This window comes from Aspergillus ochraceoroseus, assembly GCF_002846915.1.
Source record: "Aspergillus ochraceoroseus IBT 24754 chromosome Unknown P175scaffold_9, whole genome shotgun sequence".
NCBI lineage: Eukaryota > Fungi > Ascomycota > Eurotiomycetes > Eurotiales > Aspergillaceae > Aspergillus > Aspergillus ochraceoroseus.
The window spans coordinates 994,274-1,048,993 of NW_024468484.1; the positions used below are offsets into that span (position 1 = coordinate 994,274).

Genomic DNA, 54,720 nt, shown 5'->3' on the forward strand with positions numbered 1-54,720 from the left:
ATTATAAGAAGGATAATATCTACCTATTAAAGAATCTTAAATAAATAATTTAGAAAGTATTTATAACTTTTCTATTTCTTATTAGAGATAAATCTAAACCTAGTATAAAAAGTCTTATTATAGGTAATTAATCTAATAATATCTAATAATAGTATCTTATATTAATTTATATAATATATATAATCTATAAATAAAATTATTAAATAATATTATAGGAGTTATAGAAAAATTTTATAAATATAAAATATTATTATTATAATATTTAATTTATTTATTTTATATATTATTATTTAGTTACTAGTTTCTAGAATAATAAAAAAAAATATCTAGATAGAGATTTTATTATTAAGAAACTTATTTTATAACTTTTACTTTTAATTATAGATATTATAATCCTTTATAATATAATTAGAGTTATTCTTATATAATATAGAAAGAATTTTACTTATTAATAAATTAATATTAAGATAAGACTTAATATTAGTTTCTTTCTTTATTATTTTATAATAGTAAAGCTTTATATATATTAAATAAAAAGTAAGATTATAATTATATAAAATATTCTTAATCTTAAAATATTATATTTTATTATTAAATCTAAATTTTAAATATACTTTATATAAGTACTTTATAAGTTAAGTCTTTTTTTTTTAAGAGTACTCTTCTTTATTAATTTAATTCTAGTATTCCCCCCTATAGCTATAATATAGATAGATTAAGTATATCTCCTTCTTTCTATTAATTTTATGTTATTTTAATTACTTAGTGGTCAAGATATATCCTTATTATATAGTAAATAAATTAAGAAACTTTATAGCTGCTAGTTAGGATAAGAAGGTTTAATCAGTTAGTAGAGGAAGTAACTAAGGCCTGACCTTACCAGCATCCTTGCCATTATCTAAGCTCTTGTATCCAACAAGATTAGGTAGTATTTTAGTAGTCTGCGTGGTCTACATGTATTTAATATAGTTATTAATACTATAACACGCATAATAATAGTAATACCTTATAAAATTACCCTAATACTAAACTATATATAGTAAGAAAAAAAATCATGTGATAAATAAGTATGGCATTATTAGGTTAGGGGGTATGGCATGATTAGGAAGGGGTGTGGTTAGATCAATACAGGGTGTGGTATTAATAGTCCCCTAGATTTTTATACTTTTAAGTAATTTAAATTTATAAGTATATAGGCTAATAATCTTCTTAATATAATATAATTTAAAGTTCTTTTAATTTAATTTCTTCTATAGGTAGAGTATTTAAATATTATAGATATTTAGTTAGACTTCTTACCCTATAATATAGTAATATATAAATTATTTTTAATAATTAGTTTATATTTTATAACAGGCTTAAGTAGATAGAATCTTAATATAAATAAACTTATAAATCTTATATATAGTATTAGTAAATTTCTTAGTATCTTTCTTAATACAATAAATAATAGAGTAGCTTAATTTAAATCCTAATATTAGATAAAATCTATAATTAATTATAAATAGTAATATTCCTATAAACTTAGAGTAAATAGAGTTAGTAATAAATTTAGTTATTAGTAATTATTTAAACTAATTATTTTATAAATATAATATATATACTTATAAGTATTATCTTAAGATAATATTAGTATATTTAATTTAATTATTAGTCTTAAAATAATAAGTAATAAATAATAAATTATAGATTTTTAAGTAGGATATTAAATATTTTTAAAAAGTAATAATAAACTAGACTCTATAATTTAATATAATTATTTTAGGGATACTATAGAGCTTCTAGATATATTTAAGATATAAATTAGCTATTTCTTTAGTATTAATTATTTTAATATAGGAGAGAAAGTACTTTATCTTTATTAAATAATTAATTATAATTAGGATAGTATTATAGCTATTACTTAATAATAAATATATAATAAAGTCTATACTTATATCTTACTAGATATATTTAGAAATAAGTAAGAATCTTAATACTTCTTACTTTATTTCTTAAAAAAAAATAATTTAATAGTAAAAATAATAGTTCTAGATCTATTAATTAATATACTTATAAATCTTAGACTAGAAATATTTATATAATATTAGTTTATATATTTTAGTTCTTTTAGAATATCTAGTAGTAAGATTTTTATAATAAAATTTTAATATTTTAACTTTTATCTTATTATAATTAGATATATAAAGTTAGTCTTAATATCTTAAGTATAAACTAGTATATCTATAATTAGCTAGTATAATATTAGAATATCTTAATAGACTATTCTTTAAAGTATTTAAAATAAACTAGAACTTCTTATCTTATAGATAACCTCTATTAAATAGTAATTATAGTATTAGTAGTAGGAAGATTAGTTTATTAATAATAAATTATTTAGTAAAGTATACTTAATATTAGCTATTAATATTTAATCTTAAATTACTAATAGTTTTAGGTAATAGATTTTTAGATTTTAGAATAATCTAGCTCTAATAAAGAAGTTATTTATTCTTCTCTTTAAATAGATCCTCTAACCTCCTAGTTAGTATATTAAGCTTAGTACCTAACTTTCCAGGGCAGTAATATATTTAGAAGTTAAATCTTAATAAAAATTTAAACTAGCAGGCTTATTAATAATTTAATAGCTTAATTAATATAAAATACTCTAGATTCTAATAATCTATAATAACCTTTATAAGTAATAAAGTCCTTTCTAATTTAAGATACTATTCTTTAAAATAATAAATAATAACTAATAATTCTTTATTATAAATCTTATAATTATATTCTATTATAAAATATTTTTTAAAAAAAAATATAATAGAATATAATATATTTTTATTATTATATTATAATAGTATTCTAGCAAATATATAATTAAAAGTATTAATTTCTAGAATTATATTCTTTAACTAGTTAAAAAATTTTAATATTAGAATATTTATAAAAATAATTTTTAATTATTTAAATATTTCTTAATAGATAAATATCTAATTAAAGTTAATATTCTTCTTAATTAAATTAATTAATAATTTAATAATTTTTAAAAAATTATAAATAAATTAGTAGTAAAAGTTTCTAAAGCTAATAAAGATTTAAATATTAATTAGATAAATTAGTATTTCTTATTTAATAATTATTTTTACTTTATTAAGATCTATTTAAAAGCTATCTTTATCTATAATTAATTCTAGGAACTTTATCTCGTGTATAAAGAATTTATATTTACTAAATTTAATATAAAGTCCTATTACTTATAGATATTCTAATATTTATTAGATATAATAAATATATTTAGTATAGATTTAGCTATAAATTAGAATATTATTTAAATATATAATATAGAAGATATCTAGATAATTATATAAGACTTTATTAATAAATCTCTAGAATAATACTAGAGCTCTAGTAAGCCTAAATAATATTATTAAGGATTTAAATAAATTTAATTAAGTTTAAAAAATAGTAAGGTATTCTTATTCTTTCTTAATCTATAGATTATTAAAAGTAGAAATAATATTAATTTTTAAGAAATATTTTATTTCTTTTAAGTTATTTAATATCTTTTTTATTAATAATAATAAGTAATAATCTTTTATAATAATTATATTTAGGATTTAATAATTTATATAGAATTATAAGTCTTCTTTAAGTTTTTTTATAAATAAAATAAAGAATATAGTAGGAGAGAAACTAAAATAAATAAAATCTTTTTTTAAATTTTTTTTAATCTATTTCTTTAAAATTTTTAGTTTATCTTAAGATATATTATATAGGCTTTTAAAAGGTAGGATTTTTCTAGGTAATAATTTAATCTTATAATTATTAGGTTAGTAAAATAGTAGGTACTTAGCCTCCTTTAATAAGAATATATTATAGAACTTAGTAAATTTAGAGAGTAGTTACTCTTATAATTTAGATTTAGTAATAATAATAGGATTTAGAGTAACTTTAATATTAATAATAATAATAATAAATATCTAGTATCTATAATAAGTATATATAATATAGGTAGTAATTAAAATTCTAATAATATTTTAATTCTTTAAAAATTTAAGATAGAAGTTAAGATATTAGAAAGAAATTTTTAATAATATATTATATAATACTAAAATCTTTATAAATTTTAAAAATATATTATAATATTTCCTATAATAAGAATTTTTAAATAAAATAATATAATTAATAAATTTAATCTAGAGATTATAAATCTTTAATTAAGATAAGCTAAAAATAATAAAAAAATATATAAATTAAATTATAAGAAAAATAATATCTTTTTTAGTATAATTATAAATTTTTTAAATTAAATAAATAAAATAAATAATATAATTAAACTTTACTAGAGTACTATTAAATCCCTTTAATAAAATAAGATTCTTTAATAATAATATCTCTAGTTAGTTATTTATAGTCTAATTATAATTTATAAAATATTTATCTTTAATTCTAGAATTAATTATAATAAAAGTTAGTAAAATCTTATTAAAGATTTTTAGATTAATAAGTAAGATTATTAATTTAGATTAGTAATTTTTCTCTTTTACTATTATTCTAGCTATTATAGCCTTTAATAAGTAGAAGAAGTACTAGGGATATCCTTAATTATAGCTTAGATTAGGAATACTTTATTTTCTAATTTAGGGGATGTAGAGTATTTAGCAGGCAAGATTCTAGTTAATAGAGGGTATAAATCTAGTTTAGTAATAAATATAGAGATATAGCTAGTTAGTCTTTAGTTAGAGTATAAGTAGCTACCTACTAGATAGTTAGTATTACTATAGTAGTAATATAGATATTAGGTTTAATAATTAAGATAATAAGTAATAAATAGATTTATTAAGTCTTTAGTAGGAGTAATAGTAATAATAGGATTAATAGAGATTATAAGAATTTAAGTAGTAGAAGTTAATTTTAAAATAAGTTAGAAAAGCTAGAAATTCTTTATAAATAAGAGTAGAGTAGTACTTATATAATAATAATAATAATTTTTTAGATTTTATAAATAATTAATAAAATTATAATATTATAATAAGGCCTTAAAATATATTAATATTTTTTAAAATTCTTAATTAATAATTTATTTTAGAATTATAAATAAGATATCTTTATTTATATTTCTTTCTAATATAAGATATTAAAATTTAATAAAGAAAATATTAAATTTATAATAAATTTATTAAAGATAAAATAAATTAGTATAAATATTAATTTTTAAATTTAAATTTTTAAAAACTTTCTCTAAAATTTCTAAAATTTTAATATAATTACTTAATTTATAAATTCTATTTTAAATATATAATAAGATTTAAGTATATAGAATTTTTTTAAGATAACTAGTTATATAAGTTATTCTATTATTCAGGATTAAGAAATAGTTAAAATTTATAATTATTTTTTAGTAGATTTAAGAAATAAAGTATCTTAAATTATTTTATTAGCTATTAAACTTATTAGGATTAAGAAGTTATTTAGAGATTTAGATAATAAAAATAAATATAATAAGAATAGTAATAATAATAAGGAGGATAGTAATATTAGTATCTTTTTTAAAAAAAAATAATAATTAAAAAAGTATATTATTCTAAATAAGTACTTTAAATAATACTTATTAAATTTCTTTAGCTTATATCTTCTAGTACTTAATTATACTATCTTTTTATTAAATATAATTAAAAAGATTAGTAATAGTAGAGTATAGAATAAATAATTTATAGAATTTTTTTATAATAGTAGTAAAAAATTAGTATATTTTAGTAATATACTATCTTAATTTATTAAGGATATTATATAGGAGGGTTTCTATATTTTTAGGTAATATAAGTAATAAGATAGATATAATAGTAATAATTAACTTCTAGTAAAGAGGAGCTATATAATATTAGGGAATAAAGTTAGATTTAGATATTTATTAACTAGAAGTTAACTAGATAGAATAGTAGAATAGTAAGTATTAGATAATAGATAAGATATAGCTTGAAGAGCTATAATAGGATTAAGGATAATATAGCTTAAATATAGGAATAAGGGTGGACAGTCAAGGCAGAATCTAACTAGATAGGTACTACAGCTTCGCGCCATGATATCTTTATTATAAATCTTATAATTATATTCTATTATAGAATATTTTTTCAAGAAAAATATAATAAAATATAATATATTTTTATTATTATATTATAATAATACTCTAATAAATATATAATTAAAAATATTAATTTCTAGAATTATATTTTTTAACTAGTTAAAAAATTTTAATATTAGAATATTTATAAAAGCAGCTTTTAATTATTTAAATATTTTTTAATAAATAAGTATCTAGTTAAAGTTAATATCTTTCTTAATTAGGTTAACTAATAGTCTAATAATTCTTAAAAAATTATAGATAAATTAGTAATAAAAGTTTCTAAAATTAATAAAAGCTTAAATATTAATTAAATAGATTAATATTTCTTACTTAATAATTATTTTTACTTTATTAAAGTTTATTTAGAAGTTATCTCTATTTATAATTAATTTTAGGAATTTTATCTTATATATAAAGAATTTATATTTACTAAATTTAGTATAAAGTTTTACTACTTATAGGTATTTTAATACTTATTAGATATAATAAATATATTTAGTATAAATTTAATTATAAATTAGAATATTATCTAGATATATAATATAGAAGATATTTAGATAATTATATAAAATTTTATTAATAAATCTCTAGAATAATACTAGGGCTCTAGTAAGCCTAAATAATATTATTAAGAATTTAAATAAGCCTAACTAAATTTAAAAAATAATAAGATATTTTTATTCTTTCTTAATTTATAGATTATTAAAAGTAAAAATAATATTAATTTTTAAGAAATATTTTATCTCTTTTAGATTATTTAGTATCTCTTTTATTAATAGTAATAAGTAATAATCTTTTAGAATAATTATATTTAAGGCTTAATAATTTATATAAAATTATAGACCTTCTCTAGATTTCTTTATAAATAAGATAAAAAATATAGTAAAGAAAAAATTAAAATAAATAAAATCTTTTTTTAAATTCTTTTTAATCTATTTCTTTAAAATTTTTAATTTATTTTAAAATATACTATATAAATTCTTAAATAATAAAATTTTTCTAAATAGTAATTTAATCTTATAATTATTAGATTAATAAGATAATAAATACTTAGCCTTTTTTAGTAAGAATATATTATAAAATTTAGTAAACTTAGGAAGTAATTACTTTTATAGCTTAGATTTAATAATAATAATAAAATTTAGAATAGCTTTAATATCTATAATAATAATAATAAATATCTAGTATCTATAGCAGGCATATATAGTATAAGTAGTAACTAAGACTCTAAAAATATCTTAGTTCTTTAGAAATTTAGAGTAAAAATTAAGATATTAAAAAAAAGCTTTTAATAATATATTATATAATATTAAAATCTTTATAAATTTTAAAAATATATTATAATATTTTTTATAATAAAAATTTTTAAATAAAATAATATAATTAGTAAATCTAATCTAGAAATTATAAATTTTTAACTAAAATAAATTAAAAATAATAAAAAAATATATAAATTAGATTATTAAAAAAGTAATATTTTTTTTAATATAATTATAAATTCTTTAAATTAAATAAATAAAATAAATAATATAGCTAGACTTTACTAGAATATTATTAAATTCTTTTAATAAAATAAGATTTTTTAATAATAATTTCTTTAATTAATTATTTATAATCTAATTATAGTCTATAAAATATTTATTCTTAGCTTTAGAATTAATTATAATAAAGATTAATAAAATTTTATTAAAAATTTCTAGATTAATAAGTAAAATTATTAATTTAAATTAATAATTTTTCTTCTCTATTATTATTCTAGCTATTATAGTCTTTAATAAGTAGAGAGAGTACTAGAGATATTCCTAATTATAGCTTAGATTAGAGATACTTTATTTTCTAATTTAGGGGATAAAGAATATTTAGTAGGTAGGATTCTAGTTAATAAGAAATATAGGTCTAGTTTAGTAATAAATATAAAAATATAACTAGTTAGTCTTTAATTAGGGTATAAGTAGCTACTTATTAGGTAATTAGTATTACTATAGTAGTAATATAGATATTAAATTTAATAATTAAGGTAGTAAGTAATAAATAAGTTTATTAGGTCTTTAGTAGGAGTAATAATAATAATAGGATTAATATGATTTATAAGAATTTAAATAGTAGAAATTAGCTTTAAAATAAATTAATAAGGCTAGAAATTCTTTATAAATAAGAATAGAATAGTACTTATATAATAGTAATAGTAATTTTTTAAATTTTATAAGTAATTAGTAAAATTATAATATTATAATAAAATCTTAAAATATATTAATATTTCTTAAAGTTCTTAATTAATAACTTATTCTAGAATTATAAATAAAATATCTTTATTTATATTTTCTTCTAATATAAGATATTAAAATTTAGTAAAAAAGATATTAAACTTATAATAGATTTATTAAAGATAAAATAAATTAATATAAGTATTAATTTCTAAGTTTAAATTTTTAAAAATTTTTTCTAGAATTTCTAAAATCTTAATATAATTATTTAATTTATAAATTCTATCTTAAATATATAATAAGATTTAAGTATATAAGATTTCTTTAAAGTAATTAATTATATAAGTTATTTTATTATTTAAGATTAAAAAATAATCAAGATTTATAATTATTTTCTAGTAAATTTAAAAAATAAAGTATTTTAAGTTACTTTATTAATTATTAAACTTATTAAGATTAGAAAGTTATTTAGAGATTTAAATAGTAAAAATAGATATAATAAGAGTAGTAGTAATAATAAAGAAAGTAATAATATTAATATCTCTTTTAAAAGAAAATAATAATTAAAAAAATATATTATTTTAAGTAAGTACTTTAAATAGCTCTTATTAAGTTTTTTTAACTTATATTTTCTAGTACTTAATTATATTATCTTTTTATTAAATATAATTAAGAAGGTTAGTAATAGTAGAGTATAAAATAAATAATTTATAGAATTTTTTTATAATAATAATAAAAAACTAGTATATCTTAATAATATATTATCTTAATTTATTAAAAATATTATATAAGAGGGTTTCTATACCTTTAGATAGTATAAATAATAAAATAGGTATAATAGTAGTAATTAACTTCTAGTAAAGAGGAGCTATATAATATTAGAATATAGAGCTAGATTTAGATATTTATTAATTAAGAGCTAACTAGATAAAATAATAGAATAATAAGTATTAGGTAATAAATAGAATATAGCTTAAGAAGCTATAATAAGATTAAGAATAATATGGCTTAAATATAAGAATAAGGGTGGATAGTCAAGGCAGAATCTAACTAGATAGGTACTACGGCTTCGCGCTGTGACAATTATTAGACTATTAATTAACTTAATTAAGAAAAATATTAATTTTAATTAGATACTTATTTATTAAGAAGTATTTAAATAATTAAAAGCTACTTTTATAAATACTTTAATATTAAAACTTTTTAATTAATTAAAAAATATAATTCTAGAAATTAATATTTTTAATTATATATTTATTAGAATATTATTATAATATAATAATAAAAATATATTATATTTTATTATATTTTTCTTTAAGAAATATTTTATGATAAAATATAATTATAAAATTTATAATAAAAAATTATTAATTATTATTTATTATTTTAAAAAATAATATCTTAAATTAGAAGAGACTTTATTATCTATAAAGATTATTATAGATTACTAGAATTTAGAGTATTTTATATTAATTAAATTATTAAATTATTAATAAGCCTGCTAGTGTAAGAGCATGTGATTCAGGCAACATGTCTAAACCATTGGACCAAAAGGTTACTATTGTCACAGCGACCACATGATATGCAACCACATGCTGAACCACATGCCGAACCACATACCCAGTAACCAAGAGTAATTAAAAGAATAGCAATATTTAAGTTACCTATACTATACTAGTAACTTAACTAAGTAATATAAATAATAATATAATAATTCTTAAAGTATTAAGAGATAAGTACTTTATTTTATTACTTCTAATATCTTTTTACTATTCTTATACTCTATATAGCTTTACTTTCTTTACTAATACTATCTATATCTAAGTACCTTACTAGTAAGATACTTATAATTTAAAGTACTTCTTTAATTAAGTAAAGTAATATAATAAGTATAAGAAGAACTACTTACTTTTTCTTTTAAAAAGTAATAAATTTAAATTTTATAAAATCTATAATTATAGTACTAGAAATTATTATTAAGAAAGATTTAATAGTACTAGTAACTTTTTAATACTAATTTATTAAGTTAATAGAAGATAATAAGCTATAGTATATAGTCTAATATATAATATAAGCTATATAAATAAGTAAGAAAAAAATATCTAAATCTAAATTCTTTAAGATATAAAATCTAAAAAAACTTAATATCTTCTTAGAAAATTTTTAAAATTACTTTAAATTATAAAAGAAATTTTATAAAAATAATATAATTAAGATTTATTATATTATAAATTATTTAAAAAATAATATAAAATAAGTATAATATTCTAAATATAAAATAAATTTTAAAGAATTTATTTATATAAAGTTTATTAAATTTTTATAAAATTTTTTAGAATTAGAAAGAGATTATAAGTAGATAATAGCTTACTAATTTTTATATATAAAATAAAGATTATAATAAAGTATATAAATCTTAATAATCTAGATAAAGGAATTTATTCTAATAATTAAAACTAATTTTAAAAAATTTCTTTATTAGCTAATTATTTAAATAGCCTGGCCTAAATTATATAAAAAAATCTAGTAGGATATAATAATATTATAAAGTCTAATTAAAGTTACTAAACTAAGGGCAAGGTATAAGAAACTTTAGAAATAAGAAAAGTAAGAAAAGTTAAATAAAATATAATTAAATTAATTCCTGGAGTCTTATATATTAAAGGATAATTTAAGAAAGAAAAAAAAAAATAATAATAAAATAATAAATTTTTAATTAAATAAATTTTAATAAAAAAAATTAAAAAAAGAGTAGTAAAATTACTAAAATTAATAAAAAAAAGGCTAATATTACTAGTATAATTAAACTAATTATATTATAAGAAAATATTCCTAGTATAAAGAAGATATTAAGAGGATAGAAGAATTAGAGAACTAAAATTAATAATAATTAAATATTCTAGAATCTCTAGTACTCTAATAAAATAAAGAGGTACTAGTAGGACTTTTTTTAGCTATTATAGCTATTTTAGTAGGTAAGAAATAGGTTATAATAAGAGTACTTATAGATATTAGAGTAAATAAAGACTTTATTTCTTACTATTTTTTAGGTAAAGAAGGAATAAATTTTAATAAGATAAAAATAAAATAATCTATATATTTTATTAATAATTTAATAGTATTATACTATATAAGATTCTAGATAAAGAATTAAATTATAGATAGCCTTAATAAAACTAGAGAATTTAATATAAAATATTATATAATAGATTTAGAAAAAAAAGAATATTAATTAATTTTAAGATATAGCTAGTTAAGTTTAATTAATTTTAATATTTTTTTAGTAGTAAATATCTAGTATTACTAAAAGAAAAAATTAAAGATTAAAATTAAATTATTTAAGTAATTTAAGAATATAATAAGATAAGGACTTACTATATTAATTTTAAATTAATTATATAATAATAATAGTATAATAAGAGCTCTCTCTAAATATTATAAAGAATAAAAATTAGTATTTTTAAAGAAAGAGATAAAGATACTTCCCTTTAAAAAAGCTAGTTATAATATATTATTAGTTACTAGTATAATATTACTAATAGGCTAGCTATATAGTATATTAAGAATAGAATTAGTAATTTTAAGGAAGTATATTAATTAAATATTAAAAAAAAGATAAATCTAGCTCTTAATAAGTATAATAGGCATGCTAGTACTTTTTATATAAAAGGCTAATAAATTACTATAGCTTTATATAGATTATAAGGGCCTGAATATAATTATTATTAAGAATTAATATCTTCTTCTATAAATTAATAAATTAATAAATTAACTAGTTAGAATTAAATAATTTATTAAACTAGATTTATAAGATATTTATTACTAAATTTATATTTATTAAAATAATAAGTAAAAGATAATATTTTATATAAGATATAAATACTATAAATATCTAATTATATTTTTTAGATTATATAATATCCTAGCTATCTTTTAAGTATATATTAATAAAGTAATAAAGGAGATCTTAGATAAATTTTATATAATATATTTAGATAATATTCTAATTTACTTATAAATAAAGAAAGAGTATAAATATTATATTAGTAAAATATTATTATATTTCTAGAAATATAATCTTTATATAAAATTTTTAAAATATAATTTTTACTAGAAAAAAATATATTTTCTTAACTTTATTATAAAAATTAAAGAAATTTAAATAAATCTTAAGTAAATATATACTATAGGTAACTAGTTAGAATTATATTTATTTTATAATATTTAAATATTTCTAGAATTTATAGAATATTTTTAAAAATTTATTTACTAGTACTTTAAGATTACTACCCTACTAAGTAATATATTAAAGAAAATAGTAAAGAGAAGAAAGAGCAGCCCCTTTAAAATAATAAAGAATAATTAAAGTACTTTTAAGGTACTAAAGTAAGTATTTTCTAGACTCTTAATATTATAGTATTTTAATCTAGAATAAGAGATACTTCTAGTAATTAATATATTAGGTTTTATAATTATAGGAATTTTAATATAATATAATAATATCTAATTTATAAAAATATAATATATTACTTAGTAATTTATAATCTTTTACTTAAGAAAATTAATTAAAATAAAGAGAAAATATAAAACTTATAATTAAGAATTATTAATTATAATAAAATATTTTAAAATATAATACTATTATTTTAAAGATAACTTATATATAATATATATATAAATAAATTATATAAATCTAAAATATTTTTATATTATTAAGACTTTAAATTAATACTAGACTAGATAAGTTAAGCTTCTAGTAATATATAATTTCTAAATTAAATATTAATTTAGTAATCTTAATCTAGCTAATATATCTTTAAGATAAAAGGATTATAAACTTATTTAATAAAATATAATTAAGAAACTCTTACTTATATTTTAGATAAAGTTAGAAAGTTTATAAAATAATTAAAGTAAGAATAAGATAATAGCTTTCTAAAAGATTCTAATTATATAATTAAAAGGTCTAGAACTTTTAATTTAAAGAATATTAATATAAAGAGTAGCTAGTAATAAGTAAGTCTATAGAATATTATTAATTATTTTATAAGACTTACTTTAGAAGATATAATATAAAAATATTTATATAAATTAAATTTAGAATAATACTAGTAAAAAATACTTAGTATACTAGAAATATACTTAAATAGTAGAGAAATTACTTAAATAAGAAGTAATAAAGTAGCTTAAAAATAATACTAAATAAAGATAAATTTATAAGAATAGATAGTATATTAATAATAATAAGCTAGTATAATATAGTAAGATTATTTATATTCTTTTTAATTAAATAATATATTAAGAATTACTAAAAGTATATTATAATAATTTATATATAAGTTATTTTAATTAAAAAAAGATATTAAATTTTATTAAATAAAAATTTTATTAGAATATTTTATAATATAATATTAAGGAGTATATAAAAAGTTATTTAATTTACTAGAAAATAAAGATATTTAAATAATTTCTACTAGACTAGCTTATAAAGCTCCTAGTACTAGAATATTCTTAATAAGACCTAATTTTAGACTTTATTATAAGTTTATTACTATTAATATAAAAGGGGTATATATATAATATTATTTTAATAATTATAGATTAATATACTAAAAGAGCTAAATATCTTTTAATAATAAAGAATATTAATATTAAGGAGCTAGCTAATATATTTATAAAAAAGATTATACTTAAAATAAGAATATTAAAAAATTTAGTAAGTAATTATAATTTATTCTTTATTAGTAAATATTAAACCTAGCTATATTATGTCACGGCGTAGCCATGTACCTATCTAGTTAGATTCTGCCCTAACTGTCCGCCTCTATTCCTGTATTTAAGCCATGTTGCCCCTAATCCTGTTATAGCTCTTTAAGCTATATCCTTATCTTAACCTAATCCTTACCTATTATACCTATATATAGATAGCCTGAATATATACCCTACTATTAGCTATATCTATTACCTGCCTGCTCCCCATGATATTATATAGCTCCTACCCTAAATATAGTTATTACTAGTATATTAAAATAACCTGAACTATTTTTAATTATAGACTTAGTTAAGAAGTTTATAAGCTATATTACTAATAATTCTATTACTTAGATTATTTATTTTAGATTTTATAATAAATATACTAATTTTCTAAAGAAGGAGATTTATATCTTTTAAAATTAAGTTAATAAAGCTAGCCTGGAGCTAGTTAAGAAGGAGGAAGTAATATTATACTAGAAAAAAAAATTAAAAGTAATTTAATAAAAATTAATTAAATTTAAGTATATATTTACTATATTATAGATTACTATTACCTTTATTATACTTACTCTTATTATTACTCCTACCCTTATTAAATATACTCCCCTTATTAAAGCTATAGTAATTAATATAATAAAAGTACTTATACTTATTTCTACTAGCCCTTTTTCTAATATTTATTTTAGTAAGAAATTCCTTAATTTATAAGAATTTAATAATACTTATTCTAATCTTTATTACTTTATATAATAGATTTATAGTAAAATAAATACTAATCTAGATTATTTTCTAGTTATTAAAGTCTAACTAATCTATATAATAGAATATTTAACTAGAAAGGCTTATAAACTAATCTTATTTAAAATAAGATTTAATATCCCCTAATTCTTAAATTATCCTAACTTACTTAACTATTTAAAAATAGTATTTAAAGATCTTAATTAAGTTTAAAATATTTAAAACTACCTCTATAGTTAGAAATAAAGAAACTTAGATTTTAATACTTACTTTATAAAATTTTATTATCTTATTTTAGAAAAAAAAATATTTAATAATTTTTTAATATTTTTTCTAACTTAAAATATCTTAATTAAATTTTAAAATATATTATTTTATAATCTTACCTTATTTTAAGATTTCTAAAAATATACTAACTATTTCTAGTTACTAGAAAACTATTACTATTAATACTAGCTATAAGTATCTTATTCTTACCTAATATCTAGTTTTTACTACCCTAGCCTGATAATACTAAGGAATCTCCCTAGTTCTATCCTATCTAGTTACCTAGTTACACCCCCCATACCTAAAAGAGATTTAGATATTATAGATTTATCTTATACCTATTATATATTATACTTCCCTAGAAAAGAATAATATAAATATAAGAAATACTTCTATTATAAAAATAAAATATATTATATAAAAAATTACTCCTTACTTAATTAATATCTTATATAAATCTAAAAGTAGATAAATATACTAGTATATTATTCTAGTTTAATCTTTATTATAATATTACTTATTTCTTATGTTATAGCTTAGAATAACTACCTTACTATTTTAGAGAAATCTAACTAATTATACTCTTCTAATACCTTACTTAACTTAAAAAATAAAGTCTGCCTGGCTATAGTTACTATCTAGTACTAGAATATATATAGAAGCCCTTGCTACTAGATATACTATTCTATCTATTTTATATTATTATTAAATTAACTAACTTCTTTAATCCTTATTATATATATGCTAACCTAATAGTATAGCAGGTATAATTATATTAAGAAAATCTAAAAATACTAACTTATACTATAATTAATTCTAGAGCTAAAAAAATTAGCTTTATAAATTACTAATAAATAAAAATATATAAATTAAAGATTATTTTATTTCTCTATCTAATATTTCTATCTAGCTTTTATAGTAAGGAGGTAGAAGAAGGTATAGTAATTTATTATATAAAGGCTAATCTATTATTAAATAATTATTATAACTAAAAATTTATTTTTTATATTATCTATCTCTCCTATTATTTAATTATTCTAGAACTAGCCTAGCTTATTATATATAATTTAAAAATATATTTCTTTAATTAAATAGCTATATTTAATAATTAATATTACTATAAATACTATAATATATCTCTTAAATCTATAAGGATAAGGGCCCTAATAAATATTTTCTAGAAGGATTAATTTAAGTAACTAAATTAATAAGAAGAATTACTAGAGTTAAAACCTCCTATATTTATAAAAATATACTAAATATTCTTAAGAGTACTAGCTATATATACTTACTATCTAGTATAGAAACTATACTAGACCTTATTAGATAAAGTTAATAAAAAACTAAAATATAAAGATACTAGTTTTAAATTATTACTTATATTTCCCCTAGAATTATAAGATTTCTAAGATATATTTAATTCTTAAAAAGTAAAAAAGCTACTATTATACTAATTATATAATTATAATATTAAGATTTAAGAAGAAAAATAGTCCTTATTTAGTAAATTATACCTAATATTATAAGTATAATTAATTATTTTAAAGGAATAACTAGAAGAGAACCTAAAAAAAGATTTTATATATTCTAATTTATCTCTAATTATTTCTTTTATTTTATTTATTAATAAACCTAGAAGTAGCCTCTATCTATATATAAATTATTAAGGACTAAATATTATATTAGTTAAGAATTATTATTTATTACCTCTAATTAAAGAAATTCTAAATAATCTATAGAGAATATAGTACTTCTCTAAAATTAATCTAGTAGCTACTTTTAATAATATCTATATTAAGAAGGGGTTAGAGTACTTAACTACTTTTTAAATCTATTTTAGACTATATAAGTCCCTAATTATATTATTTAGCCTAACTAGTACTCTAGCTACCTTCTAATATTTTATAAATAATATCCTATAATAATATATAGATATATTCTATAATATATTCTTAGATAATATCCTAATTTATAGTTATATAAGAAAAAAATATACTAAATACCTAAGGTAAATATTATAAATCTTAAGAAATAATAATCTATATATAAAAATATTTAAGTATAAATTCTACTAGCTAGAAGTTAAGTTTCTAGATATTATTATTAGAAGAGAAAGTACCTATATAGATCTTAAGAAGATTAAGATAATAGTAGATTAGAAGCTACTTAAGATAGTTACTAATATTAAGAGTTTTATAGGATTTACTAGATTCTATTAATATTTTATTAAAGGATTCTTATAGATCCTTGTGCCTGTTACTATCTTAGAGAAAAAAGAAACCCTATTTTTATAAATTCTAACTTACTAGATTACTTTTAAAATACTAAAAGTAGAATTTATTAAGAAATTAATATTAAGATTCTTTAATTAGGACTAATTAATTATTTTAGAAATTAATATTTTAGATTTTATATTTATTAGAGTATTATTATAATATAATAATAATAAAATTCTATACTTAGTAAGATTCTACTTAAAGAAAATAACTCTAACTAAGTATAATTATAAGATATATAATAAAGAGTTACTAGTAATTATTTATTATTTAGAAAAATAGATCCTAGAACTAGAAGAATACTAGTATTTAATTAAGATTATAATTAATTATAGAAATCTAGAGTATTTTATAATAATTAAAATATTAAACTAATAATAAGTCTAATAATCTAAATTTTTATCTTACTTTAACTTTATAATTAATTATTACCCAGGCAAGTATAGAGTAAAACTAGATAACTTAACTAGAAGATTATAAGATCTTCCTAAAAAGGGGGATAAATACTTACTATACTAGAATTAAATAATATTAAAAAAAGAAAATTTAGTAAGTTTCTTGCCTAAATATTTAGAGAAGTTATAGAATTAGTAGATATTATAGTTAATCTAGCTCTAAACTATTACTAGAAAAAAATTAGTATATTTCTAGCTATCTAAATCTAAAGAAGAAGAGACTATCTAGCTCCTTAAATAGTTAAGAGAGTACTTAAATAAAGATTATAAATAAGATCTAGCCCCTAATAATATTCTAAAAAGTCTAGAAAAAGACTATAATTACTATTTATTAATTATATTATTTAAATATACCTACTATTCTAGACTTCTATTTTACTATAACTAACTATATATTCTTAATATAAAAAAATTAAAGATAAAATTAATATATAAATACTATAAAAGTATAATTACTAGCTATTAAAATAAATTAAAAATTTATAAATTATTATTATAATTATATTACTAGCCTAGAATATTATAATTTATAAAATAATAAATTTATAATTATTATATTTATAAATAATTTATATCTTATTAAAATAGATATTAAAATATACTTTATTCCTTACTTATACCTAAAGATTTTTAAAGAAATATATTTATTAATTTTATTATATATCTACTCTAAAGCTTAAGCTTTAATATTATTATAGTAGTAATTAATTAATTAATAAAATTTTAATATTATATTCCCTATAATAGTATCTATAATATTAAGAAAGCTACTTATCTATTCTAAGATTATATTTAGAGATTTTATAGATTTCCTAAGTCTATTATATTTAATTAAGGATCCTAATTTATATTAATATTCTAGATATATTTAAATTATATTTTAAAGATAAGATTACTCTTATTTATTATTTATTATCTTAAGATTAATAAGTAAATTAAATATATAAATATTATTTTAGAATAATATTTATAAATCTATATTAATTATTTATAAGATAATTAGGCTAAATAGCTACTTATAGTAGAATTTACTACTAATAATACTAGTTTTAAGATTACTAAATATTCCTTATTTTTTACTTTATATAATTTTAATTCTTATATAAGATTTAAGTCTATCTTACTTAATTATTACTTATAAACTTATAATATCTATTAATTTATTTTAATTATAAAGTAGATATAAAAATATTATTATACTATTATAATTATTACTTAAGCCTGCTATAAATATTATACTAATTAGAAATATTACCTTACTAGATACTATATTAAGAGCTAATTAATCTAATTAAATACTAAAAATATCATAATCCTGCATCTCTAAAAAAAATTAAACTAGAAAAATCTAGATTCTTTCTTTATTAAAAGGATTATTAATTCTTATACTTATAAACTAGATCTATCTAAGAGTATAAAAATATATCTAGTATTTTATATTAAATTATTATACCTAATTATTAAAGACCTACTATCTAGATAAGAGGAGACTAAACCCCTGTATATTAAAGTTAATAGTATTAAAGAATAGAAGGTTAAGGAAGTAATTAACTCCTACTAAGATTACTATAATTAAGATAGCTACCTGTATTTAAAGTATACTATTAAGTAGGTTAGATATCCTACTATTACTAAAATTCTTATTAACTATCTAGAGAATATAGCTAAATATATTATTATTTATTATTATTACTACCCTAGAAAGCCTGGACCCTAGGAATACTTTACTAGAGCTTAGCCTAAGAAAGGGGATATTATTATAATATAATTATATACCTATCTAATTAGATTCTACCTTAACTATCCACTTTTACTCCTATATTTAAGCTATATTATCCCTAATCCTGTTATAGCTCTTCAAGCTATGTCCTTATCCTGACCTAATCCCTACCTATTGTACCTGTACACAGATAGCCTGAATATACACCCTGCCATTAGCTACACCTACTGCCCGCCTGCTCCCCGTGACATATTAAGAGCTTTAAGTTAAAAAATAACTAAGTATTATATTTTATTTATAAATAGATAATTAAATAAAATATTAAAACTAGATATTAGAGATTTATTTAAGAATCTATATTAATTACTAATAAATTAACTAGGTAAACTAGCTAGATATAATAAAATTTATATATAATAATATAAAAAATATATTATTAGGAATATTTTCTTATAAGGTATAATATAGTTACTAGCTAGTATTATTTAAGCTTGCTAATATTAGGGACTCTAGTATAGTTATAATAATAAAAGAATAACTTAACTAATTATAAGTAAAATATTATTAACTAAAAGAGAGCCTATACTATACTACTAAATAATAAGTAAGAAATTATAATAAGAGATATTGTCTAATTAAATATTATATAAATTAATAGATACTACTATCTATAAAAAATATCTATATATAAAGGCTTAGTAAGAAGCTAGATATTAAATATAAAGGACTATTTAAAATAATTAAGATAATAAATTAATAAGTATATTACCTATAATTATTTAAATTATATAGGAAAATCTACCTAGTCTTCTATATATTACTTCTTAAGGAATAGAATATAAGAAATAGTAATTTACTAATACTATTCTAGCTAGTTATTATTAATAATAAGAAAGAATAAAAGGTAGAATAGATTATTATATAATAAAAGTTATATAATAAAGACTAATATTTAATTAAATAAAAAGAATAACTAATATATAAAAATACTTAATAATTAGTAAAAGATTTAGAAAATATATAAGATATTTTAAATAAATTTTATTATATAAATAAGATATAGGTAAGATACTAGTAAAATATTATAAAATAGTAAAATATAAAAATAATAAGTTAATAAAGTTAAAAAATTAAAAAAATTATAAAAATATATTAATAATACTACTTTTTTTTTTTCTTACTAGATTTTAAGGTTTAATAAAGGTATACTATAGATATTAAAGAATTTTAAGAAAATAACTTAATTTTATTATATAAAAATAAAAATAATAAAGTATTTATATTATAATATTAGTAAATCTCTAATTATTATAATTATTTTAAATCTTTTTATTATTATTCTTTAATTCTATTATATTATCTCTAATATATTATATATTAAGTAGGCAAAATATATTATAATTAATAAATTAAAATAATCTCTTTATCTAGTTCTTAGTCTTAAGATAATAAATAAAAATCTTAATAATATAGGCTTATTAGGTACAGGCTACTATACCTACTATTCTACTAAATATTACCTAAATTTCCCTAAGACTAATCTATATAAGTAGGATAATAAAAAAGTATTTTTTATATAAATAGATATATTAAGTATACTATTATTCTAAATTTAAGTATATATAAAAATAGGCTTTTATAGAATTATTATCTTTATACTACTAAGACTTAGTATAATATAAGTAATATAGCATCCATGTAATAGTAGCTAGGCTAGTAAAGGTAACTAGAATGATTAGAGTAGCTAGGGCTATAGTAATAGCAGGAATAACAAGAGCTAGTATAATAATAGAAGCTGGCGCAATAATAGGAGCTAGTATAATAATAATAGCAGGAATAACTAGAGTTATTATAATAGAAGAAGTAGAGAAAGAGATAGCAGGAGTTACTATAATACTAGGAATAGCTATAGAGGATAAGGAAGATATAGTCTTACTAGATAATAAAGTAGTAATAGCAAGAATTATAAAAGATATACTAGTAATAATAGGGGTTATAAATACTATAATTAATATAAGTATAGAGAAGTTTACTATAAAAACTTATAAATAATTAGTATAATAAATCTATATTACTAGAATAAAAATACCTATAAAGAAAGAAATAATAGTAATTAAATAAGCTCTCTTTTATAAAAATATAATTAGTATAGTATTTAATAAAAGATACTTAGAAGAAGCTATAAGATTTATAATATAATTAGCTATTACTATAATATCTAAATAATAATAACTTACCTAATATAATATATTAATCTATTAAGAGGGACTTTTTAAAATATAGATTAAATTAAGAAATATATATATAAAAGAGTATTCCTCTATAATATTTATATTATAATAATATTTTTACTTAATATTAGTATATTTAGTAAATTATTTACTCCTATCTATTATTCTATTTAAAATAAAATATAATACTATTTATATTTTATTTAATAAAATATAATTAATAAAAATAATATTATATATATTATTATTATCTCTAGTATTAAATAAAAAAGTAAATTATATTATATTAACTAGAACTAGCTCCTTCTTAATAAAGTGTCAAGCTAGATTAGGTATAGTATATATAGTATGTAGACATGCTATTAAGAGAAGAGGAAGTAATTATTATAGTAATTATATAATATATAACTATATACTAAACTATATACTAAACTATATATCTAGTAATTAAAAATAATTAAAAAAATAATAATATTTAAATTACTTATACTATACTAGTAACTTAACTAGATAATATAAATAGTAATATAATAATCCCTAAAGTATTAAGAGGTAAGTACTTTATTTTATTACTTCTAATACCTTTCTACTATCCTCATACTCTGTATAGCTTTGCTTCCTTTACCAACACTACCTATACCCAAGCACCTCGCCAGTGAGACGCTTACAACTATGATCAGACCTGATGGTCTGATCTACCCGAATCCTACCTTATATACCTAGCAATCATTGCCTTGGCACCAGTGCACCTAGTGCACGCCGTGACAACTATCTCCTTCCTTGAGATAAGGCTTGACCGCAAGCTAACTAGCATATATTCAGTAGGGACCCCCAGCCCTAAGCCAGCTAGGCTAAGCTAAGGGCTGTGAGCAGGTAGGCATGGTTCAAATCTAGTAGCACAACCAGGTCTAGCAGGGAACCTCTAGCACCTATTCAGGTCTAGCAGGATTTTTAACCAAGCCCTAGCACCTTAGGTCTAGCAGGATCCAACCCAGCCCTAGTACCTATTCAGCCTAGTGGGACTCAACCCAGTCCTAGCACCTATTTAGGTCTAGCAGGACTACCTAACCCTAGGACTTAATTATCATTATCGCACATATAATAACAACAGCCAGATTTAAACTATAGCTATCTACCTATCAGGTCTAATCATACTTATAAGAGCATGCAATTCAAGCAACATGTCTAAACTATTAGACTAAAAGGTTACTATAATCAGACCTAATAGTCTAATCTACCCGAATCCCACCTTATATACCTAGCAATCATTGCCTTGGCACCAGTGCACCTAGTGCACGCCATGACAGCTAGTCTAAATTTCTATTAAGATTTAATTTCTAAATATACTACTATTCTAGAAAGTTAGATATTAAGTCTAATATACTAATTAAAAAGTTAGAGAACTTACTTAAAAAGAGGGATAAATAATTTCTTTACTAAAGCTAGATTATTTTAAAATCTAAAAATCTACTATCTAAGACTACTACTAATCTAAGATTAAATATTAATAACTAATATTAAATATACTTTATTAAATAATTTACTATTAATAAACTAATCTCCCTACTACTAATATTATAACTACTATTTAATAAAGCTTATTTTTAAGATAATAAGCTCTAGTCTATTCTAAATATTTTAAAAGATAATTTATTAAGATATCCTAATATTATACTAGCTAATTATAAATATACTAATCTATACTTAAAATATTAAGATTAATTTTATATATTTAACTATAATAAAATAAAAGTTAAAATATTAAGACTTTATTATAAAAGTTTTATTATTAAATATTCTAGAAAAATTAAAATATATAAATTAATATTATATAAATACTTCTAGTTTAGAATTTATAAATATATTAATTAATAAATCTAAAATTATTATTTTTATTACTAAATTATTCCTTTCTAAAAAATAAAGTAAGAAATATTAAGATTTCTACTAATTTCTAAATATATCTAGTAAGATATAAGTATAGACTTTATTATATATTTATTATTAAATAATAATTATAATATTATTTTAATTATAATTAATTATTTAATAAAAATAAAGTACTTTCTTTCTTATATTAGAATAATTAATATTAAAGGAATAATTAATCTATATCTTAAATATATTTAAAAACTTTATAATATTCCTAAAATAATTATATTAGATTATAGAGTCTAGTTTATTATTATTTTTTAAAAATATTTAATATCTTATCTAAAGATTTATAACCTATTATTTATTACTTATTACTCTAAAATTAATAATTAAATTAAATATACTAATATTATTTTAAGATAATATTTATAAATATATATATTATATTTATAAGATAATTAGTTTAAATAATTATTAATAATTAAATTTATTATTAACTTTATTTATTCTAAGTCTATAGGAGTATTATTATTTATAATTAATTATAGATTTTACTTAATATTAGAATTTAAATTAAGTTACTTTATTATCTACCTTATTAAAAAAAATATTAAGAAATTTATTAATATTATATATAAGATTTATAAATTTATTTATATTAAAATTTTATTTATTTAAATTTATTATAAAATATAAATTAATTATTAAAAATAATCTATATATTACTATATTATAAGATAAGAAGTCTAGTTAGATACTTATAATATTTAAATATTTTACTTATAAAAAAAATTAGATTAAAAGAATTTTAAATTATATTATATTAAAAAAATTATTAATTTATATATTTATAAATTTAAATTATTTAAAAATATAAAAATTTATTTTATATTTAATATATTTTTACTTTATTTTATTATTAATAATCCTTTATTTAATTAATATTCTAATCTATTATTATTTATTAAAGTTAAAAAATTAAAAAAATAAGAAATTAAGAAAGTTCTTAATTCTTAATAAATTTATTAAAATTATAATAAACTTAAGTTATAATATATTATTAAATAAATTAAATATAATAAATTAATTAAAAAGCTTATTAAATATCTAGAAAATACTTAATAAATAATTATTATTTTTATTATCTTAAAAAGCCTTAATTACTTTCTTCTTAATTTTAATAAAGCTTGACCCTAAAAAAGAAGATATTATTATAGTATAAAGCTATAGTATCTATTTAATTAAATTTTATCTTAATTATTTATTCTTATTCTTATATTTAAGCTATATTATTCCTAATCTTATTATAGCTCTTTAAGCTATATCCTATTTATTATCTAATATCTACTATTCTACTATTCTGTCTAGTTAGCTCCTAATTAATAAATATCTGAATCTAACTCTACACCCTGACAAAAATTTATTTTATTATTACTATTTTTTTTTATAAGTATTTTTATTCTAATAATATAGGTTTATTATACTAATTACTTATAAACTTTTATATTAAATTCCCTTATATTTATATTAGTTATAGTACCTATAATTTCTACTATTACTAGTACAAAAAGCATTTGTGCCGGGGAGGCCGGATTCGGCCGCCCCCCGGATCGGGTTTGGCGCCCGCCCCCACGGCACCCTGTTACGGTTTAGCGCGCTTAGATGCGGTTTAGCTTTAATACTTGCTTTAATACTTGCTTTAATACTTGCTTTAATACCTACTTGAATGCCTACTTGAATGCCTACTTGAATGCCTACTTGAATGCCTACTTGAATGCCTACTTGAATGCCTACTTGAATGCCTACTTGAATGCCTACTTGAATGCCTACTTGAATGCCTACTTGAATGCCTACTTGAATGCCTACTTGAATGCCTACTTGAATGCCTACTTGAATGCCTACTTGAATGCCTACTTGAATGCCTACTTGAATGCCTACTTGAATGCCTGCTAATACCTGCTTCAATATCTACTTTAATACCTATTTTAATTCTAACTTCCATACTTACATTAATATAGTAGCTATCATACTAATATGCAAGCCGCCGAGTGTAGCGAGGATTTAAGGCTAGTTAACTCACATGAAAGCAAGACAAGTTGGTGTACCAAGAGGAATATAAATATTTGCATCTTTTCTTTCATTGAAGTTGGAAGCCAGCCAAGTATCATACTATTTCTCTTTGATCTCTTTGAGGATTTAACAGAAGTTGGCTTATTGAAAACCAGAGTCATCCGAACATAAGCCTTTTCTTGCGCTTTCAAAATGGCTACACAAACGATTCGATTTTTAACAGTCTCCCAAGTTCAACGACTTCATGCAAGATTTGTCGTTCCCAATGCCGTTCCAGCCCAGCCAAGCCTGCTAGAGTCTGCAGTCCATTCGCCGATGAACATGAAACACTACGCAAAAGAGGACGATGTTTTTCAGCTTGCTGCGAACCTTGCTGAGAAAATAATGAAAAACCATGCCTTTCAGGATGGGAACAAACGCACCGCCTTACTGGCCGCCGATATGTTCCTGAAGATCAACGGCTATTACCTTCAAAAAGTACCATTCGCGGACGATTCACACAATAAGGGGCTAGCAAAAGCTCATGTCGCCGTTGTTACCAACCAGTGGACTGCTGAACAGTTAGGGAACTATTTATAAGTCTGTGGCAGCACCTCTTGATCTGGCGACTGCAGAAGTCATGGAATATATAAGCTCAGCTACCGAGTACTAGGCTCATACTCTCTGTCAGCATCCTTGAGGCTTTGGATGGCTTCCGGGTGGTGTTTTGATTGCAGCATCCTGCCTTGGTTTTCGTGGGCTTCAAGTGGGGTTCATAGTCGCAAAGGATTTTGAATTTGCACATCAATTGTACATCTTACGGTATCTTTGGTTGTATTTACTCTGAAGGGAAGGGAAGGAGGCCCACATGATGGAAGCCTTTGTTGATTTCGTATTAAAGGATCCCGCTATTGCTACAGAGAAAACAACCCCGAAATCACATATCCTTCAGTTGGTGGAGTATGCTGGCCAGGCTCCGCCCAGTAACGCTTGCGTTCTCGACAAAATTTGCTAGATAGATATCATGGATCAGTATCCGTAAGACGGGAAAGACTGGACCAGTTTGTACCATCATCTGTTCTATCTAAAACTATCTCATACATTTTTCCACTCAGATACAAGGTCGCAGGGCTTGTATTTGACTTCGTTTGGCGAGGAATCTGGTTTGGGACATAGAGGCGGGGATAGCTTGATGATTCTAACAATAATAAAAAAAATACTGTTAGCGTCAGCCGTATTGAACAATCGTATACTGACAACTTACTGAATCCAAAGTGTTGCGAATCATGGAAAAATGTAAGTTTACATCTATCTTCAGCACTTGCCGCGGAAGCAGCTGTACAGGGGCTGGCAGCACGGAGTGCACTACCGACCCCTTGATCAATCAAAACATAAGTCTCTCCCGGATTGCCAATAATAACAGGCACTTTCCTAGTAATCAGGTGTCCTTTCACGCCATGGGTGATGAAATCTGTGGTGACTCGATGAAAATATCGCGCGGTTCGTGCGCCTCCGGTGATATGAAAGGAAGTCAAGGGCCGAGAAGCGCTTCGAAACATATGGGATCGAACTAATTGAAGACTCAAGTCAATGAAGGGCCAGAATTTCGCATTCGAGACGTACGATGACTGCGATAGGGGTCGACAACAGACGCGACCTGGACCGTGCTCTAAATTACCCATTCTGAATGAACGTTATCTCGGAATGGATAAATATATCCGCGTCTTCTGGAAAATTCCTAGTAAGTAAGGCCAACTCAGAAGCATTTCCGGTGAAACTGTTTTTCCGTTCTGGCGACCGAACCCCTTGTTGGGCCTTCCAATCCACATCTCCATAAATCTCAGCTTACGCGCCAAATCTCAGTCGTAATATGTTTAAAGATGAACGCTAATGGAAGAAGAGAGAAGATGCTCATGGCTTCCAAGGAACCAGAAACTTTTCTGTACCCTGCTGGGACCTCAAGGCTTGGCAATCTAGCCAAATAATTTATTTAGGAGGGGCAACCCCCGTCCAGGAAGGGCTAGCAGGGTGGGACGAGTTCAATCTCATTTCTATAAAAGAAGGAAAGGTGGTGTGGAGGTGCCCAAGATACTCTTAAAAGCAAGCTCCCCGCAGAACTGAAACTGAAAGTACTTGTCTTTCTCCATCCTGGACCATTACTTATTCATTTAAAATGAGCTCAGACCCTTGTGCAGCGTGTAGCTGGTCCACTGAACGCCAAAATCATTGCAACTACCAAAGCTACCTCAAATTGTTCTATGAAGCAGGCGACCGAGGCGTCTGGTCGTTAGGGTCAAAATTGATATTGAAAGATCGAGGTGGTAGCCTTCCGACCCTCGAGGTACCAAATATTCAATTTGTGCAGGAACAGACATCTATTCCTGTTCCCGCCGTTGTCGAATCATGGGAGGAAGGCAAACATACCCTCATATTGATGCGACGTATCCCCGGCGAACCCCTCAGCGAAGCTTGGCCGAAGCTTTCCACGGATGAAAAAGAGAGGATAGCGAGGCAGACCGCTGAGTATCTACAACAACTTCGGACGCTTCAGTCTGATAAAATTCAATCTCTTGGTGACCGTCCGGTTTTTTCCAACTTCCTATTCAAAGATGAGGATTCCGAAACTCCCCACGGTCCTCTAGCATCTGATAATGATCTCTGGGATGATATGGAACGTGGATTGAAAGATACGATCCCCGAGGCTGCGCGAATACGGCTTCGACGTTGCATGCCTTCGGCTACTCCTTACACCTTTACGCATGGAGACCTCGCTAATGTGAATATCATTGTTGAGAATGGCTCCCTTACCGGCATAATTGATTGGGAGATGTCCGGATACTTCCCAGTGTGGTGGGAATATGTGTGTACCTCAGTTCCTGACAGCGAGGAGGACAGGGAGTGGAAGGCGTTGTTAAGAAAATACATGCCCGATCATAGCGCCGCCCGTGAATTCTGGCTGGACTATTATTACCTTTGCAGGGATCCTGACAGTGAAAGAGCTACGAAGTTCATGGAGAAAGCAAGAAGTGAGGCCCGAGGTGTGTAGCGTCGCTTTTGCAAATGGGTGGGATTTTGTATTGGTATATCAAGCACTTCGTTACAATATTATCATGTCAAACACGCAGTTTTATTGGGCAGGAACGTGACAAGAGCCTATCCTTCGAGAAAAGAGTGCGTTCTGCAGCGAATACTGAGACAGGAGAGGAGAGAAAAGAGGAAGGAAGTGCTGGGGGTATTGTGCTTGCCCTCATACTCTTTGGTCTCGCCAATCACATCACTCAAAACTACCTAGTCATCTACAAAAGGTTTCCCAGTATCACAAGACAATTCAATTTCTCTTATCGAGGACTGCTCGGCAATAGTGGATTCGAATAGATTCTTTGATGAGACAGTTAGGCTTGAAGACATATTTTCAAAACCGGAACCGCAAACAAATGAGTGACAAAGAGCCAGTCGAGAACTCCCAATTATCACATTGAACGTAGAGAGACACGGTGACTTGAGTAGAGAGAAAGACGCCCAACGTTTCTCCAAGTACTTGAACATGGTACAGCAATTACTCTTGCGCGTGACTGGGGGTGAAGAGTAGGTCCTCATACTTCATAAGTTTAAGGTATTGAGTAAAAGGGAGGAAGCATACCAAGAGCTCTATCCTACAAGGGTTGAGGAAGGGTACTATCATGGCTCTGGGGTTTGGCAGAGAACCAGCGCTGATTGGTTAGCTTATCTTTGGGTAGCTTAATTTTCTAGAGTAAGGTACCTATAGAACTTATTATATATTATAACTTAAATTTTTACTAGATATAGATTACTTACTTAAATTATAGATTCTTAAGTTTTAAAATCTATAAATATTAAGTAAATATATAATATTATATTAAAGTTTATTAAGATTTTATTAAAGATTTAATAAAAAATAAACTAGAATAATTATATATAAAAATAATAGATTAATTATACTAGTAAATAAAATAATTAGGGGCTAGTTTAATTAAAAAGTTTAATTAAATTTAAATTTTTTTAAATATTTTTATTAATTTTTTTATTTAATATTATATTTTTATTTATATTTAATTATTTTTTATTTATATTTTATTATAAAATACTAGCTATTTAAAAAAATCTTTATACTATAAATTATTATATATTATTAGTACTAATATAATATTTATTCTAAAAAAATTATAATATATTTATAAAAGAAATATTTTCTTAAATTATAAAATAATTAATTTATTATTTAAATAATAACTAGCTAAATAAAGATTATCTAGTAATTAGATAATTTATATATTTCTTATATATTAAATATATTAGTTCCTATTATTTTTATTTATACTAATAGGCTATTATACTAGTATAATTATAATAAGAAATTAAAGTAATATATATATATTATTACTAGTATTAAATTTATATAAAATTATTAGAAAAAAATATATAATTAAATCTAATACTAGTTTTATAAAAAAATTTTTATCTAAAAATAAAAAAAATAATAAATCTAGCTTTAATAATTATTTTATTTAATTATTTAGTAATAAATATTCTCTAGTTAAAAAAATTCTTATTTAATATATATTCTATTATATAATCCCTAATTTAAAAAGTAATTTATTCTAATTATTATTTATAAGTAACTAGTTATAGAGATTAAGATATAAATAATTATAAATAAATAAAAAATAATTACTTAGATTATTTAAGCTAGGAAATTCTAGAATATTAATCTATAATTATATATAATTTACTAGGTCTAGTATTTAGTTAATATATATATTCTAGATCTACTTATAGTAATAATTATTCTTAATTTTAAGCTAGAGAACTCTATAAGTAATATTATATATATAATATAGGATATTATAAAATTACTAGTCTAGTATAGCTAGTATATAATAAAATAATATAAAAATAAGATTTAAATAATTACTATATATATTATACTATATTAAATCTTATATTAGTTATTATAAATATATATAAATAAGAAAAGTATTTAAGATTATATTTAATTATAATAATAGATTTTATTATTTATTATTTATATATAAATAGACTAGTTATAAAAATAATAATTATAATATATTATAACTACCTAATAATAGAAAATATAATAGTAGTTATAATAAATAGCTATATAAAAATTCTAGTATAATCTTAATTTTATAAAAGTTAAGGATTAATCTTTTATAATCTAGTTATTTATTATAATTATAATTAAGATTATATACTTAAAGTTTTATATTAAGTTATTAAATTAGAAAATTAAGATTTATAAGTATAAGAGCCTGTTAATCTATATTATAGCTATATTAGATTAAAGGAAGGTAATCTAGTAAGGCCTTAAGAATTACTTACTTATTATTTTCTAAATATTAAAAGTAATATACTTTATACTTATATAAAAAATATTATAACTAGATCTATAATATATAAAGATTATCTATATATAGACTATAGCTATAGAGTAAAAATTATAAATAAGGAATATTATAAATAAAGAATTAAAATTTATTATTAATAAAAAATATATAAAAGAATCTAATATCTTTATTATATTCTCTTTATCTAGCCTGCTATCTAGCCTGCTTAGCCTATTTATAGCCTCTATCTACTAGATTCCTTAAATCTAGAGAATACTATTCTAAGCTAGAATAAATTAGATAATCTAGTAATTTATAATCTATAACTAATATAAGTTTATAAAAATATTACTAGATTAGTAAATCTTTAAATTAAAGATTTATTATAATATTATTATTCCTAGATATATAATCTAAATAAAATAGAAATAATTATTATATAAGGAAATAAGTTTTATTATAAGTAAGTTTTAGAGATTTATATATAACTTAATTAGAGCTATATAAGAGTTTATAATAGGATTATTATATTAATCTAATCTAGATTAATAGCCTACTATTTTATAAGATTAGTTATTTAATAATCTTACTAAAGCTACTCCTAGCTAGAGTTTTTTATAGGATACACGGACCTAGTAGCCTATAGCTAGATATAGCTAGCTAGTGGACTAAATTATATAGGAACCTATTATAGCCTGTATATTTATTATTTAGGGGGAGGTTAGTAATCTTAAGATATAGAAATATTTCTAGTAAGTAGCCTAATTTAAGGACAAGCTAGTAATAATTATATATTTAACTAGTAAAGTATTTATATAAGCCCTAAAGTTATTAAATATTTAATATATAAATATTAAGATTAACTAGTACTAAAATATATATATTAAGAATAATATAGTAATATTTATTATTATATATTATAAAAAGTTCTATACTAGTAATAATATAAAGATTATTTATTAATATTTACTCTAAATAATTAATAAGTTAGTTATATAATATTTATAATTAGTATTATTATTTATATAGTAATTAATAATATTTTATACTAATTAATATTTATATTACTACTCTAGTTACTACTATAATTTAAGATTATAAGAACCTAATATTAGTAATAACTAGAATTAGAGGAGTAAGTAATTTTATAAAGTATTAAAGTAGGAGAGCTAGACTAGTATAAGATTATTATACTTACTTAATATTATCTATTATTAAAATATTATAATAAGTATTAGTTATTATTTTTTATATTTATCTAGTATATTCCTAAATAATATATAAGTTAAGTAGGAGTAGGAAATAGCTACTATAGAAATAAATAAGAATTTTAATAAAATTAGAAATATTATAAATAAATAGGCTAGCTATATTCCTTATATAGCTAGAATAATATATAGCTAGGAGATAACTAAATTTAAAGGTAGTATTATTATATAGTAATTAAAATTCTAGATATCTAGTATAAACTAGTACTAATTTTTAGAATTTACTTAGAAAAACTATTCTATATTAGATAAATAAGAGAATCTATAAGAAGAATAAGTAATAAATTACTAGATCTAGTAGTAAGTATAATTATAAGTAAGTAATTTAGAGTAGGTATTATAATATATAACTAGGCAGGAGATTATATTTTATAGAGTATAAGAACTAGCTATTAAAGTTATTTAAAATAGTACTAGCCTAGTTATGATTATTATACCTACTAGGGATAGGAAGAGTATATTATTTATATTACCTATATATACTATCTTAAGAGATTATACTATTATAATTATTTTATTAATTTTATTATAAGCTAATTTAATATAATTGTCATGGCGCGAAGCTGTAGTACCTATCTAGTTAGATTCTGCCTTGACTGTCCACCCTTATTCCTATATTTAAGCTATATTATCCTTAATCTTATTATAGCTCTTTAAACTATATCCTATCTATTACTTAATATTTATTATTCTATTATTCTATCTAGTTAGCTCTTAATTAATAAATATCTAAATCTAACTTTATTCCCTAATATTACATAGCTCCTTTTTTACTAGAAGTTAATTACTACTATTATACTTATCTTACTACCTATACTACCTAAAAATATAGAAACCCTTCTATATAATACCCCTAATAAATTAAGATAGTATATTACTAAAATATATTAATTCTTTATTATTATTATAAAAGAACTTTATAAATTATCTATTTTATACTTTATTATTACTAATCTTTTTAATTATATTTAATAGAAAAATAATATAATTAAGTACTAGAAGTTATAAGTTAAAGAAACTTAATAAGAGTTATTTAAAGTATTTATTTAAAATAATATATCTTCTTAATTACTATCTTCTTTTAAAAAAGATACTAATATTACTATCTCTTTTACTATTACTATTACTCTTATTATATTTATTCTTACTATTTAAACTTCTAAATAATTTCTTAATCCTAATAAATTTAATAATTAATAAAGTAATTTAAAATACTTTACTTCTTAAATTTACTAAAAAATAATTATAAATCTTGATTATTTTTTAACCTTAAATAATAAAATAATTTATATAACTAATTATCTTAAAGAAATCTTATATATTTAAATCTTATTATATATTTAAAATAGAATCTATAAATTAAGTAATTATATTAAGATTTTAGAAATTTTAGAAAAAACTTTTAAAAATTTAAATTTAAAAATTAATATTTATACTAACTTATTTTATCTTTAATAAATTTATTATAAGTTTAGTATTTTTTTTACTAAATTTTAATATTTTATATTAAAAGAGAATATAAATAAAGATATCTTACTTATAATTTTAAAATAGATTATTAATTAAGAATTTTAAGAAATATTAATATATTTTAAGACCTTATTATAATATTATAACTTTATTAATTACTTATAAAATCTAGAAAATTACTACTATTATTATATAAGTACTACCCTGCCCTTATTTATAAAGAATTTCTAGCTTTCTTAATTTATTTTAAAACTAATTCTTACTACTTAAATTCCTGTGGTTCCTATTAATCCTGTTATTACTACTACTCCTACTAAAGATCTAATAGACCTGTCTACTACTTATTACCTTAATTATTAAATCTAATGCCTGTATTACTACTATAGTAGTACTAATTACCTAGTAGGTAGCTACCTATATCCTAATTAAAGACTAACTAGCTATATTTTTATATTTATTACTAAACTAGACTTATATTTCCTATTAATTAAAATCCTGCCTACTAAATATCTTATATCCCTTAAATTAGAAAATAAAGTATTCCTAATCTAAGTTATAATTAAAAATACCCCTAGTACTCTCTTTATTTATTAAAGGCTATAATAGCTAGAATAATAGTAGAGAAAAAAAATTACTAATCTAAACTAATAATCCTATTTATTAATCTAGAAACTCTTAATAAGATTTTACTAATCTTTATTATAATTAATTCTAGAGTTAAGGGTAAATATTTTATAGATTATAATTAGATTATAGATAATTAACTAGAAATATTATTATTAAAGAATCCTATCCCACAAGGGTTGAGGAAGGCTACTAGGGTGGCTCTAGGGTTTTGCAGAGGACCAGCACTGATTAGTTGGCTTATTGTAGGGTGGCTCAATTTTCAGGAGTAGGGTACCTATAGAACCTATTATATATTATAGCTTAAATTTTTACTAGATATAGATTAGCTACTTAAATTATAGATTCCTAAGTTTTAGAGCCTGTAGGTATTAGATAAATATATAATAATATATTAAAGTTAGTTAGGATTCTATTAAAGATTTAGTAGAGGATAGACTTGAATAGCTATATATAATAGTAATAAATTAATTATACTAGTAAACTAAATAATTAGGGGCTTATTTAATTAAAAAGTCTAGTTAAACTTTAATTCTTTTAAGTATTTCTATTAATTTTCCTATCTAATATTATATTTTTATCTATATCTAGCTACTACCTATCTACATTCTATCCCACAAGGGTTGAGGAAGGCTATCCCACAAGGGTTAAGGAAGGTTACTAGGGTGGCTCTAGAGTTTTGTAAAGGACCAGTACTGATTAGTTAGCTTATTATAGGGTAGCTTAATTTTTAGGAGTAGGATACCTATAGAACCTATTATATATTATAGCTTAAATTTTTACTAGATATAAATTAGCTACTTAAATTATAGATTTCTAAGTTTTAGAGCCTGTAGATATTAGGTAAATATATAGTAATATATTAAAATTAGTTAGAGTTTTATTAAAGATTTAATAAGAGATAGACTTAAATAATTATATATAGTAGTAATAGATTAATTATACTAGTAAATTAAATAATTAAGGACTTATTTAATTAAAAAGTCTAATTAAACTTTAATTTCTTTAAATATTTCTATTAATTTTCCTATCTAATATTATATTTTTATCTATACCTGGCTACTACCTATCTATATTTTATTCTATAAGGGTTAAGGAAGGCTACTAGGGTGGCTCTAGGATTTTATAGAGGACTAGCACTGATTAGTTAACTTATTATAAGGTAGCTTAATTTTCAGGAGTAGGGTGCCTATAAAACCTATTATATATTATAGCTTAAATTTTTACTAGATATAGATTAGCTACTTAAATTATAGATTCCTAAGTTTTAGAGCCTGTAGGTATCAGGTAAATATATAGTAATATATTAAAGTTAGTTAGGATTTTATTAAAAATTTAGTAGGGGATAGACTTAGATAGCTATATATAATAGTAATAGATTAGTTATACTAGTAAATTAAATAATTAAGGGCTTATCTAACTAAAAAGTCTAGTTAAACTTTAATTTCTTTAAGTATTTTTATTAATTTTCTTATCTAATATTATATTTTTATCTATACCTGGCTACTACCTATCTATATTCTATCCTATAAAGATTAAGGAAGGCTACTAGGGTAGCTCTAGGGTTTTACAGAGGACCAGCACTGATTAGTTAGCTTATTATAGGGTAGCTTAATTTTCAGGAATAGGGTGCCTATAGAACCTATTATATATTATAGCTTAAATTTTTACTAGATATAAATTAGTTACTTAAATTATAGATTCTTAAGTTTTAAAGCCTGTAGATATTAGGTAAATATATAATAATATATTAAAGTTAGTTAGAATTCTATTAAAGATTTAGTAGGAGATAGACTTAGATAGCTATATATAGTAGTAATAGATTAGTTATACTAGTAAACTAAATAATTAGGGGCTTATCTAACTAAAAAGTCTAGTTAAACTTTAATTCCTTTAAGTATTTCTATCAGTTTTCCTATCTAATATTATATTTTTATCTATACCTGGCTGCTACCTATCTATATTCTATCCTATAAGGGTTAAGGAAGGCTACTAGGGTGGCTCTAGGGTTTTGTAGAGGACCAGCACTGATTAGTTAGCTTATCATAGGATAGCTTAATTTTTAAGAGTAGGGTACCTATAGAACCTATTATATATTATAGCTTAAATTTTTACTAGATATAGATTAGCTACTTAAATTATAGATTCCTAAGTTTTAGAGCCTATAGATATTAGGTAAATATATAATAATATATTAAAGTTAGTTAGGGTTCTATTAAAAATTTAATAGGGGATAGACTTAGATAGCTATATATAATAGTAATAGATTAGTTATACTAGTAAACTAAATAATTAGGGACTTATCTAATTAAAAAGTCTAGTTAAACTTTAATTTTTTTAAATATTTCTATTAGTTTTCCTATCTAATATTATATTTTTATCTATACCTGGCTGCTACCTATTTATATTCTATCCTATAAGGGTTGAGGAAGGCTATCCTACAAGGATTGAGGAAGGCTACTAGGGTGGCTCTAGGGTTTTATAGAGGACCAGTACTAATTAGTTAGCTTATTATAGAGTAGCTTAATTTTTAGGAGTAGGGTACTTATAGAACTTATTATATATTATAACTTAAATTTTTACTAGATATAGATTAGCTACTTAAATTATAGATTTCTAAGTTTTAGAGCCTATAAGTATTAGGTAAATATATAATAATATATTAAAGTTAGTTAAGATTCTATTAAAGATTTAGTAGGGAATAGACTTAGATAGCTATATATAATAATAATAGATTAGTTATACTAGTAAATTAAATAATTAAGGGCTTATCTAACTAAAAAGTCTAATTAAACTTTAATTTTTCTAAGTATTTCTATCAGTTTTCCTATCTAATATTATATTTTTATCTATACCTAGCTACTACCTATCTATATTCTATCCTATAAGAGTTAAGGAAGGCTACTAGGGTAGCTTTAGGATTTTGTAGAGGACTAGTACTGATTAGTTAATTTATTATAGGGTAGCTTAATTTTTAGGAGTAGGGTATCTATAAAACTTATTATATATTATAGCTTAAATTTTTACTAGATATAGATTAGTTACTTAAATTATAGATTCCTAAGTTTTAGAGCCTGTAGATATTAGGTAAATATATAATAATATATTAAAGTTAGTTAGGGTTCTATTAAAGATTTAATAGGAAATAAACTTAAATAACTATATATAATAGTAATAGATTAATTATACTAGTAAATTAAATAATTAGGGGCTTATTTAATTAAAAAGCTTAATTAAATTTTAATTTCTTTAAGTATTTCTATTAGTTTTCCTATCTAATATTATATTTTTATCTATACCTAGCTACTACCTATTTATATTCTATCTTATAAGGGTTAAGGAAGGCTACTAGGGTAGTTCTAGGGTTTTATAGAGGACCAGCACTAATTAGTTAGCTTATTATAAGGTAGCTTAATTTTTAGGAGTAAGATATTTATAGAACTTATTATATATTATAGCTTAAATTTTTACTAAATATAGATTAGCTACTTAAATTATAGATTCTTAAGTTTTAGAGCCTATAGGTATTAAGTAAATATATAATAATATATTAAAGTTAGTTAGAGTTTTATTAAAAATTTAGTAAGGGATAGACTTAAATAATTATATATAGTAATAATAGATTAATTATACTAGTAAATTAAATAATTAGGGGCTTATTTAATTAAAAAGCCTAATTAAACTTTAATTTTTTTAAATATTTCTATTAATTTTTTTATCTAATATTATATTTTTATCTATATCTAGCTACTATCTATCTATATTTTATTATAGAATACTAGCTATTTAAAAAGATTCTTATACTATAAATTATTATATATTACTAGTACTAGTATAGTATTTATTTTAAGAAGATTATAATATACTTATAAAAGAAGTATTTTTTTAAGTTATAAGATAATTAATTTATTACTTAGATAATAGCTAGCTAAGTAAGAATTATTTAGTAACTAGATAATTTATATATTTCTTATATACTAGATATACTAGTTCCTATTATTTTTATTTATATTAATAGGCTATTATACTAGTATAGCTATAGTAAGAGACTAGAATAATATATATATATTATTATTAATATTAAATCTATATAAAATTATTAGAAAGAAGTATATAATTAGACCTAGTACTAGTTCTATAGAGGGATTCCTACCTAGAAGTAGGAGAAATAATAGATCTAGCTTTAGTAATTATTTTATTTAGTTACCTAGTAGTAGGTATTCTCTAGCTAGAAAAACTCTTATTTAATATATATTTTATTATATAATCCCTAGCTTAAGAAGTAATCTATCCTAATTACTACTTATAAGTAGCTAGTCATAGAGATTAAGGCGTGGGTAGTAATAGATAAGTAGGAGGTAGCTATCTAGATTATTTAGGCTAGAAAGCTCTAGGATACTAATCTATAACTATATATAACTTACTAGGCCTAGTATTTAGCTAATATATATATTCTAGACCTACTTATAGTAGTAGCTACTCTTAATCCTAAGCTAGAGGATCCTATAAGCAGTACTATATATATAATATAGAATATTATAAAGTTACTAGCCTAGTATAGCTAGTATATAGTAAAGTAATATAAGAATAAAATCTAAATAGCTACTATATATATTATATTATACTAGACCCTATACTAGCTATTATAAGTATATATAAATAAAAAGAGTATCTAAGATTATATCTAGTTATAATAATAGATTTTATTATTTATTATTTATATATAAATAAACTAGCTATAAAAGTAATAATTATAGTATATTATAATTACCTAGTAATAAAAAATATAATAATAATTATAATAAATAATTATATAAGAATCCTAGTATAATCCTAATCTTATAAAGATTAAGAATTAGCCCCCTATAATCTAATTATTTATTATAATTATAATTAAGATTATATACTTAAAATTTTATATTAAATTATTAAATTAGAAAATTAAAGTCTATAAGTATAAGAACCTATTAATCTATACTATAGCTATATTAAGTTAGGAAGAGATAATTTAGTAAGGCCTTAAGAGTTATCTACCTATTATTTTCTAGGTATTAAAAGTAGCATGCTTTATACTTATATAAAAAGTATTATAGCTAAATCTATAATATATAAAAATTATTTATATATAGGCTATAGCTATAGAATAAAGATTATAAATAAGAAATATTATAAATAAAAAATTAAAATTTATTATTAATAAAGAGTATATAAAGAGATCTAATATTCTTATTATATTCTTCTTATCTAGCCTACTATCTAGCCTGCTTAATCTACTTATAGCCCTTATCTACTAGATTCCCTAAACTTAGAAAATACTATTCTAAGCTAGAATAGACTAGATAGTCTAGTAATTTATAGTCTATAGCTAGTACAGGCTTATAAAGATATTACTAGATTAATAAATCTTTAGACTAAAGATTTATTATAATATTATTATTTCTAGGTATATAATCTAGATAGGATAGGAGTAATTATTATATAAGAAGATAAATTTTATTATAAGTAAATTTTAGGAATTTATATATAATTTAGTTAAGATTATATAGAAGTTTATAATAGAATTATTATATTAATTTAATCTAAATTAATAGCCTACTATTCTATAGAATTAGTTATTTAATAATCTTACTAAAGCTACCTTTAGCTAGAGTTTTTTATAAAATATGTAGACCTGGTAGCCTGTGGCTAAGTATAGCTAGCTACTAGACTAGATTATATAAGAACCTGCCATAGCCTATACCTTTACTACCTAGGAGGAGGTTAGCAGCTCTAAGATCTAGAAGTATTTCTAGTAGGTAGCCTAGTTTAAGGAGAAACTAGTAGTAGCTATATATTTAACTAGTAGGGCACCTATACAAGCCCTAGAGTTATTAAGTATCTAGTATATAAATATTAAGACTAACTAGTACTAAAATATATATATTAAAGATAATATAGTAATATTTATTACTATATATTATAAAGGATTCTATACTAGTAATAATATAAAGATTATTTATTAGTATTTACTCTAAATAATTAATAAATTAATTATATAATATTTATAATTAATATTATTATTTATATAGTAACTAGTAATATTTTATATTAATTAATATTTATATTATTACTCTAGTTATTACTATAATTTAAGATTATAAGAATCTAATATTAGTAGTAACTAGGACTAGACTAGTAAGTAGTTCTATAAAATATTAAAGTAAAAGAGCTAGACTAGTATAAGATTATTATACTTACTTAATATTACTTATTATTAGAATATTATAATAAGTATTAGCTATTATTTTTTATACTTATTTAATATATTCCTAAATAATATATAGGTTAAGTAGGAGTAGGAAATAGTTATTATAGAGATAGATAAGAATCTTAATAAGATTAAGAATATTATAAATAAGTAAGCTAGTTATATTTCTTATATAGTTAAGATAATATATAGCTAGGAAATAACTAAGTTTAAAGATAGTATTATTATATAGTAGTTAAAATTCTAGGTATCTAGTATAAACTAGTACTAATTTTTAGAATTTACTTAAGAGGACTACCCTATATTAAGTAAGTAGGAGAATCTATAAGAGAAATAGATAATAAATTACTAGATCTAGTAATAGATATAATTATAAGTAACTAATTTAGAGTAGGTATTATAGTATATAACTAGATAGGAGATTATATTTTATAGAATATAGAAGCTAGTTATTAAAGCTATCTAGAATAATACTAGCCTAGTTATAATTATTATATTTATTAAAAATAAAAAAAATATATTATTTATATTATTTATATATATTATTTTAGAAGATTATATTATTATAATTATTCTATTAATTTTATTATAAGTTAATTTAATATAATAATATTAGATACTAAAAATTTATTATATATTATAGGAAAGCTACTACTCTTTTAATAAAATTATAATTATACTAGTTATATCTAAATTTATTAAGAATTTTAATTTCTATATATTTTTAAACTAGTAATAATTACTATAGTAGCTAGATTAGATTATTATTAATAAATATTATATAATATTAAATCTATAAAAGGATTTTTAGCCTACTATAGTCTAGTTAGGCTAATTAGCTAGTATCTATATATAAATAGTATATTTAATAACTATATTATTCCTATCTAGCAAAGCTATATTTTTATAGCAGATCTAGTACCAGTCTAGTAAGATTAGTATATATTATAGCTAGACTAGCTATCTAAACATAGCATACCACGTGCACTAGCTAATATTACTATATAGGGTGCCCCAGGAGCTGTACCAGTAATTGACTATCTCTAGGGTAATTAATTTCATTCAAGTATGTATCTACTAGACTTATAGTAGCTAGGTTATTATATATACTAATATTAAGAGTTAGGTAGAGACTATTAGTCAGGAAATTAGGTATAAGCTATACTATAGTATAGTATTAGATTAAGCTAGGGTTATGTAGTAGTTCTAGGCCAGCTAGACCTGGATTATTAGTATTACTAGTATATTAAGTATAAGGATTAATATCCCTGATATCTAATATATAATTTATATTAACTAGTTATAAATATTATTAGATTATAGGTAGGAAAGTAATTATACTAGGTATGATAATATTACTAGTAAAGCTATTATTATCTAGTCCTAGGAATAAGATAGTTTAAATCTATAAATTAACTAGGTTACTAAGGCTAATTTTAAGTATATATAGTAGTATATAGAGATCTAGGGGGTTTTATATTAATAATATATATTAGACTAGTACTTAGATAAGACTATTAATAAGTATTTCTAGTAATAATACTAGAATATTAATCTAGGAGAGTTACTATATAATATATATAATCTTAAGTAGGGAATATAAGAGCTAGTTAGTCCTATTCTAATATTACTAACCCCTATAGTACCTAGCTTAATATCCTGGGTATTACTATCTTTATTACCTACCTAATTAGTACTACCTATATCCCTATCTATCCCCTATCTAGTCACCTATATAGTATCTATTTAAATAGATAATTTATTTATATCCTAGGTATTCTCTAGATCCAGGTTTAAGTATAAAAATAGCCCCCACATGGTGGCCCTTATACTAGTAATTAATCTACCCTATTTATAATACTCCCTAGCAGCCATCTATTAGTAGTCTAGGGCTATACAGGCCAGAATTAATTATAAATTTATTAAGCAGGAAGCCTAAATATGGTTGAATTAATATTATATTTATACTACTAATAGCTGGGATAGTAATTATAAGTTATATTTATACTAATACTCTAATAGCTAGACTATTAAGTAGTAAATAATCTAGATCTAGTCCTAGATAAATTATATCTTATTCTAGTATTATTATATATATAGCATGCCCTAATCTATTTATTTAGGATAGCAGGCCTATCAGCCATATATATAATATAGTATATTAGTTCTACCTATTACTAGGATATTATATAGACTATATAGGGAGGCTATATATAATATATTTAAGTAGTATTTATATAGCTAGATAGTTAAAGGCTAGGTAATATTCTCTAATAAAAGAAATTAGTAGGCTATTAAGCCCTATATTATAGATATATATTAGATTATATTAATTATAGTATTTTTTAAATAAGAAACTATTAATAAGTAAAGAGTTAAGATTTAAGTAGTATTTTATTAATTATAGTAGATTTATAGGAAGATTAAGAATATATTATAGTAATATTATATATATTTTACTATTTAATTATTTAGGATTAGTCTATAGTAAATATATAATATTAGTAGTAATATATATATATTATAAATATTAAGAATTAATTATTAAATTATAATTAAATATAAGAATATTATATAGATTTTATTAGTAAGTTTATATATAATTTAAGGAAAATATTTTAATTTAAAGAAAGAGTAAGAGATTATAATAAGTATATTAAGTAATTTAGTAATAGTATATTATTTTAAGTAAGGTTAGAATAGGATTATTTATAATTATATATTAGATATTTAGATAAATAAATTAGAATAGTAATTAATATTTAAGTAGTATTAAGAATTTTAATTTATAGGAAGATCTATTAGTTTAAGTAAAATTTAAATTATATTTATATATTTAAGATTTAATAATAATATATAATTAATAGATAAGTAAATTAGATATTATAAATATTAAGAGAATAATTTTAGTTAATAATTTATAAGATATTTAGTAGAGTAATAAGTAAAATAGCAGGTAGATAAAATTAGTAATAAATAAATAAAAAAAAGTAAATAATAATATAAATTAATTAAGAGATAAAAATAGATAAATTAGTAGAAAAAAAAGTTAAATAAATAATTAGATTTATAAGAATAAATAGAGTATAGAATTTTAAATAATATAAAAATAAAGAAATTTAATATAAGAAAAGTAAGGATTTAGTAATAAAAGTTAGAATAGAAAATTAGTATAAATAATAAAATAATTATAAAATAAAATATAAGAAAGTTTGGTAGGATCTATAGTATAAAAGAGGAAGATTAAAAATATTAGGGTAAGAATATTATTTAAAATATAAATTAATATATAAGTTTAAATTAGGAATATATTTAATAGTTAGAATTAAGGGAGTATATATAGTTAAGGATTAAGAAAATTAATAGGTAAGGATTCCCTATCTTATAAGGGTTAAGGAAGGCTACTAGAGTGGTTTTAGGGTTTTATAGAGGACTAGTGCTAATTAATTAGCTTATTATAGGATAGCTTAATTTTTAGGAATAGGATACCTATAGAACCTATTATATATTATAGCTTAAATTTTTACTAGATATAGATTAGCTACTTAAATTATAGATTCTTAAGTTTTAAAGCCTGTAGATATCAGGTAAATATATAATAATATATTAAAGTTAGTTAGGGTTCTATTAAAAATTTAGTAAGAAATAGACTTAGATAGCTATATATAATAATAATAAATTAATTATACTAGTAAATTAAATAATTAGAGGCTTATTTAGTTAAAAAGCCTAATTAAACTTTAATTTTTTTAAATATTTTTATTAATTTTTCTATCTAATATTATATTTTTATCTATACCTAACTATTACTTATTTATATTTTATTATAAAATACTAGTTATTTAAGAAGATTTCTATATTATAAATTATTATATATTACTAGTACTAGTATAGTATTTATCTTAAGAAGGTTATAATATACTTATAGAAGAAGCATTTCCTTAAGCTATAGAATAATTAATCTATTATTTAGGTAGTAGCTAGCTAGGTAGGAATTATCTAATAGCTAGATAATTTATATATTTCTTATATATTAGATATATTAATTTTTATTATTCTTATTTATATTAATAGGCTATTATATTAGTATAGCTATAGTAAGGGACTAGAGTAATATATATATATTATTACTAATATTAAATTTATATAAAACTACTAGAAAGAAATATATAATTAAATCTAGTACTAGTTTTATAAAGGGATTCTTGCCTGGGAGTAAGAAAAGTAATAGATCTAGCTTTAGTAATTATTTTATCTAGTTACCTAGTAATAGATATTCTCTAGCTAGAAAAATTCCTATTTAATATATATTTTATTACATGATCCCTAGTTTAAGGAGTAATCTATTCTAATTACTACTTATAAGTAGCTAGTTATAGAGATCAAGGTATAGGCAGTAGTAGATAAGTAGGAGGTAGCTACCTAGGTTATCTAGATTAGGGAGCTCTAGGATACTAATCTATAGCTATATATAATTTACTAGGCCTGGTATTTAGCTAATATATATATTCTAGATCTACTTATAGTAGTAGCTACTCCTAATCTTAAGCTAGAGGATCCTATAAATAATACTATATATATAATATAGGATACTATAGAGTTACTAGCCTAATATAATTAATATATAGTAAAGTAGTATAAAAATAAGATTTAAATAGTTATTATATATATTATACTATACTAGACCCTATACTAGCTATTATAAATATATATAAATAAGAAAAGTATTTAAGACTATATTTAGTTATAATAATAAATTTTACTATTTATTATTTATATATAAATAAACTAGTTATAAAAGTAATAACTATAATATATTATAATTACCTAGTAATAAAAAATATAATAGTAATTATAATAAATAATTATATAAAAATTCTAGTATAGTTCTAATTTTATAAAGATTAAGAATTAGCCCTTTATAATCTAATTATTTATTATAATTATAATTAAGATTATATATTTAAAGTTTTATATTAAGTTATTAAATTAAAAAATTAAGATTTATAAATATAAGAGCTTATTAATCTATATTATAGCTATATTAAATTAGAGAAAGATAATTTAATAAGATTTTAAAAATTACTTATCTATTATTTTTTAGATATTAAAAGTAGTATACTTTATACTTATATAGAAAGTATTATAGCTAGATCTATAATATATAAAAATTATTTATATATAAATTATAGCTATAGAGTAAGGATTATAAATAAAGAATATTATAGATAAAGAGTTAGGGTTTATTATTAATAAAGAATATATAAAGAGACCTAATATTCCTATTATATTCTTTTTATCTAGTCTATTATCTAGCCTGCTTAGCCTGCCTGCAGCCCTTATTTACTAGATTCCCTAAATCTAGGGAATGCTATTCTAAGCTAGAGTAGATTAAATAGTTTAGTAATTTATAGTTTATAGCTAGTATAGGCTTGTAAAAATATTACTAGATTAGTAAATTTTTAGATTAAAGATTTATTATAATATTATTACTCCTAAATATATAATCTAGATAGGATAGAAATAATTATTATATAAAAAAATAAATTTTATTATAAGTAAGTTCTAGGAATTTATATATAGCTTAATTAGAGTTATATAAGAGTTTATAGTAGGATTATTATATTAATCTAATCTAGATTAATAGCCTACTATTTTATAAAATTAGTTATTTAATAATCTTACTAAAGCTATCTCTAGCTAGAGTTTTTTATAGGATGCGCGAATCTAATAGCCTGTAGCTAGGTATAGCTAGTTACTAGACTAGATTATATAAGAACTTACTATAGCCTGTATATTTATTATTTAAGGGGAGGTTAGTAGCCCTAAGATCTAGAAGTATTTTTAGTAGATAGTCTAGTTTAAGGAGAAGCTAGTAATAGCTATATATTTAATTAATAGGGTACTTATATAAGCCCTAGAATTATTAAGTATCTAGTATATAAATATTAAGATTAACTAGTACTAAAATATATATATTAAAAATAATATAATAGTATTTATTACTATATATTATAAAGAATTCTATACTAGTAATAATATAAAAATTATTTACTAATATTTATTTTAAGTAATTAATAAATTAATTATATAATATTTATAATTAATATTATTATTTATATAATAGCTAGTAATATTCTATATTAATTAATATCTATATTACTATCTTAGTTATTATTATAACTTAAGATTATAGGGACCTAATATTAGTAATAGTTAGGACTAGACTAGTAAGTAGTTTTATAAGATATTAAAGTAAGAGAACTAGACTAGTATAAGATTATTATACTTATTTAATATTATTTATTATTAGAATATTATAGTAGGTATTAGCTATTATTTTTTATATTTATCTAGTATATTCCTAAATAATATATAAATTAAGTAAGAGTAAGAAATAGCTACTATAAAGATAGATAAGAATCCTAATAAGATTAGGAATATTATAAATAAGTAGGCTAGTTATACCCTTTATATAACTAGGATAATATATAGCTAGGAGATAACTAAATTTAAAGATAATATTATTATATAATAATTAAAATTCTAGGTATCTAATATAAATTAGTACTAATTTTTAAGATTTACTTAAGAGAACTACTTTATATTAAGTAAGTAAAAGAATCTATAAAAGAAATAAGTAGTAGACTACTAGATCTAGTAGTAAGTATAATTATAGGTAACTAATTTAGAGTAAGTATTATAATATATAATTAGGCAAGAGATTATATTCTATAAAATATAAGAGCTAGTTATTAAAACTATCTAAAATAATACTAGCCTAGTTATAGCTATTATATTTATTAGAGGTAGAAAGAGCATATTATTTATATTATCTATATATATTACTTTAGGAGATTATATTATTATAATTATCCTATTAATTTTATTATAAGCTAATTTAATATAGTAATACTAGATATTAAAGATTTATTATATATTATAGGAAAGTTATTACCCTTCTAATAAAATTATAATTATACTAGTTATATTTAAATTTACTAAGAATCTTAATTTTTATATATTTTTAAATTAGTAGTAATTACTATAGTAGCTAGACTAGATTATTATTAATAAATATTATATAATATTAAACTTATAAAAAGATTTCTAGCCTACTATAGTCTAGTTAGGCTAATTAGCTAGTGCCTATATATAAATAATATATTTAATAATTATATTATCCTTATCTAGTAAAGCTATATTTTTATAGTAAATCTAGTACTAGTCTAGTAAGGTTAGCATATATTATAGCTAGACTAGCTATCTAAATATAGTATATCATGTGTACTAGCTAATATTACTATATAGGATGCCCTAGAAGCTATACTAGTAGTTAACTATCCCTAGAGTAATTAGTTTTATCCAGGCGTGTATCTACTAGGTCTATAGTAGCTAGGTTATTATATATACTAATATCAAGAGTTAGGTAGAGACTATTAGTTAGGAAATCAGGTATAAGCTATACTATAGTATAGTATTAGATTAAGCTAGGGTTATATAATAATTCTAGGCTAGCTAGACCTAGATTATTAGTATTACTAATATATTAAGTATAGGAATTAATATCCCTAATATCTAGTATATAATTTATATTAGCTAGCTATAAATATTATTAGATTATAGGTAAGAAAGTAGCTATACTAGATATAATAAAGTTACTAGTAAAGCTATTATTATCTAGCCCTAAGGATAGAATAGCCTAGATTTATAGATTAATTAAGTTACTAAAGCTAATTTTAAGCATGTATAGTAGTATATAGAAATCTAGGGGGTTTTATATTAATAGTATATATTAGACTAGTACTTAGATAGGACTATTAATAAGTATTTCTAGTAGTAGTACTAGAATATTAATCTAGGGGAGTTACTATATAATATATATAATCTTAAGTAGGGAGTATAGGAGCTAGTTAGTCTTATCTTAATATTACTAATTCTAGTAGCCCCTAGCTTAATATCTAGGGTACTATTATCCTTATTACTTACCTAATTAGTACTACTTATATCCCTGTCTACCCCTTATCTAGTTACCTAAGTAATATTTATTTAGATAGATAATTTATTTATATCCCAGGTACTTCCTAGGTCTAGATTTAGGCATGAAAGTAGCCCCTATATAGTAGCCCTTATACTAGTAGCTATTCCACCCTGTCTATAATATCCCCCAGTGGCTATCTATTAGTAGTCCAGGACCATGCAGGCTAGAATTAATTATGAATTTATTAAGTAGGAAGCCTAGATATAATTAAATTAGTATTATATTTATACTACTAGTAGCTAGGATAGTAATTATAAGTTATATTTATACTAATACCCTAATAGCTAGGCTACTAAATAATAGATAATCTAAGTCTAGTCCTAAGTAAATTATATCTTATTCTAGTATTATTATATATATAGCATGCTCTAATCTATTTATTTAGGGTAGTAGGCCTGCTAGCTATATATATAATATAGTATATTAGTTCTACCTATTACTAGAATATTATATAGACTATATAAGGAGGCTATATATAATATATTTAAGTAATATTTATATAACTAGATTATTAAAGGCTATATAATATTCCTTAATAAGAGAAATTAGTAGGCTATTAAGCTCTATATTATAAATATATATTAGATTATATTAATAATAGTATTTTTTAAGTAGGGAACTATTAATAAGTAAGGAATTAAGATCTAGATAATATTTTATTAGTTATAATAGATTTATAAGGAGATTAAGAATATATTATAATAATTTTATATATATTATATTATTTAATTATTTAGGATTAGCTTATAGTAAATATATAATATTAGTAGTAATATATATATACTATAAATATTAAAAAATAATTATTAAATTATAATTAAATATAAGAATATTATATAGGTTTTATTAATAAATTTATATATAATTTAAGGAATATATTTTAGTTTAAGGAAAGAATAAGAGATTATAATAAGTATATTAAATAATTTAGTAATAATATATTATTTTAAGTAGGATTAGAGTAAGGTTATCTATAATTATATATTAGATATATAGATAAATAAGCTAGAATAATAATTAATATTTAAGTAATATTAAAGATTATAAATTAGTAAGAAAATCTATTAATTTAGGTAAAATTTAAATTATATTTATATAATTAAGATTTAGTAATAATATATAATTAGTAAGTAAGTAAATTAGGTATTATAAATATTAAAAGAATAATTTTAATTAATAATTTATAAAATTTTTAGTAGAGTAGTAAGTAAAATAGTAGGTAAATAAAATTAGTAATAAAGAAATAAAGAAAAATAAATAATAATATAAATTAATTAAGAAATAAAAATAGATAAATTAATAGAAAAAAAAATTAAATAAATAATTAGATTTATAAAAGTAAATAGAGTATAGGATTTTAAATAATATAAAAATAAAGGAATTTATTATAAGAAAAGTAGAGATTTAATAATAAAAATTAAAATAATAAATTAATATAAATAATAAAATAATTATAAAATAAAATATAAGAAAGTTTAGGAGGATCTATAATATAAGGGAGGAAGATTAGAAGTATTAAGATAAAAATATTATTTAGGATATAAATTAATATATAAGTTTAAATTAAGAATATATTTAATAGTTAGGATTAAGGGGTTATATATAGTTAAGGATTAAGAAAATTAGCAAGTAAGGGTTTCCTATTCTACAAGAATTAAGGAAGGCTACTAGGATGGCTCTAGGGTTTTATAGAGGACTAGTACTAATTAGTTAGTTTATTATAGGGTAGCTTAATTTTTAGGAGTAGGATACCTATAAAACCTATTATATATTATAGCTTAAATTTTTACTAGATATAGATTAGCTACTTAAATTATAGATTTCTAAGTTTTAGAGCCTATAGATATTAGGTAAATATATAATAGTATATTAAAGTTAGTTAGGATTCTATTAAAGATTTAGTAAGGGATAGACTTAGATAGCTATATATAATAGTAATAGATTAGTTATACTAGTAAATTAAATAATTAGGGACTTATCTAATTAAAAAGCCTAGTTAAACTTTAATTCCTCTAAATATTTCTATCAGTTTTCTTATCTAATATTATATTTTTATCTATACCTGGCTACTACCCATCTATATTCTATCCCACAAGGGTTGAGGAAGGCTACTAGGGTGGCTCTAGGGTTTTGCGGAGGACCAGCGCTGATTGGTCGGCTTATTGTAGGGTGGCTCAATTTTCAGGAGTAGGGTGCCTGTAGAACCTATCCCACAAGGGTTAAGGAAGGCTACTAGGGTGGCTCTAGGGTTTTGCAGAGGACTAGCGCTGATTAGTTAGCTTATCATAGGATGGCTTAATTTTCAGGAGTAGGGTACCTATAGAACCTATTATATATTATAGCTTAAATTTTTACTAAATATAGATTAGCTACTTAAATTATAGATTCCTAAGTTTTAGAGCCTATAGGTATTAGGTAAATATATAGTAGTATATTAAAGTTAATTAGGATTTTATTAAAAATTTAATAAGAGATAGACTTAAATAGTTATATATAATAATAATAGATTAATTATACTAGTAAATTAAATAATTAGGGGCTTATTTAATTAAAAAGTCTAATTAAATTTTAATTTCTTTAATATTTCTATTAATTTTCCTATCTAATATTATATTTTTATTTATATCTAGCTATTATTTATCTATATTCTATTATAAAATACTAGCTATTTAAGAAGATTCTTATATTATAAATTATTATATATTACTAGTACTAGTATAGTATTTATTCTAAGAAGATTATAATATATTTATAGAAGAAATATTTTCTTAAGCTATAAAATAATTAACCTATTATTTAGATAGTAGCTAGCTAGATAAAAATTATTTAATAGCTAAATAATTTATATATTCCCTATATACTAGATATACTAGTTTCTATTATTTTTATTTATATTAATAAGCTATTATACTAGTATAGCTATAGTAAGAGACTAGAATAATATATATATATTATTATTAGTATTAAATCTATATAAAACTATTAGAAAGAAGTATATAATTAGATCTAGTACTAGTTTTATAGAGGAATTCTTACTTAAGAATAGGAAAAGTAATAAATCTAGCTTTAGTAATTATTTTATTTAGTTATTTAGTAATAGGTATTCCCTAGCTAGAAAAATTTTTATTTAGTATATATCTTATTATATAATCTCTAGTCTAAGGAGTAACCTGTCCTAATTACTACCTATAAGTAGCTAGTTACAGAGATTAAAGTACAGGCAGTAGTAGATAAGCAGGAGATAGCTACCTAGGTTATCTAGGCTAGGGAGCTCTAGGATATTAATCTATAGCTATATATAATCTACTAGGCCTGGTATTTAACTAATATATATATTCTAGACCTGCTTATAATAGTAGTTATTTCTAATCTTAAGCTAGAAGACCCTGTAAGTAGTATTATATATATAGTATAGAATATTATAAAGTTACTAGCCTAATATAACTAGTATATAATAAAATAATATAGGAATAAGATTTAAATAGCTATTATATATACTATATTATACTAGACCCTATACTAGCTATTACAAGTATATATAAATAAGAAGAGTATCTAAGATTATATCTAGCTATAATAATAGATTTTATTATTTATTATCTATATATAGATAAACTAGCTATAAAAATAATAATTATAGTATATTATAATTATCTAGTAATAGAAAATATAATAATAGTTATAATAAATAATTATATAAGAATATTAGTATAATTTTAATCTTATAAAGATTAAGAATTAGCTCCTTATAATCTAATTATTTATTATAACTATAATTAAAATTATATATTTAAAGTTTTATATTAAGTTATTAAACTAGAAAATTAAGATTTATAAATATAAGAGCCTGTTAATCTATATTATAGCTATATTAAATTAAGGAGAAATAATCTAGTAGGGTCTTAAAAATTATCTATCTATTATTTTTTAGATATTAAAAGTAGCATGCTTTATACTTATATAAAAAGTATTATAGCTAGATTTATAGTATATAGAGATTATTTATATATAGGCTATAGCTATAAAATAAGAGTTATAGATAGGGGATATTATAAATAAAGAATTAAAATTTATTATTAATAAAAGATATATAAAGAGACCTAATATTCTTATTATATTCTTCCTATCTAGCCTACTATCTAGCCTACTTAGCCTACTTATAGCCCTTATCTACTAGATTCCCTAAATCTAGAGAATGCTATTCTAAGCTAGAGTAGACTAGATAGTCTAGTAATTTATAGTCTATAGCTAGTACAAGCTTATAGAGATATTACTAGATTAATAGATTTTTAAGTTAAAGATTTATTATAATACTACTACCCCCAGGCATGTAATTTAGATAGGATAGAAATAGTTATTATATAAGGAGATAAGTTTTACTATAGATAAATTCTAGAGATTTATATATAGTTTAATTAAGATTATATAAGAGTTTATAATAGGATTATTATATTAATCTAATCTAGATTAATAGCCTGCTATTCTATAGGATTAATTATTTAATAATCTTACTAAAGCTACCCCTGGCTAGAGTTTTTTACAGGATATATAGACTTAATAGCCTATAGCTAGGTATAGCTAGCTACTAGACTAGATTATATAGGAACTTACTATAGCCTGTATCTTTATTATCTAGGGGGAGGTTAGTAGCTTTAAGATCTAGAAGTATTTTTAGTAGGTAGTCTAGTTTAAGGAGAAGCTAGTAATAATTATATATTTAATTAGTAGGATACTTATATAAGCCCTAGAGTTATTAAGTATCTAGTATATAAATATTAAGATTAATTAGTACTAAAATATATATATTAAAAATAATATAGTAGTATTTATTACTATATATTATAAAAAATTTTATACTAGTAATAATATAAAGATTATTTACTAATATTTATTCTAGATAATTAGTAAATTAATTATATAATATTTATAATTAGTATTATTATTTATATAATAATTAATAATATTCTATACTAACTAATACTTATACTACTATCCTAGTTACTACTATAATTTAAGATTATAAGAACTTAATATTAGTAGTAGCTAGAACTAGACTAGTAAGTAATTCTATAAGATATTAAAGTAGGAGAGCTAGACTAGTATAAGATTATTATACTTACTTAATATTATTTATTATTAGGATATTATAGTAGGTATTAGCTATTATTTTTTATATTTATTTAATATATTCCTGAATAATATATAAGTTAAGTAGGAGTAGGAGATAATTATTATAAAGATAGATAAAGATCCTAATAAGATTAGGAATATTATAGATAAGCAGGCTAGCTATATTCCTTATATAGTTAGGATAATATATAGTTAGAAGATAATTAAATTTAAGATAATATTATTATATAATAGTTAAAATTCTAAATATCTAGTATAAACTAGTACTAATTTTTAAAATTATTTAGGAGGACTACCCTATATTAAATAAATAGGAGAACTTATAGAAAATAGAAGTAAATTATTAGATCTAGTAGTAAGTATAGTTAATAGATAGCTAATTTAGAGTAGATATTATAATATATAATTAGGCAGGAGATTATATTCTATAGAATATAAGGGCTAGTTATTAAAGCTATCTAGAATAGTACTAGTCTAGTTATAGCTATTATACTTATTAGAGGTAGGAAGAGTATGTTATTTATATTACTTATATATACTACTCTAGAGAGTTATATTATTATAATTATTCTATTAATTTTATTATAAGCTAATTTAATATAGTAGTACTAGATACTAGGAATTTATTATATATTATAAGAAAGTTATTACCCCCTAATAAAGTTATAATTATACTAGTTATACTTAAATCTACTAAAAATCCTAATTTTTATATATTTTTAAACTAGTAGTAGTTATTATAGTAGCTAGACTAGATTATTAATAAATACTATATAATATTAAACCTATAGAAGGATTTCTAGCCTACTATAGTCTAATTAGGCTGATTAGCTAGTGCCTATATATAGATAGTATATTTAACAGCCATGTTACTCCTATCTAGCAAAGCCATATTTTTG

At 20.5% G+C, this 54,720-nt stretch overlaps 3 protein-coding genes across 3 annotated transcripts; 2 read left to right on the forward strand and 1 right to left on the reverse strand.

Moving 5' to 3' along the window:
• The first annotated feature begins 25,798 nt into the window (after positions 1-25,798).
• On the forward strand, positions 25,799-26,513 carry P175DRAFT_0552857 (type II toxin-antitoxin system death-on-curing family toxin). Its single transcript, XM_040900454.1, has one exon. It carries the CDS (start codon positions 25,889-25,891, stop codon positions 26,273-26,275), a length of 387 nt encoding a protein of 128 aa, XP_040749354.1. The 5' UTR covers positions 25,799-25,888; the 3' UTR covers positions 26,276-26,513.
• Positions 26,514-26,612: 99 nt separating this feature from the next.
• On the reverse strand, positions 26,613-27,234 carry P175DRAFT_0444972 (uncharacterized protein; the record flags this gene model as incomplete). Its single annotated transcript, XM_040894255.1, has 3 exons — positions 26,613-26,686; positions 26,745-26,873; positions 26,940-27,234. 3 exons carry the CDS (start codon positions 27,232-27,234, stop codon positions 26,613-26,615), a joined length of 498 nt encoding a protein of 165 aa, XP_040749355.1.
• A 614-nt stretch (positions 27,235-27,848) lies between these two features.
• P175DRAFT_0445248 (uncharacterized protein) lies at positions 27,849-28,721 on the forward strand (the record flags this gene model as incomplete). Its single annotated transcript, XM_040894270.1, has 1 exon — positions 27,849-28,721. The coding sequence occupies one exon, from the start codon at positions 27,849-27,851 to the stop codon at positions 28,719-28,721; it is 873 nt and encodes a 290-aa protein (XP_040749356.1).
• Between the last annotated feature and the right edge of the window lie 25,999 nt (positions 28,722-54,720).

Coding starts and splice junctions, on each gene's coding strand:
- P175DRAFT_0552857 (XM_040900454.1), top strand. CDS start 25,889: ATGGCTACACAAACGATTCGATTTTTAACAGTCTCCCAAGTTCAACGA.